This window comes from Triticum urartu, chromosome 2 (genome assembly GCF_003073215.2).
Source record: "Triticum urartu cultivar G1812 chromosome 2, Tu2.1, whole genome shotgun sequence".
NCBI classification, from domain to species: Eukaryota; Viridiplantae; Streptophyta; class Magnoliopsida; order Poales; family Poaceae; genus Triticum; species Triticum urartu.
In genome coordinates this window covers 655,625,241-655,697,329 of record NC_053023.1, presented here as the reverse complement: position 1 = coordinate 655,697,329, position 72,089 = coordinate 655,625,241, and the positions used below count along the sequence as shown (strand labels likewise).

Here is a 72,089-nt window from a genome sequence, read left to right as displayed (position 1 = left end):
GGGGAACAGCCACTAGAGCAGAATTACCCTAGATACTTGGTAGATGAGAAGGCTGGCAAGGTCGATGGAAGTATATTGGATATACATTGTGTTAATGTGTACTTTACTAGTACTCCTAATAGCACGAGGGTATTAGATACCGGTTCGGTTGCTAAGTGTTAGTAACTCGAAACAAAAGGCTACGGAATAAATGGAGACTAGCTAAAGGTGAGCTGACGATATGTGTTGGAAGTGTTTCCAATGTTGATATGATCAAGCATCGCACGCTCCCTCTACCATCGAGATTGATGTTTGAGTTGAGCATAGACATGATTGGATTATGTCTATCGCAATACGGTTATTCATTTAAAGAGAATAATGGTTACTCTGTTTATTTGAATAATACCTTCAATGGTCTTACACCTGAAATGAATGGTTTATTGAATCTCGATCGTAGTGATACACATGTTCATGCCAAAAGATAGTAATGATAGTACCACCTACTTGTGGCACTGCCACGTAAGTCATATCGGTATAAAACGCATGAAGAAGCTCCATGTTGATGGATCTTTGGGCTCACTCGTTTTTGAAAAGTTTGAGACATGCGAACCATGTCTATTGGTGTATATGCATGAAGAAACTCCATGCAAATGGACCGTTTTGACTCACTTGATTTTGAATCACTTGAGACATGCAAGTCATACCACATGGGCAAGATGACTGAAAGCCTCGGTTTCAGTAAAATGGAACTAGAAAGCAACTTGTTGGAAGTAATACATTTTGATGTGTGCAATCCAATGAGTGTTGAGGCATGTAGTGGATATCGTTATGTTCTTACTTCACAGATGATTTGAGTAGATGTTGAGTACATTTACTTGATAAATCACGAGTCTGAATTATTGAAAGGTTCAAGTAATTTCAGGGTGAAGTTGAAAGATCATCGTGACAAGAGGATAAAATATCTATGATATGATCATAGAGATGAATATCTGAATTACGAGTTTGGCACAAAATTGAGACATTGTGGAAATTGTTTCACAACTAATACAGCATGGAAAACCATAGTGTGATGGTGTGTCCGAACATCATAACTGCACCCTATTGGATATGACGCATATCGTGATGTCTCTTATCGAATTACCACAATAGTTTATGGGTTAGGCATTAAAGACAACCACATTCACTTTAAATAGGGCACCACGTAATTCCGATGAGATGTCACCGTATGAACTATGGTTTAGAGAAACCTATGCTGTCATTTCTTGAAAGTTTGGGGCTGCGACGCTTATGTGAAAAAGTTTCAGGCTGATAAGCTCGAACCCAAAGCGGATAAATGCATCTTCATAGGACACCCAAAACAGTTGGGTATACCTCCTGTCTCAAGATCCGAAAGCAACAAGGGATTGTTTCTAGAATCGGGTCCTTTCACGAGGAAAAGTTTCTCTCAAAAGAATTGAGTGGGAGGATGGTGGAGACTTGATGAGGTTATTGAACCGTCTCTTCAACTAGTGTGTGGCAGGGCACAGGAAGTTGTTCCTGTGGCACCTACACCAATTGAAGTGGAAGCTTATGATAGTGATCATGAAACTTCAGATCAAGTCACTAACAAACCTCGTGGGATGACAAGGATGTGTACTACTTCAGAGTGGTGCGTAATCCTGTCTTGGAAATCATGTTTCTAGACAACAATGAACCTACGAGCTATGGAGAAGCGATGGTGGGCCTGGATTCCAAAATGGCTCGAGGCCATATAATCCGAGAGAGGATCCATATATGAAAACAAAGTGTAGACTTTGGGAGAACTACTTGATGGTCGTAAGGCTGTTAGGTACATATGGATTTTAAAAGGAAGACGGACAATGATGGTAAATGTCACCATTAAGAAAGCTTGACTTGTCGTTAAGAAGTTTCCCGACAAGTTCAAGGAGTTGACTGCGGTGAGACTTTCTCACTCGTAGCGATGCTAAGAGTCTATTGGAATTATATTAGCAATTACTGCATTATTTGTGAAATCTTGCAGATAGGATGCCAAAAACCATTGTTTCCTCGATGATTTTTGAGGAAAGGTTGTATGTGATACAACCGGGAGGTTTTGTCAATCCTGAAAGATGCTAACAAGTATGCAAAGCTCCAGCAATCCTTCTAAGGACTGGAGTAAGCATCTCGGAGTTGGAATGAATGCTTTGATGAGATGATCAAAGTTTTGGGTGTATACAAAGTTTATGAGAAACTTGTATTTCCAAAGAAGTGAGTGGGAGCACTATAGAATTTCTGATGAGTATATGTTGTCGATCAGAAATGACGTAGAATTTCTGGAAAGCATATAGGGTTATTTGGAAAGTGTTTTTCAATGGAAAGCCTAGATTAAGCTACTTGAACATTGAGCATCAAGATCTATAAGGATAGATCAAAACACCTAATGGTACTTTCAAATGAGCACATAACTTGACATGATCTTGAAGGTGTTCAAGATGGATCAGTCAAAGAAGGAGTTCTTGCCTGAGTTGTAAGGTATGAAGTTAAGACTTAAAGCTCGACCATGGCAGAAGAGAGAGAAAGGACGAAGGTCGTCCCCTATGCTTAAGACATAGGCTCTATAGTATGCTATGTTGTGTACCGCACCTGAAATTTGCCTTGCCATGAGTCAGTCAAGGGGTACAAGAGTGATCCAAGAATGGATCACAGGAAAGCGGTCAAAGTTATCCTTAGTAACTAGTGGACTAAGGAATTTTCTCGATTATGGAGGTGGTAAAAGGGTTCGTCGTAAAGGGTTACGCCGATGCCAGCTTTGACACTAATCCAGATTATTCTGAGTAGCAAACTGGATTCGCATAGTAGAACAGTTATTTGGAATAGCTCCAAATAGAGCGTGGTAGCTGCATCTAGGAGATGACATAGAGATTTGTAAAGCATGCACGGATCTGAAAGGTTCAGACCCGTTGACTATAACCTCTCTCACAAGCATAACATGATCAAACCCAGAACTCATCGAGTGTTAATCACATGGTAAATGTGAACTAGATTATTGACTCTAGTAAACTCTTTGGGTGTTAGTCACATGGGGATGTGACCTTGAGTGTTAATCACATATCGATGTGAACTAGATTATTGACTCTAGTGCAAGTGGGAGACTGTTGGAAATATGCCCTAGAGGCAATAATAAATTGATTATTATTATATTTCCTTGTTCATGATAATCGTTTATTATCCATGCTATAATTGTATTGATAGGAAACTCAGATACATGTGTGGATACATAGACAACACCATGTCCCTAGTAAGACTCTAGTTGACTAGCTCGTTGATCAATAGATGGTTACGGTTTCCTGACCATGGACATTGGATGTCGTTGATAACGGGATCACATCGTCATTCAGGAGAATGATGTGATGGACATAAGACCCAATTCTAAGAGCATAGCACTAAACAATCGTGTAGTCGTATGATTTCTAATGGTGCTATCGCGATACAACCCTCTGTCCTTCCTCCGTTCTCTGTACTAATGTCACAGTGTGATCTATTTCCCTTAGAGATCTATCAGAGGTTCCGAATATATCGTACAACCTCTCACGATCCTCACCGTAGGAGTGCTTTGGGTGTACAACGTCCACAGTACGTCACCGGGGCGATCTTATCCAATAAGCACCTGCACATTAGAGTCGCATACAGCAAGTAACCGTGAGAGGTGGAGTGGGAGATAAGGGTTGGCACGGATTGATCTGCTTGACCGTACACTCGGGATGTCACCCGTGTGACGGAGAGGTACTCTGGGCCCACTCGGTAGACATCATCAGTAATGTGCACAAGGTGATCAAGGAGTTCGCATCACGGGATGATGTCGGCACCTCGAACGAGGGATTAGTAGAGCCTGCCGCCAAGCGAGGAGCATTGGGCGCGAGAACGAGTATGCAACTGGGCATTACCGACGGAGGCCCGCAAACATCTTTCGATTCGAGAGCACACGGAAGCAGGTAACCCTGCTGGACAGCAAGGCGAATCTGTCGACATACTCGCTCACTATCGGGAGGATTAAAAGTATCGCTCCCGGACGAGAGAGTCGCTCGGTATCTATCTTGCCCGCAGACCAGATGGCACCCGTGGAACATGTGGGACCAACATGGGTACTGTGGGCGGGTCTTGCGTTCCAGATCACTCGCGCTTGTTTACTTGATTTCCCGTGTCCATCGCAACGTGGTCTCTCGGTCATGTCTGCATGGGTCGCACCCGTAAGGGTCCTAACACACTTAAGGGTCCGTGACATTATGCTAGGGAGCGTCATTCATATGAAATGAGCCAAAGTGCTGGGGATACCTGTTATATCTCTATCCGTGGTCTCAAATGGTGGTTACATGGACTTTCGTGCGTATATTGCGTCGCTCTTCGTTTGCTGAGGCTATATGGGCACCTTCCTTCGGTTGCCTTGCTGAGCCACTTCTCTCGCTGCAACCCCCTGTTCCCGACCCTAAACCAGCGCGGGCGTGTTGAGTCTTCGCTCTGGGACTCAGATCCCGACAATCTCGATGGAGTTCCGGAAAATGGTCGGCGGAGGTAAAGATTTAAATATAGCGCCTGAGACGGCGGCCTCGGGGATTGAAACATTCTACACGCTTTCGTGGCCTATGCGGTCGCGCCGTGGAGCATGTTCATCTGCGATTCACCGGTGGCTGTATTGGAGTGCCGGAGTGCCAAACCCCCTAACTGGTCACGGCATGCTAAACCGTATTCGCGCGAGCGTATCCCAATTGGCAGAGCACCGCTAAGGGCTCCAGGAGACGCTTGAGAGCCCACCGAGGGCACGCATCTCGCGCAGGTGGGCAGGCCACCCCTCATCCCGCTTCGAGCGTTGCTTCTCTCAGAGTCGCGTGTCGGCTGAAGACATGGGAAGGTGATCCCAACAGGGCCTCAAAGTGGGGCTGGAGGGCGTCCCCACTTTCCCCCTAGGGCCTCATGCCCTAGTTGGTGGGGAACCCTAAGAAGAGTCCTAGGAGGGAAAGGCACCTCCTATGTGGTGCCGCCGCCCAATGTTGGGGGGTGCGAGGGTGAGATCTCTCTTTGTGCCCGCGCACCCAGCAGCCACTGCCCCAAGAGACGACATCCTAGGGCTGCCCGCCGGATCTGGGCCTTTCACTGCAGGGGGCGGTGAGAGACTCGCAGAGGAGGAGACACCCCCTCTCCCACCGCGATTACGCAGCGCACTGATCACCCACTACCTTAAAGGTCTTGTAAGGGCGTGCGCGCAACGCACATTGAACCTGACGGGGGACCCATCACCACTCCTCCTGCCCTATGTTATGGAACAGGCCACCTGCGACGGCCGGCTGTATCTCTGTGCCTCTGACTCAGCAGTCGGGTCGACTTCGTGCAGGTCGAGCTTGCAGTAGATGCCTACTGCCATCTTGACGATTGAGTGGGGGCCGCGCCCCCCACCGGCCTCAGGGGCCTCTGCAGAGAACCCAGTGGTGGTGACCCCTTCCAGTCGGCCAAGGCGACTCTTCCTCAAGTGGCGGAGCAGGGAGGCACGAGGCGCCAGAGGCCGAGGGGGCTCCCGGCGGGTGACAGCGCCGGGCGAGGCTCATGAGGAAGCAGTTATCGGGGCCCGTGCCGCTGAGGCTGAGGGTGACAAGCAGCTGCCCTTCTGCCACGACCCTGAGGCCCCTGAGGCTCCGGCGGCTTCTCTTGGCGAGGCGATTGGCGGCGCACATCAGGCAGGCGCCCCTGACGCAGATCGCCTTGACGCTCCATCTTCGTCGCAGGTTGATCCCTGCGCCCGACTCTTGGGCCGCTTCCGCGTGGACTTTGAGGCCCTCCGGAAGAGAAGGGAGGCCCTGGGCGACGATTACCCTTGTCGCCTGCTGAAGCGTAGGAAGTACTTCGCCACTGATGAGTAAGCCTTCTCCTTTCCCAGCTCCCGATCCTTCTGTTGCTTTTACTGATCCTTGCTCCGCAGGCCCCTTCCAGCCGAGCTGCGGAGACTGGCTGAGGTGCCGTCCCCCTTGGCTTCGCCCCCTCACCGTTCTCAAGCGCTCCGAGCAGCAGAGCCCTTGTGGTGAGGGCGAGGAGAGGCGAACCGATCCCGAGGCGCATCGTAGGCCCCGCGCACCTCGCGATCCTCCTTCGCGGGCCTTCTCGTGGCATAGCCAGCCTGCCATGGGCTTCTCGCCTGGTCGTGGACTGCGATTGGCTGAGGCGCTTCCTGCGCTCTTCACCTAGGGACGGGCTGGCCCCAGGCCGGGCTTCTGACGCGGCGTGCCCGGCCGTCGCGAGGGTGCCAGCCCCCAGCCCCCAGCCCGGAGGGGGAGTGCTGCTCGCGGCCCCCGGCGCTTGCTTGGGGAGATGATGGTGTGGAGGACGTGCTCAGATGCTCGGGAGCGTCGCGCTCTCCGCCAAGGATTCCTTCGAAGGGCGGCTGACGCGGTAAGCCTGCTTGGAGAGGAGCTTGCCGATGAAGAGCGCGCCTTGAGGCCGAGGGCCTGCGCCTGGCTGCAGAGAGGCGCGAGCGAGAGGGCGCTCGCCCCTTTGCGTGCTCAGTGCGATCTTGACGACGCAGAGGCCAAGGCGTCGTCTGGCGCTCAGCGTTCTGCTGAGGAGGCATCTCCAATAGATTGATCTTGGTGACAAGCCTAAGAGACAGAATTCGTCTAAAGTGATGCTAGGCGCTTACCCTCTCAGGAGGCCCGAACTTTGGGCGCGCTGAAGGAGGCTCGGGAAGCTGGATCCAGCGGCGAACGACGGTGGAGGAAGCAGGCTCTCGGGAGCTCACTGGCTTGGTGCCACTCAAACATGTAAACGCACAATCCGAGAGAGGCAGTGGATTGCTAGCAGCGATTCGGCGTGGCAGCTCTTCGCATCCGTATGAAGGCTGGCCTCGTTCGGCGACTGCAGTCAAGGTCTTCAAGAAGCGTGAGGATAGAGCGCTGAACTGCGGAACGAGCCGCCCGACACCGCACACCTGGCAGTTAGTGTGGAAGCATATACTGTAAGACCGTGGAGCGTTCTCTCTTGTGACTAGAAAGCGCGCGGCAGCATGATTTGCCCTGGACAACGTGTGAGAGTGTGGGCCCGGCGTTGCTGTGTGAGGGGAGGCGGGGAGTGTTGCAGCTACGTGCGATTCGGCGACTTTCACTGAGGAATCGCATACGAGCACTTCGAGTGCGGTGTACGAGGAAGCGTGGGGGTTGATTTGACGCAGGGCGCATAGACGAAGGCAAGTAGACTGCTCCCTTGAGGCCAAGCAGGCTGTAGAGGGAGTGCGCACCTTCCGCGCGGCCGAGGCCACTTTCCACCGGCAGCGCAACGGTAGAGGGGCGGGCTCTAGCTGATGATGCTTAAACCCTGCGTCCCTAAGACCCGAGTGCTTCCTATCTCACGGCGTACAGCAACCGGTGAAGGAGTCGCTGAAATTGTTGGGCGGGGCCAGACGCGACGAGATCGCACGTTCTCATCAGCGGCGGAGTGCTGTAGGAAGTCATCACGCACTCAAGACCCATGCGTTGCCACCTCCGGGAGAGAGGCCAACCACCTTGGGCCAGAGCGCAATCTATGAAGGTAGGAGCGGGGCTGTTGGAGGAGGGGGGAGCGCGCATAGCCTAGCAAGTCCAACTATGCTGCAATATTCATACTTCACTGATGTGTGACGCAGCGGAGCGCGGCCCGGTTAGTGGCTGACCAAGGCTTGGACTGGAGGAGAGGATTCCTTGGCCCTGTGAGCGTGGGGGTGAATGGAAGCCCTTTATTTTCGCGTCTTCCCACGCGTCCAGAACATGGATCCCATTTGATTCTGACGAGTTCCCGCTGGGTCCTTGGGGGGGCCATCGGCAGAGTCAGCATTCATAGCTTAGGATTCCTAGTCCCGCTCAGCAGCGTTCGAGGCAGAGACCCTGGCCGCAGCGGGATCGGAGGACACATGTGGAAGGACATTGCCATGCGCGCGAATGGGAGGCGCCTTCGCTTCAGACATGAAGGCGACGAGCTCTAACTCCATGTGCGAGCCTCTTGGCGTACGAGGAGGCGGTGCATGGTGAATGACGAGCCTTCGGTTCCGGGGCAGGACGCGGCGATGCGCATTCAGATGCGCGACGAACGGACAGCGAGACTTTGTGACGGAGTTCAGGACAGATTCACGCAGCAACTGAGGCTAGGTGGTGCCTCTTAATACTGCCATTGCGGTATTCATCCGACTGAGACACGGCATATGGGGGGTGGGGGCAAGCCGCCAATATAACCACTGTTCGTACGCGCAGCGTTTGTACAGTAGGCAATGGAATATGATACGCAGGTTTCTCGGCCTGATAGCGCAGTGGAGATCATTCTGGGAGAGGGGAGCCCTCTTATGCTAAATTTAACTTGTGTTAATCGGGTTAATTGGTATGAAAACGCTACAATTCACCCAATACCCACCCTGCGCTTCATGCGATACATAAATTTGTCTCGCACCAACATGGTGTTCGGAACGCGGTCAACGTCATGGCGTGGTTCTGTCCTGAGACCTCTAATGTCCCTACTGACTCCTATTTGTCTCCGCCGGCTCGCCAAAAGTAGGCAGCTCGCCAGCAACAGGGGAGGGTTGTGATGTCGAGAGTGAGTCTCGCGATGAGAGTTCCACGAAAGCATCAGCGAGATTCCCACCACATACCTGCGCTAGCCGAGGGTGCCATCAACCGTCGGGCGGCAGTTCTGGCGGCGTGCGCGCGAAGCTAGCCACCCGGCTCCGCGCACCTGGGGGCTCGCCACGAGCAGGCAACACGATCCTCGGCAAGCGCGATGCGGAGCGATATTAGCGGCTCCCAACAACCGAGCGAGAGAAGGCGCGACCCACCCCCTCCTTCCTCGTTCAAAAATATCTGCCCGCCTCAAGGGTTTTTCTATTTCATAACACACGGTTGTTATCTCCAGACGTGTGCGATGTTTCTTGGTCCCAATCCCGCTTGCATCCCTAGAAAATATCTGCCCGCCTCAAGGGTTTTCTGTTTCATAACACATGGTTGTTATCTCTGAACCATGTGCGATGCACAATCATCAAAATTTTCAATAGCCCGCCATTTCACTCCCGCGTAGTAAAATTTTCAGTACACGCGTCATTTCCTCAAACACCCCCCTCCACACACACACACACCAAAACCTCCTCGGGCGTGCGCACACACACACACCTCCCTCGCTCGAAACCCTAGCAAGGTGCCTGCCGCCGCCGCCGCCGTAAGGCCTCCATTGTCAACATTTGCCGGTTTGCCCATGCAGCTTACCCACCGATCTCCATACCCAGGCCACCCTTAGTTTCTTAGATGACGCCTGCCAAACGCCCCCTTTCCCACAGATCCCCATCCCCATCCCCCACTCCAGAGCGTCGCAGCCTAAGCCCGACTACGGTTCCCATGGATCTCGAGGAGCGACTGACCCAAAAGAGGTGTATAGCGGTCTCTTCGCCCGACGTCGTCGAGGAAGCTGACGACCATTACTGGCGGCAGGCACTCAAGCAGCGGTCTAGAGTATGCGGGCATGTCTCGTCCGCCAGCTACGACATCGAGCTCATTGACAGCGACGGCCTGAGGTGGGCTATGTCATAGCTTAAGTGGCCCACCCCAACCCCTCGGGTTCAACCATCGTTGATCTCATCCATGGCTCCGCCGTTGATCTCATCCATGGCTCCGCCGTTGATCTCCTCTGGCTCGCTGTCAATAATTTTCCATTCTACATTGCCATCGAGCCCCTGTTGTCATTTCTAAAGGACACGTTCTGCGACGCTGGCCTGGGATCCACGGCTCCCAAGTCAGACCTCATCGACGGCGACCACGAGAAGGTTACCCTCTCCGTCTCTTCCAAGGGGAAAGAGCCCATGTGCTCTTCAAAGGGGAAAGCGCCTGTCTGCGACATCAGGGAGGGAACGCTACAGCCATGCTCTTCCAAGGGGAAGCAGCCCATCTGCGACAACATGGAGCGCATCCAGGGTCTGTGCTCTTCCCACGGGAATGAGCCCATCTATGACAAGTGAGGAAACCCATGATTTGTTTTGCCGTGCCTCTTCACAGGGGGAAACCCATGATTTGTTTTGTCGAGTCCCTTTTGTAGTGTAGTGAGAATATGTCCAATTTTAATTGATATACCTAGTTGTTTGCAGTATGCCTTGTTTATTTCAGTTGTTCAAAATGTGATGCTCTATACGTGCAATTATTTACTGTGCAGTACATTTCATCAATCCAGTTTTAAACATACCAATAGGAATGCACATATTTGCTTGCTGTTAAGCCTGTAATAGCTAGCATATGCCTCTTTTAAAGTTTTTTTTATTGTTCGATTGTTTGTAGTTAGCATATGTCCAGTTTCAAATGCTATCTTTGGTTGTTCGTAGTATTCCTTGTTTATTCCAGTTATTCACAACGTGATGTTCTATATGTGCAAGTATAAACTGTTGTGCTTAACATGCTTCTCGATGTACCTACATAGGACAATTTTGGGAACGACTGCTGTTTTCCATCGAGGTTAGTTTCATCCCATGGCTTATATCTGCTCACTGTTCAGGATATCGGTAGCTGGTACAATATAGGCCGACGGCTGATAAGGGACTAATCGGTGAATCGGACTTTTAACTGAATATATCTGCAACCCATTTATCGTTAGGTTAACTAGGGCCATATGTAATATATCTGAGGCTACATAGCAACATGCACTGTACTTAATGTCTAAATATGCAATCCTAGGCTACATAGCAACAAGGAAGAGTGTTACATTAATGTTCTAATGATGTCTATATATACGTAGAAGAGCAGCAGCAAGAACAACAACACAGCCCTGTTTGGATACTCAACTTAGCTAGAGGTTAGAGTTAGTTTCTAGCTCATTACTAACCCTGAACTAACTCCATCCAAAGAGTTGTTTGGATGGTAGGGTTAGATTGACAATAAATGCACTAGGAGAACTAGTTCCAATTAGCACCTCTTGGGTTGGATGGTTTCTTTGCGTGGGTTATAGATGCAACTAGCTCAAACCAGCCCTCATGTTTAGATATACTTTAGGGCTATTTGAGCCCGAACTAGCTCAAACTAACTGTAACTCTCGGCGTTCTGGGAATGGGGGTCCCCAGACTTGCCTGCCTGCGGCCTACGGCGTGGCTCAAGTGGGGGCCCAGCGCGGCCCATCTTCATCAGCTCAAGACCCTCGTGAGGGGCCAAGCCTCACGGGGCAGACGATAGGAAGCTTCCTCAGAGGCAGCCTCATCAGGCAGGCTCATGAGGAGGCGGAGAGATCAAGGCAGGGGTGCCTCACGAGGAGCCCGTGACGCAAGCCATGACGATCGAGACCAGGCGGGCGCCAGGCGAGCGCCGGCCTGCGCAGTGTCCTTGTTTCCCCTTTGGTGCAAAGGGGGCAAGCATAGGCCAAGGCATCGGGCAAAGGTTACCATTCCGGTGCAACAAGACCAAGACCAACAGAGCGGCAGGACGGAGGTCACCGTGGAGCCCAAGACGGCGTCACCACCAGTGCTTTTGGCAGCCGAAGACCACCTTTGGTCAGGATAACTTGTACTAGATGTTCCCCTTCAAAATGGCCAATTGTTGGCGCCCTTCCCGCTCATTATTTGGGGAGAGGCCCAGGGCCTCTATTAATAGAGCTAGCCACCACAGAGTGAGGGGAGAGGCAGAGACATCGAGACATAGAGGCATAGAGAGGTCGACACACCTAGACATCTAGAGATCTGATAGAGCCCTAGCAGAGAGAGAGAGAGAGAGAGCGGCGACTGAACTCACCCAAGCAGTTCATCGCACCAGCTCAAGAACACCTCTCGCGAGGTTGTTCTTCCCTTGTACTATTCATTATCAGCCCCTGAGGCAATCCACCACACCACACACTGGAGTAGGGTATTACACCACAACGGTGGCCCGAACCAGTATAAACCTCGTGTCCCTTGTGTTGTTCGTTGTTTCCAGCTTAGATCACGCGAGGAGATTGGACGTAGATCGGTAGGGGAGAGATCTCCGCGCGCACCCCAGTGTTCGAACCTCAAGGGTCTGCCGGAACCCGAAATCTGACATTTGGCGCGCCAGGTAGGGGTGTGCCGGAATCCCTCTTCCTCCGCATCGCGTTCCGTCGCCTCGCCGTTCAGATGTCAAGTGACCCGGCAGCCAACGCCGACAGCTGGGCAGTGTGGCCCGCCCACGCTGTGTCACCGACCCAGGGCGACCTCAACCTTGCGCCTCAGGCAGCCCGCGCTCCGCAGGGCGCTGCGGGGCGCGGGCAACGCGGCCAGACGCCACCTGCCCTCACACCACGGTAGGTGCGGGCCGCAGCAAGGGCCTCAAACCATGTCGCGGCCACAACGTCGTACACCCGACGGGAGCAAGCGAACTCCAGGGCCGCGCTCACAGTGGCCCGAGAGCTGCTACAGTGCCGGCTGCTAGTGGGCGGCCGCGACGTTTTGCTGGAGCGAGTAGCCGAGCTCCTGGACGCCGCCGCCTCGGGAACACCTCCTTTCTACGTCCAGCTGCCACCCCAGACCCCCGGCGGGCCGTATGGCGGCGTCGTGCGCGCGCACGCAACTTCCAGCGGACTCCAGGGCCCTTTCAACGTCAACACCTCCGCCGGCACCGGGCGACAAGTCACGCCGGCCTCTTCTCAGGTCAGTGAAGGGGTGCACGCCGCGGCCTTCGGCTTCGGCGGACCCCCGCGCCATCACCCCCAAGACGGCGCTCCAAGCCAGGCTGCGTGGCATGCGGGGCGCTACGGCGAGGCGCACGAGGTGGTGGCCCCAGAAGCCTATGTGCCCCGCTTGGTGGATCAGGGGTGCGCACTGGAAGAAGATCATGGCTCATTCCTCGGGCCTGGCTGGGGCGAGGAGACGCTAGGGGCTGAGCTCTTTCAGGAACCCCAGGAGAGCCTCGACAACCGCACCAGCGGCGACAACTATCGGGTACCACTCATCCCTCATGAGCAAGCTTATGCTAACCATGGGTCGCAGGAGATACAGGTCGCCGCAGCAGGTGGATGCCCCAATTCTGCAGCGTCATACCCCTCAGGAGGAGGGCGCAGGGGGTTGCAGGAGAGGGTCCGGGATTCGGGTTCGTCCCCGCGGCGGTCGGAGCAAGGCGATCTCAGGAGGTAGGCCCCCTGCCGGGGAGGTGCCCCAGGGTCTGCCCCCGGCAGAGGTCCCGTGGTCGTCAGGGGAACCGCTGGCGACCGCTCTGCCCCATTGGCGTCGTCCTTGGTTTCCGTTCGCCATCGATGGCGGCAGAGTGAGGTGCAAGGCGGGGCCCTCGTCTGGCGATATGAAGCAAGGCCGGTACCTGTGAAGAAGGCCCAGTGCCTGTGAAGCTCGCCGCCCATGACACTCTCATGCAATAATGAGTGGGGTTGTACACGCCCCGCAGTCTCCGAAGAGCCGCCCTCGGGCCTCCGGGGCTCCCGCCCACGCCCAGTGGCAGCACTTAGCTCCGCGCTGGTGAGAAGACGTCAAAGACTAGACTAGGTGCCGGACGCGGCCTTTTGCTTTTGCCTTTCCTTGTTGACAAAGTTCTTCAATTTGGATTTAAGTTGGATTTGAGCTCGATGCTTGCGTGTGTTTGGGGGAAGGGCTGTTTAGTCTCGTTCGAGCAATCTCTCGCGTTCTGGTTTCGGCTTTGCGTCCAAAGTTAGCATCGGCTGCCCCCCCCCCTCGCGAGCCCCTCGCGAGCTGGGCCGGGCCAGGCACGTTTACAACTAGGACCGCTGTTACCGCACCCTTTCCGGAGGTTTTCATCATGGAATCTACAAGTTAATCAGAAGACACCCGAGGTGCAGCGGCCCCTGCAGGCCCACTCGGGACTCGTCGGGGTCTGAAGGTACACAAGTCAGCTGACCCATCACCGGGCCAACGGCTAAGTTCACACGCAACATTATGCTTACCAGGGTACTAATTGCAAACCTTTACATGAGGGGCTTCCCCTCCCAAAATGCTCTTACATTATTCAGGGCCAAGCCCGAACCTTCTTCGTGCAGGATAAACAGCAGTGACATGCGGCCAGTTGGACATATCACTCACCGCGTCTTCTTGGGCATCCTCGGAGGCATCACTGGCGTCGTTGACATTGCCGCCGCCGCCAACATCTCTGTCAGCGCCAGGCTCGTCCACAACACCGCCTTCATTGGCGGCCACGACCACGCCGTCATCATCAGACGCAAAGGCCCTGACGAGGGCGTCCAAATTGTCCTCCACCCATCGCGCCAGGTCGCCCCGGACTGCTATGGGCACGGGTGCGATGGCAGCGTCGAAGTCGAAGTGGGGGTCCCTGCCCAGTAGATAGCTGAAGACGCGGGATAATGCACGCCTGAGCAAGGCTCGACTCCTCTCTTCGACAAGCCAACGGGACCTTTCGGAGCGGTTCTCCAGAAGTGTCACCACATCGGTGAAAAACTAGAGGTTGCCGGCGTAGTTGACCTCGTGCGGCTCCTTAGCGGCAGCCTCGCAGATGTTGCCCAAAGTTGTGTTGGCCCTTTCTCTGAGCGTTTGAAGCATGGGGGCATGCTCACGCTCCAGAACCCGCCGCCGATGGATCTCGTCCTCATTCCGCTGCGTGACGGCCTCGGCGTCATCAACCCTATGTTGGAGAAGAAGCTGCTCGACCCGGGAAGAGGACAGCTCCGCCTGTGCTACGCTGAGGGCGGCTGCGGAGGAGTCCGCACGCCGCGTCACTTCGGCCAGTTTGGCCCTGAGGGCTGCGGTCCTGCCCTCAGCCTCGGCCTTGATCAGCCCCAACCTCGTCTCGTATTCGCGCTCGAAGGCCGAGCGAGCTTCCGCCAGGCGGCGATCGACTTCTTCCTGGGCCCAGGCTTCGCGCGCGGCAACGTCATCCTCCGCCCGAGCCACCAGGCGCTCCCTCATCTCCAACCGCTCAAGATCAAGGTTGCGCTCGGCGGCCTCCAGCGTCAACGCCTCCTCGCGTTTCAGAAGCTCCGCCCAGTCAACAGGGGCCCCCTCCATCGACTCAAGGGCCGCCTGACGCAGTTCCACTTGCTGCTCCAGGGAGTTGCTCCAGGCCTGGAGCTCCCATGCGCACTCCTCTGCATCCTTGCGCCGTCGGTCTGCTTCCCGAGCCTCCTCGACGGCCTGGGAGCAGGCCTCCCGCGAAGCTGCCAGCGACGCTTCAGCCTTCACATTTTTTAGATCACGTTGGTGACGCGCGAGGGCGATGGCTACCTTTAGTTTGCGCCTCTCCTCAGCAAGGCGCAAGCCTTCGGCCTCGAGGCACGCATCCTCGTCAGCAAGCTCTGCCCCGATCCGGCTCACCGCATCCGCCGCCCTCTGGAGGACATCTTCACGAAGGGCGCGTCGCTCCCGGACGCGCCTGAGCACGTCATCCGCATCACCCTCTTCCACCGGAGCATGCGGAGGGCCCCGAGGCAGCAAGCCCCCTCCTGGCGCGGAGCTGGGGGCTGGCGCCCTAGTCATGTCTGAACGGACCTCTCTGGGAATCCGGCCTGGCATCGGAGGAGGAACGCGGGGCAAGCCGGATGTGCCCCAGGAGGACTCATGAAGAAAGGACAGCGGGCGCGCAGGCCCGAGGTGCCATATGGAACGGACCACTCCACCAACCGGTCTGGCAGCAGGGGTGCCGCTCGAGCACGGCGAGCCCAGGGCCAGCGGAGAAGGCGAAGCTTGGGGGATGGCTCCCGGGCTGACTCGGCAAGTCTCGCAGGGCAAGGCCTGAAAGGGCCACAATCAGTCGCAGGGATAGCAAAGTGAATGAGCAAAGAAAGAAGAAGACTTACTCGTCCATGGCAAAGTACTTCTTGCGCTTCAACAAGCGGCAGGGGCAGTCGTTGCCGCCCAAGGCCTCCTTTCTCTTGCGGAGGGCCACGAAGTCTACGCGGAACCGACCTAAGCGCTCGATGTAGGGGTCGGCCTCTGGTGCGGAAGAAGCGTCAAGATGGTCAGTGCTGGAGGAGTCAGCCTGGGGGGCGTCGCCTCGCGAGAAACGGCCGGGGCCTCAGGAGCCCCGGCCTCAGGAACCATAGGCCGCGACTCCGCACTTGCCTCCGCTCCAGGGCGGGCCTCGGGAGACGCCGCCTTCGAGGCTTCTCGCGGCGTCGGCACCTCTGCATCGATCGCCTCAACTCCCGTTGGTTCTCGTATCCCCGCCCTGTCGCCCGAGGAAGGACCGCTGTGGGCGGCAGGGGAAGCAACCACGACGGCAGGGTTCACGCGGGGCCCCATGAAGCCAGCCGGGCGCAGTCCCCACTCGTCAAAGCTGGGCATCTGCCTCACAAAATCGGCCCTGCCGGAGCAAAGATACAAGAGGATACCATTGCTCCGAAGGCTGCCTGGGGAAGGATCGCCAGTCAAGACCCTGAGCACCGTCCACAGCACTTCAGGCGCCAAGTCCTCCTCCTGAAGCCGCATGCGGTCTCTATGCCTCGCAAAGTCCCACATCCGGCGAGAGTGGCGCTGAAGAGGAGCAATGTGACATTGGAGGAACTCCTTCACCACCTTGGGCGCTGACACATTGAGCGCCCTCAAACTCTTAAAGCGGCGCCAGACGAAGGCGAGCCGGGGGCTTGCGAGCACCTCATGATCCCAGCCTAGGTTGGGAACAGCGGGCGAGGTCGGGTGCGAGTGCAAAGGGTTGGGCACTCCGATGTCCACGTATTGCCACCGCTCTCTGAACCTGGCCTCAGGAGAAGGAAGGCCGAAGTCGATCCCTGAAGCGGTCGTCTCTGGCATGGCGAAGAAGCTCACACACCCTGAGCACTGAGTGGGGTTGCTCAGGCGCAAGGAAAAGAAGTGGCGCAGGAGGGCAACAAAAGGAGGAATGCCTATCATCGCCTCGCAAACAAAAGCAAAGATAGCCAGAAGAGTAATGGACTCCGGCCCAAGGTGCATCATGCGGATCTGATAATGGGAGAGCACCGCATTGAAGAAGGCGGAAAAGGGGGGAACCAGACCCGCCCAAAGGGCATCGGCAAAGAATCGGACCTCCGTGATGATCCTATCAAGGGAGGCATGGGACGCAGGCCAGACTGTGGTCCTGCCGTGCTCATTGAAGATCGTGGCAAGGGCGGAGCGGACCTTCTTCAAAGCTTCTGGATTGAGTATGATCGATCGAGCAATGGCGGGGGCCACCGCCGGAGGTGTGCGGGGCGAAGGCGCGGGCTTCTTTCCCCTTCCTTTCTTCGTCGGCACCATGGCGGTGAAGAGAGGGAAGAACTCGAGCCGGATTGGCGGCGGAGGCTGGAGCTCGAAGAAGGAAAGGTAGGAGGCAAGCGAGCAGCGGAAAGGAGGAACAACTGTGTGCAACTACGGGTCCACTTAGCTGGGTGCACAACAAGGCGTCGTGGGGAAGCGCAGACGCCCACGTCCAATCAATCGCCACGCGGCGCTCGAGGCCGCAGGCTTATTGGGGCCCGCGGCGCTTCGCGGTTGCCTCTTCGCTTCCCTTCTAGGCCAAGCCCGGGCGCGCCTTGGGCCCGGGGGCTACTGTCGGCGTTTTGGGAATGGGGGTCCCCAGACTTGCCTGCCTGCGGCGTGGCTCAAGTGGGGGCCCAGCGCGGCCCATCTTCATCAGCTCAAGACCCTCTCAAGGGGCCAAGCCTCGCGGGGCAGACGGCAGGTAGCTTCCTCAAAGGCAGCCTCATCAGGCAGGCTCGCGAGGAGGCGGAGAGATCAAGGCAGGGGTACCTCGCGAGGAGCCCGTGACGCAAGCCATGAAGATTGAGACCAGGCGGGGGCCAAGCGGGCGCCGGCCTGCGCAGTGTCCTTGTTTCCCCTTTGGTGCAAAGGGGGCAAGCACAGGCAAGGCATTGGGCAAAGGTTACCATTCCGGTGCAACCAGACCAAGACCAACAGAGTGGCAGGACGGAGGTCACCGTGGATCCCAAGACGGCGTCACCACCAATGCTTTTGACAGCCGAAGACCACCTTTGGTCAGGATAACTTGTACTAGATGTTCCCCTTCAAAATGGCCAATTGTTGGCACCCTTCCCGCTCATTATTTGGGGAGAGGCCCAGGGCCTCTATAAATAGAGCTAGCGACCACAGAGTGAGGGGAGAGGCAGAGACATCGAGACATAGAGGCATAGAGAGATCGACACACCTAGACATCTAGAGATCTGATAGAGCCCTAGCAGAGAGAGAGAGCGGCGACTGAACTCACCCAAGCAGTTCATCGCACCAGCTCAAGAACACCTCTCGCAAGGCTGTTCTTCCCTTGTACTATTCATCATCAGCCCCTGAGGCAATCCACCACACCACACACTGGAGTAGGGTATTACACCACAACGGTGGCCCGAACCAGTATAAACCTCGTGTCCCTTGTGTTGTTCATTGTTTCCATCTTAGATCACGCGAGGAGATTGGACGTAGATCGGTAGGGGAGAGATCTCCATGCGCACCCCAGTGTTTGAACCTCAAGGGTCTGCTGGAACCCGAAATCCGACAGTAACCCCTGGATACTGCAGTAGTTAATCAGCCAATAATTTGGAAGAATGCACTAAACTCCTTTCGGCCCATAATATAAGATGTTAATCCATCTAATATGTGAGTATATTGGATGTTATAAGATACTCCCTCCGTTCCTAAATATTTTTATTTTTAAATATTTCAAATGGACTACCACAAACGGATGTATATAGACATATTATAAAAGAGTGTTGTACTACATCATTGTGCAATTGCTGTTTAGCTTCTAATATTAACTTGGTGCTTTAGGTACATATGTCATTGGTAAATATCTGTGCTTTGACCCTTTTTGCGTATGGGGCAATGAGATATCGATGAACCAGCATCAAGTGAGGAAGCTGATAAAGATTGTTAATAAAATGGGTCCAAAGATGGCAATTAAACTATTTGTTTACACTTTATCCAAGACAAAAGCGAACTGCAGGATGGTAAGTAAGAACTCTGCAGCCTTCTTTTTACTGCCCATAATGAGTTGTGTTAGATGACAATGTCTGAATCTTTTTCCTTTGCAGTGGTTGCCGAAGTAGTTTACTCAAGATTACCTTTCAAACTACATGATTGGTGGGCATGAAAAGGTTAAAGTCTTTCTACCAGAACACGATGATTATCTAGATGTTTTCATGAAGACCGTGAAGGATGGGCGGTCGGCCATCACAAGGGGTTGGACTAGAGTCGTGCGTGCCTTCTGCATGGAGGAGGGCACAATATGGGCATTCGGTTCACCTTGTTCAGCAACCAGAATATATTTCGCCTCTTTCTTTACCGTCTTTAATAGTACAAGTATACAACTGTGGTTCATCATTCTTTATTTGGTTCTTATGTAATTCTTGAACATATGTACCTATGAATCGAATAATGCATTGGTTGTTTGAACCTGATTGATATGAATAATGCTGTACATTAAAATCCAAATTCAAATTCAAATCCAGTACAATTTGAAATAGCAGCAATTAAATTACGGTGAAATTACGCTCTCCAGGTTGTTATGGCACACACGGTTGGTAAAACACAAACGTTTGCGATATACACCATAATTCGAGACGGTTCACAGAGAGGAAACGTGTGCAAGCATGCACACAGTTGCTGTTTCCAAAGCGTGTGTGATTTCAGACAATATCACAAACGGTGCAGGCAAACTAAACATTTGTGTTAGTTGACTTATCGTATATGATTTGCAACCATGAACTGTTTCTGATGAAGTATGCATCGTAAACGTTCCACCACAGAATAACGTGTGCGATAGTTGTCGTGTACGACGATGTTACGATGGTTCGACGTTTCGTAATCTTGTCCAACACTCGTACGACTATTAGCTAATCTTCTTAACAGTGAACCGTTTGTGATGGGCCACACAACGTACACGTTCTATAATAGTGATTTGTTTGTGATGGGCCACCATAGCACCACAGAATACCAACTGTGATGGCAATGCGAGTAGAAATGAGTTGGAGTATTGTCGGGTCCCTATCCCCGACGGTTTTTGGGTCGTGTGGGAAGGACCCCCCCTATCGCCCACAGTCACTTGGCGACGGTTCCAAATGCCGTCGCGGAAAGGGGTTAAAAACTGTTTGTTTAGGACCGACGCGCACCAGTGATTGATTGTTTGAATGTTATCCGTATAGAGTTAGCGATTAATTGTTTGTTCTGTACAAAGTTTTTGCTAATAATCCAACTAGGGTTAGCTTGCATGCTAATAATTCATGGCTAGATCTTGAGAATTGATTTTGAATGTCCTACATATATGTTTGTGCCTTTTTCTTCCCGCTTTTGAGAATTGATTTTGAATGTCCTACATGTTATGCCATTTTTTTATTTCAGATTGGTATGTACACATATGAGGCTCCGGCCAGCGCCGCCGCCGGATGTAGATCTTGGACCCAGCTATGCGGCCAGAAGCAGCCCCCTGGACCTGAGGAACAAGTAGAATCTCCGGCGGACCGCATCAGCGATCTCCCAGACGGCATCCTTGGGGAGATCATCTCCCTTCTCCCCACCAAGAATGGCTGCCGCACACAAGTCCTCGCATCTCGATGGCGCACTCTGTGGTGCATGATACGTCTCCAACGTATCTATAATTTTTGATTGCTCCATGCTATATTATCTTCTGTTTTGGACATTATTGGGCTTTATTATCCACTTTTATATTATTTTTGGGACTAACCTATTAACAGGAGGCCCAGCCAAGAATTGTTGTTTTTGCCTATTTTAGGGTTTCGAAGAAAAGGAATATCAAATGGAGTCCAAACGGAATGAAACCTTCGGGAACGTGATTTTTGGAACGAACAAGATCCAGGAGACTTGGACCCTACGTCAAGCAACCAACAGGGAGGCCACGAGGTAGGGGGCGCGCCTACCCCCCCCCCCAGGCGCACGCACCCTCCACCCTCGTGGGCCTCCTATTGCTCCACCGACGTACTTCTTCCTCCTATATATACCTACGTACCCCCAAACGATCAGATACGGAGCAAAAAACCCTAATTCCACCGCCGCAACTTTCTGTATCCACGAGATCCCATCTTGGGGCCTGTTTCGGAGCTCCGCCGAAGGGGGCATCGATCACGGAGGGCTTCTACATCAACACCATAGCCTCTCCAATGAAGTGTGAGTAGTTTACCTCAGACCTTCGGGTCCATAGTTATTAGCTAGATGGCTTCTTCTCTCTTTTTGGATCTCAATACAAAGTTCTCCCCCTCTCTTGTGGAGATCTATTCGATGTAATCTTCTTTTTGCGGTGTGTTTGTTGAGATCGAGGAATTGTGGGTTTATGATCAAGTTTATCTATGAACAATATTTGAATCTTCTCTGAATTCTTTTATGTATGATTTGTTATCTTTGCAAGTCTCTTCGAATTATCAGTTTGGTTTGGCGTACTAGATTGATCTTTCTTGCAATGGGAGAAGTGCTTAGCTTTGGGTTCAATCTTGCGGTGTCCTTTCCCAGTGACAGTAGGGGCAGCAAGGCATGTATTGTATTGTTGCCATCGAGGATAGCAAGATGGGGTTTTCATCATATTGCATGTGTTTATCCCTCTACATAATGTCATCTTGCATAACATGTTACTCTGTTCTTATGAACTTAATACTGGCAGGAGTAGCGGTCGATGTGTGGAGTAATAGTAGTAGATGCAGGCAGGAGTCAGCCTACTTGTCTCAGACGTGATGCCTATATACATGATCATACCTAGATATTCTCATAACTATGCTAAATTCTGTCAATTGCTCAACAGTAATTTGTTCACCCACCGTAAAATACTTATGCTCTTGAGAGAAGTCACTAGTGAAACCTATGGCCCCCGGGTATATCTTCATCATATTAAATCTTCCAAAACTTAGTTATTTTCATTGCCTTTTGTTTTACTTTGCATCTTTATCATAAAAATACCAAAAATATTATCTTATCATATCTATCAGATCTCACTCTCATAAGTGATAGTGTAGGGATTGACAACCCCTTATCGCGTTGGTTGCGAGGATTTATTTGTTTTGTGTAGGTGTGAGGGACTGGCGCGTAGCCTCCTACTGGATTGATACCTTGGTTCTCAAAAGCTAAGGGAAATACTTATGCTACTTTGCTGCACCACTCTTTCCTCTTCAAGGGAAAACCAACGCAAGTGCTCAAGAGGTAGCAAGAAGGATTTCTGGCACCATTGCCGGGGAGGTCTACGCAAAAGTCAACATACCAAGTACCCATCACAAACCCTTATCTCCCGCATTACATTATTTGCCATTTGCCTCTCGTTTTCATCTCCCCCACTTCACCCTTGTCGTTTTATTCGCCCTCTCTCTCTCTATCCTTCCTCTCTTTCTCTATTTGCCTCTTTTTGCCCGTTCCTCGTTTGCTTGTGTGTTGTATTGCTTGCTTGTCACGATGGCTCAAGATAACACTAAATTGTGTGACTTTACCAATACCAACAACACTGATTTTATTAGCACTCCGATTGCTCCTCTTACCAATGCTGAATCTTGTGAAATTAATGTTGCCTTGCTGAATCTTGTCATGAAAGATCCGTTTTCCGGCCTTCCTAGTGAAGATGCCGCTACCCATCTAAATAGCTTCGTTGATTTGTGTGATATGCAAAATAAGAAAGATGTGAACAATGATATTGTTAACTTGAAGCTATTTCCTTTTTCGCTTAGAGACCGTGCTAAAGCTTGGTTTTTGTCTTTGCCTAAAAATAGTATTGATTCATGGAATAAGTGCGAAGATGCTTTTCTCTCTAAGTATTTTCCTCCCGCTAAGATCATCTCTCTTAGAAACGATATTATGAATTTTAAGCAACTTGGTCATGAACATGTTGCACAAGCTTGGGAGAGGATGAAATTAATGATACGTAATTGCCCAACACATGGTTTAAATTTGTGGATGATTATAAAAATTTTTATGCCGGATTAAATTTTGCTTCTAGAAATCTTTTAGATTCGGCTGCGGGAGGAACTTTTATGGAAATCACTTTAGGAGAAGCTACTAAACTCCTAGATAATATTATGGTTAAATATTCTCAATGGCACACTGAAAGATCTACTAATAAAAAAGTGCATGCGATAGAAGAAATTAATGTTTTGAGTGGTAACATGGATGAACTTATGAAATTATTTTCCAATAAGAGTGTTTCTTCTGATCCTAATGATATTCCTTTGTCTACTTTGATTGAGAATAATAATGAATCTATGGATGTGAATTTTGTTGGTAGGAATAATTTTGGTAACAACGCGTATAGAGGAAACTTTAATCCTAGGCCTTATCCTAGTAATTCCTCTAATAATTATGGTAATTCCTACAACAATTATTATGTAAATTATAACAAGATGCCCTCTTATTTTGAATCTAATATTAAAGAATTTATTACTTCACAAATGAATTTCAATGCCTTGATTGAAGAAAATTGCTTAGGATTGATGAGTTGGCTAGGAATGTTGATAGAATTTCTCTTGATGTTGATTCTTTGAAACTTAGATCTATTCCTACTAAGCATGATATCAATGAGTCTCTCAAAGCCATGAGAATTTACATTGATGAGTGCAAAGAAAGAACCGCTAGGATGCGTGCTAAGAAAGATTCCTTTATAAGAGCGTGTTCTTCTAGTTTCCATGATAATAAAGATGAAGATCTAAAAGTTATTGATGTGTCCCCTATTAAATATTTGTTTTGCAGTATGAATCTTCATAATGATGGGACTGAATATGATCCACCTTTACCGAGAAGGCGTTCCAAAAATTCGGAGTTTTTAGATCTTGATGCTAAATTTGATAAAAGTGGGATCGAAGAGATCAAAACTCTAGATGTTAATGAACCTACTATGTTAGATTTCAAGGAATATAATTATGATAATTGCTCTTTGATAGATTGTATTTCCTTGTTGCAATCCGTGCTAAATTATCCTCATTCTTATAGTCAAAATAAAGCTTTTACCAAACATATCGTTGATGCTTTGATGCAATCTTATGAAGAAAAACTTGAGTTGGAAGTTTCTATCCCTAGAAAACTTTATGATGAGTGGGAACCAACTATTAAAATTAAAATTGAAGATCATGAATGCTATGCTTTGTGTGATTTGGGTCCTAGTGTTTCCACGATCCCAAAGACTTTGTGTGATTTGTTAGGTTTCCGTGATTTTGATGATTGCTCTCTAAACTTGCACCTTGCGGATTCCACTATTAAGAAACCTATGGGAAGAATTATTGATGTTCTTATTGTTGCAAATAGGAATCATGTGCCCATAGATTTTATCGTTCTTGATATAGATTGCAATCCTTCATGTCCTATTATTCTTGGTAGACCTTTCCTTAGAACGATTGGTCCAATTATTGATATGAAGGAAGGAAATAGTAGATTCCAATTTCCGTTAAGGAAAGGCATGGAACACTTCCCTAGAAAGAAAATTAAATTACCTTATGAATCTATTATGAGATCCACTTATGGATTGCCTTCCAAAGATGGCAATACCTAGATCTATCCTGGCTTTTTATGCCTAGCTAGGGGCGTTAAACGATAGCGCTTGTTGGGTGGCAACCCAATTTTATTTTTATTTCTTGCTTTTTGCTCCTGTTTAGTAATAAATAATTTATCTAGCCTCTGTTTTGGTTGTGTTTTTGTGTTTAATTAGTTTTTGTGCCAAGTAGAACCGTTGGGAAGACTTGGGGAAAGTCTTGTTAATCTTGCTATAAAAACCGGAAACTTTAGCGCTCACGAGAACTGCTGCCATTTTTATTTGAAAAGTGATATTTTGTTAATTTTTTTTGCATATGATTAATAGATAAATTACTCACTTCCAGCAATGTATTTTAGAATTTTTGGGGTTCCAGATCTTGCGCTAGCTATAGATTACTACAAATTGTTCTATTTTTTTGACAGATTCTGTTTTTCGTGTGTTGTTTGCTTATTTTGATGAATCTATGGCTAGTAAAATAGTTTATAAACCATAGAGAAGTTGGAATACAGTAGGTTTAACACCAATATAAATAAAGAATGAGTTCATTACAGTACCTTGAAGTGGTCTTTTATTTTCTTTCGCTAACGGATCTCACGAGATTTTCTACTTTAAGTTTTGTGTTGTGAAGTTTTCAAGTTTTGGGTAAAGATTTGATGGATTATGGAACAAGGAGTGGCAAGATCCTAAGCTTGGGGATGCCCATGGCACCCCCAAGATAATCTAAGGACACCTAAAAGCCAAATCTTGGGGATGCCCAGGAAGGCATCGCCTCTTTCGTCAACTTCTATCGGTAACTTTACTTGGAGCTATATTTTTATTCACCACATGATATGTGTTTTGCTGGGAGCGTCTTGTATGATTTGAGTCTTTGTTTTTTTAGTTTACCACAATCATATTTGCTGTACACACCTTTTGAGAGAGACACACATGATTCGGAAATTATTAGAATACTCTATGTGCTTCACTTATATCTTTTGAGTTATATAGTTTTGCTCTAGTGCTTCACTTCTATCTTTTAGAGCACGGTGGTGGATTTGTTTTATAGAAACTATTGATCTCTCATGCTTCACTTAGATTATTTTGAGAGTCTTAAATAGCATGGTAATTTGCTTGAATAATCCTAATTTGCTAGGTATACAAGATTAATAATAAAATTCTCTTATGAGTGTGTTGAATACTAAGAGAAGTTTGATACTTGATAATTGTTTTGAGATATGGAGATGGTGATATTAAATTTGTGCTAGTTGAGTACTTGTGCATTTGAGAAATACTTGTGTTAAAGTTTGTGATTCCCGTAGCATGCACGTATGGTGAACTGTTATGTGATGAAGTCGGAGCATGATTTATTTATTGATTGTCTTCCTTATGAGTGGCGGTTGGGGACGAGCGATGGTCTTTGCCTACCAATATATCCCCCTAGGAGCATGCGCGTAATACTTTGCTTTGATAACTTGTAGATTTTTGCAATAAGTATATGAGTTCTTTATGACTAATGTTGAGTCCATCGATCATACACACTCTCACCCTTCCACCATTGCTAGCCTCTCTAATACCGCGCACCTTTCGCCGTTATCATACACCCACCATATAACTTCCTCAAAACAGCCACCATACGTACCTATCATGGCATTTCCATAGCCATTCTGAGATATATTGCCATGCAACTTTCCACCGTTCCGTTGACTATGACACGCTCCATCTTTGTCATATTGCTTTGCATGATCATGTAGTTGAGATTGTATTTGTGGCAAAGCCACCGTTCATAATTCTTTTCATACATGTCACTCATGAGTCATTGCATATACCGGTACACCGCCGGAGGCATTCATATAGTCATATCTTGTTCTAAGTATCGAGTTGTAATTCTTGAGTTGTAAGAAAATAAAACTGTGATGATCATCATTATTAGAGCATTGTCCCAAGTGAGGAAAGGATGATGGAGACTATGATTCCCCCACAAGTCGAGATGAGACTCCAGACGAAAAATAAAATAAAATAAAAAAGAGGCCATAAAAAAATAGAAAAGGCCCGAGTAAAAAATATGTGAGAGAAAAAGAGAGAAGGGACAATGCTACTATCCTTTTACCACACTTGTGCTTCAAACTAGCACCATGATCTTCATGATAGAGAGCCTCCTATGTTATCACTTTCGTATACTAGTGGGAATTTTTCATTATAAAACTTGGCTTGTATATTCCAATGATGGGCTTCCTCAAAATGCCCTAGTTCTTCGTGAGCAAGCAAGTTGGATGCACACCCACTACTTTCTTTTGTTGAGCTTTTCATATACTTATAGCTCTAGTGCATCCGTTGCATGGCAATCCCTACTCACACACATTGATATCTATTAATGGGAATCTCCATAGCCCGTTGATACGCCTAGTTGATGTGAGACTATCTTCCCTTCTTTTTGTCTCTTCCACAACCACCATTCTATTCCACCTAAAGTGCTATGTCCATGGCTCACGCTCATGTATTGCGTGAAGATTGAAAAAGTTTTGAGAATGTCAAAAGTATGAAACAATTGCTTGGCTTGTCATCGGGGTTGTGCATGATTTAAATACTTTGTGTGGTGAAGATAGAGCATAGCCAGACTATATGATTTTGTAGGGATAACTTTCTTTGGCCATGTTATTTTGAAGAGACATAATTGCTTAGTTAGTATGCTTGAAGTATTATTATTTTTATGTCAATATTAAACTTTTATATTGAATCTTTTGGATTTGAATATTCATACCACAATTAAGAAGAATTACATTGAAATTATGCCAAGTAGCATTCCACATCAAAAATTCTGTTTTTATCATTTACCTACTCGAGGACGAGCAGGAATTAAGCTTGGGGATGCTTGATACATCTCCAACGTATCTATAATTTTTGATTTCTCCATGCTATATTACTATATTATCTTCTGTTTTGGACATTATTGGGCTTTATTATTGATGTCTACTACACAACCTTCTTCTTGTAGACGTTGTTGGGCCTCCAAGTGCAGAGGTTTGTAGGACAGTAGTAAATTTCCCTCAAGTGGATAACCTAAGGTTTATCAATCTATGGGAGGCGTAGGATGAAGACGGTCTCTCTCAAGCAACCCTGCAACCAAATAACAAAGAGTCTCTTGTGTCCCCAACACACACAATACAATGGTAAATTGTATAGGCGCACTAGTTCGGTGAAGAGATGGTGATACAAGTGGTATATGGATAGTAGATAATGGTTTTTGTAATCTGAAAATATAAAAACAGCAAGGTAACAAGTGGTAAAAGTGAGCGTAAACGGTATTGCAATGCGTTGAAACAAGGCCTAGGGTTCATACTTTCACTAGTGCAAGTTCCTTCAACAATAATAACATAATTGGATCACATAACTATCCCTCAACATGCAACAAAGAATCACTCCAAAGTCACTAATAGCGGAGAACATACGAAGAGATTATGGTAGGGTACGAAACCACCTCAAAGTTATTCTTTCCAATCAATCCGTTGGGCTATTCCTATAAGTGTCACAAACAGCCCGAGAGCTCGTACTAGGATAACACCTTAAGATACAAATCAACCAAAACCCTAATGTCACCTAGATACTCCAATGTCACCTCCAGTATACGTGGGTATGATTATACGATATCCATCACACAATCTCAGATTCATCTATTCAACCAACGCATAGAACCTCAAAGAGTGCCCCAAAGTTTCTACCGGAGAATCACGACGAAAACGTGTGCCAACCCCTATGCATAGGTTCATGGGCGGAACCCGCAAGTTGATCACCAAAACATACATCAATTGAATCACGTGATATCCCATTGTCACCATAGATATGCACGGCAAGACATACATCAAGTGTTCTCAAATCTTTAAAGACTCAATTTGATAAGATAACTTCAATGGGGAAACTCAATCCATTACAAGAGAGTAGAGGGGGAGAAGAAACATAAGATCCAACTATAATAGCAAAGCTCGTGATACATCAAGATCATACCACCGCAAGAACACGAGAGAGAGAGAGAGAGATCAAACACATAGCTACTGGTACATACCCTCAGCCCCGAGGGATAACTACTCCCTCCTCGTCATGGAGAGCACCGGGATGATGAAGATGGCCACCAGAGAGGGATTGTGTAGCGACCAGACCTCAAACAGTCTGATCTCTGTGCTCCGGTGTCATCCCTGGATCAGTAATGCTGACACCACACAGTACTCGAAGGATTTATAGCAGAGTAGCAATCACACACTTATTACATCGAGTGTCTCAAAAGAGAACTTATTACAATAAATATGGCTTAAGGCCATCTAATAACGATAACAGCGGAAGGCTTGGAAGATAGGTGAGTCCATCAACTCCAACGGCATCACTGAGTATAGAACCACGACCTAAAAACTCCTTAAGTCGTCGTCTGAAAAGTCTGCAACATTAACGTTGCAGCCCGAGAAACGGGTCAGCACATGGAATATGTGGCAAGGTAACACATAGAGAGTAATGGAATGAAACAACTATACTATATGCATATTTGGCTGGTGGAAAGCTCTATGTTATAACAGTTTTGCGTAAAGCAATTTTTTCCCTACTTCAAAGGAATAAATTTTAATTACTATCATGTGGTTGTTAAACATTGAGAATGGTTGACAGCATTCTCAATCCCAATTAAGCATCATCATTAAACAAACCCAACAAACTTAGCTTTAGAGTAACATGTTGAGATTCACATGATAATCCAGGTACTAGATACTCAAGATGTCCATAACCGGGGACATGTCTAATCATGATTAGTTTACTACACTCTGCAGAGGTTTGCACACTTTTCCCCACAAGACTCGATCGCCCCCGTTGGTTTTCTCGCACTACATGGTGTTTGAGAAGCGGATGACCGAGACATAGTCTTTCAGAAGCGCTAGCACCTTACGATCGGGTAGACCGTACCACCTACATCCCCTACATCTGCTAGTCTACCACTGTAAGAGTTCGCACAACTTAATCAACTATGCTAGAGCCCATAATGGCTTGTGGCTGCACACGGAAGTTTCTAGTATGAATAATCTCATGATCCCTTTGAGCCTGGGTGGCGGTCCAAAAGAAAAACAGGCAAGTCCTGGAATACCCAGGTGCCTCAATCCACCCAGATGTGTGTTTAGGTTGCCAAATTAGATAAACCATTAATTAACAATCTCACATCTGTCATGGATATCACTCACCCAATCCACGTCTACTAGCATAGCATGGCATAATAAGCAAACATAGAAATAACTCCCAAAGGTTTGATAATAAACATGTAATAGGTACTACCTCATCTACTTCCCATCCCACAATTTAATTAGATCCTAATCATGCAATGTGTGAGGATTGATCTAATGCAATAAAACTGGGTTGTAGAAAAAGGTATGATCAAAGTGTTACTTGCCTTGCTGATGATCCGCGAAACCTAGAGATTCAAAGTAACAGGCGGCGCACTCCGGGTATTCTATCACAGACAAACAAACAAGCATACAATAAGTACTCATCTAATGCACAGGTAAAACTCAAATAGAAGATCTAACCAGAAAGTTCAACTTAAGAACCCTGGTTTGCAAAAAGAATCAAATCAAACGAAGCAAAAGAAATCAAACGGCGAAAGAAAACAACTTTGTTCTAGTAATCTGGATCTAAGTCAAATTTTACAGTAGCAAAAACTTGTTCAAGTTGATTATTCGGAAAGAGGGTTTCGAGACGAAACTCCAGGCGCTTGAATCGCCTGATTCCGATAAACGAGTGAAAAGTTATACTAAAACGAAAATCGGATCAGAAATCGCGATCAAAAAATAACCGCGGAAAATCCGACGAAAAAGAAAAACGACGAACAGAATTTTTTTTAAACGGCATGGATTTCGAGGGCGGCGAACCTCGGGCGACGCGCGGCTCCGGCGGATCGGCTGCGGGGCGGCGGCGGCGACTGGCGGCGGCTGGGCCTAGGGTTTCGGGGCGGCTGGCCTTTGGGCTGGCTTGCCCCGGCTTATAAAGGCCCCGGCCAGGCGGAGTCCTGGCCGAGTATGGCCTATAGTCGGTTCCGCTCTTTTTTTTATAATTACGCTCGGAAGAAAAAAATAAAAAGAAATACTAAACGGCTCCAAAAATCCCGAAATAAATTTTCCCGGGCTTCTAAAATCAAGCCCGATAAAGTGAACATTTATTTGGGCCCTAAATGCAATTTTGAAAAACGCGCATTTTTCCTAAATTGAAATAAAAATACCGAAAAACTCCGAAATAAATCTTATTTTGATTTTTTTATTAAATCCTCAATATTTCTATATTTTGGGAAAGTCATTTTATTCCCTCTCTCATATTTTTGTAATAGAAATAACTGATGATAAAATAAATAAAATCAAATGATCCTGTTTACAAAATTTGAGAAAACTCAAATATGTAAATAACGAAATCCCCAACTCTCTCCGTGGGTCCTTGAGTCGCTTAGGATTTTCTAGGATCAAAACCAAAAGCAAAATAAAATATGATATGCATGATGATCTAATGTATAACATTCCAAATTGAAAATTTGGGATGTTACAAACCTACCCCCCTTAAGATGAATCTCGCCCTCGAGATTCGGGTTGGCTAGAAAATAGGTGAGGGTGGTCCTTGAGTAAATCTTCCTCTCACTCCCAGGTGGTTTCATCCTCCGTGTGGTGGCTCCACTGAACTTTGCAAAGCTTGATAACCTTGCTGCGAGTTACTCGGCTGGCAAACTCGAGAATCTTGACTGGTTTCTCCTCATAGGTCAAATTGTTATCCAACTGAATTGCTTCTAATGGCACTGTGTCTCTCAAAGGTTTGTCAGCCATCTCCGCATGACACTTCTTCAACTGAGAAACGTGGAACACATCATGAACTCCTGTCAATCCTTCTGGCAATTCCAACTTGTAGGCCACTTCTCCCATACGCTCCAAAACTCGATATGGCCCTACAAATCGTGGCGCTAACTTCCCCTTAACTCCAAAGCGCTTAATCCCTCGAAGTGGGGATACTCGAAGATAAGCTCTATCTCCGACTTCGTAAACTGTCTCCTTGCATTTAGAATCTGCGTAGCTCTTCTGCCTGGACTGGGCTACCTTGAACCTATCGCGAATCAACTTCACCTTCTGTTTAGACTCTTTAATTAGATCTGGTCCAAACAACTGGCGGTCTCCAATTTCGTCCCATGACAACGGTGTCCTGCACCTCCTTCCATACAAAGCTTCGAAAGGGGCCATCTTCAAACTGGTCTGATAGCTATTATTGTAAGAGAACTCTGCATATGGCAAGTTATCGTCCCAACTAGATCCATAATCTAGCGCACAAGCTCTCAGCATATCCTCCAAAATCTGATTGACTCTCTCGGTCTGTCCATCTGTCTGCGGATGAAAAGTTGTACTAAATTCTAGCCTAGTACCCAAAGTCTCATGCAACTGCTTCCAGAACTTTGAGGTAAACTGGGTTCCTCTATCTGATACGATGCTCCTCGGAACTCCATGCAAACATACGATCCTGGTCATGTATATCTTTGCCAACTTAGCACTGGTGTAAGTGGTCTTTACTGGGATGAAATGAGCTACCTTCGTTAATCGATCAACTACAACCCAAATCGATTCATAGCCTGAATGAGTCCTTGGTAATCCCATGATAAAATCCATGCCTAGCTTATCCCACTTCCATTTGGGTATCGGCAATGGTTGCAACAATCCTGCTGGCTTCTGATGTTCTGCCTTTACTCTCTGACATACGTCACAAACTGCTACATACTCCGCAATATCCTTCTTCATTCCGGTCCACCAGAAAATATCCTTCAAATCTAAATACATCTTGGTATTTCTTGGGTGAATCGAATACGGTGAATCATGTGCCTCTTGCAGAATCAACTTTCTGATCTCTGGGTCATTGGGTACATAAACACGGTCTTCAAACCATAGGGTGTCGTGCTCATCCTCACGAAATCCTTTAGCTTTTCCTTCTTTCATTTTCTCCTTTATGGAAGCAATCTCCTTGTCAGTCTTCTGAGCTTCCTTGATTCTGTCCATCAAAGTTGACTGAATTTCCAACGTTGCTACATAGCCTCTCGGAACTATTTCCAAACATAGTTCACGAAGATTTTCTGCTAACTCCTTGGGTATTTCTCCCGTCATTAACGTATTGAATGGCTCTTGCGGCTTAATGCATCTGCTACTACATTAGCCTTCCCGGGATGATAATGCAATCTCATATCATAATCCTTGATGAGCTCCAACCATCTCCTTTGTCTGAGGTTCAACTCCTTCTGCGTGAAAATGCACTTCAAACTCTTGTGATCCGTGTACACCTCACAATGATTTCCAATGAGGGAATGTCTCCATGTCTTCAATGCATGCACTACGGCTGCTAACTCCAAATCATGCGTGGCATAATTCAATTCGTGAGGCTTCAGTTGTCGTGAAGCATACGAAACAACTCTCCCTTCCTGCATAAGCACTGCTCCAAGTCCTCGACGTGAAGCGTCACAATACACCTCATAATCCTTGGTTTGATCTGGCAAAATCAACACTGGTGAGGTAACCAAACGGTTCTTCAATTCCTGAAAACTTGCCTCACACTCCTCAGTCCATTTGAACTTAGTATCCTTCTTCAACAACTCCGTCATAGGCTTCGCAATCTTTGAGAAGTTCTCAATAAATCTCCGGTAGTATCCTGCGAGTCCAAGAAAACTCCGGATCTCTCCAACTGTTGTTGGGGCTTCCCACTTGGTCACGGTTTCAACTTTAGTGGGATCTACTACTATACCTTCTCCAGATATAACGTGTCCGAGGAATCCTACTTCCTTCAACCAAAACTCACATTTGCTGAACTTGGCATATAATTGGTGTTCTCTGAGCTTTCCAAGTGCCAAACGCAAATGCTCCTTATGTTCCTCTTCATTCTTCGAATATACCAGGATATCATCGATGAAAACCACGACAAACTTATCCAAAAACTCCATAAACACTTTTTTCATCATGTTCATAAAATAGGCAGGTGCGTTAGTCAGTCCAAATGACATAACGGTATACTCATATAGTCCATATCTTGTGGTGAATGCTGTCTTAGGTATGTCCTGTTCTCGAATCTTCAACTGATGGTACCCTGATCGCAAATCGATCTTGGAAAACACTTTAGCCCCTTGCAATCGATCAAACAGATCGTTGATCATTGGTAGTGGGTACTTGTTCTTGATCGTTACTTCGTTCAATCCTCGATAGTCAACAACCATCCTTAACGATCCATCCTTCTTCTCCACTAGAAGTACTGGCGATCCCCAAGGCGAAGAACTTGGGAGAATGTAACCTTTATCCAGTAACTCCTTAATCTTCTTCTTAATTTCCACCAAATCTTTTGCGGGCATCCTATATGGTCGCTTCGATATTGGCCTAGTGCCTGGCAAAAGCTCAATCAAAAACTCAATGTCTCTATCCGGTGGCATGCCTGGCAACTCTTCGGGAAATACATCAAGAAAATCCTTTACCACTGGTACTTCCTCCTGCACAACTCCTGATAAGGAATTTACTTGTATCCTGTTTGGCGCATGTCGGGATACATACTTGATCCTTCTTCCTTCTGGCGTTGTGAGCAAAATTGTCTTACTAGCACACTCAATATTCCCTTCATACTTTGATAACCAATCCATGCCTAATATCACATCCAATCCTTGAGATTCCAATACTACTAGGTCTGAGGGAAAAACATAGTTACCAATTCTTAATGGTAACCGATCACACCATAGACTAGCCACATACTCTGCTCCTGGCGAGGTTACTAACATGGGTGACCTAAGGGCTTGGGTTGGTAGGTTATACTTATCCACAAATCCCCTTGATATGTATGAATGCGATGCACCAGTATCAAAAAGAACGAGTGCAGTAAATGACTTAACCAAAAACTTACCTATTACTGCATCGGGCTGAGCTTCAACCACCTCCACATTAACGTGGTTCACCTGTCCCCTGTTAAAAGGGTTCGGCTTCTTTCCAGAACTTCCAATGCCATTTTGGCCTTCAGGACATTCATTGGCATAATGTCCGGTCTTGGAACACTTGAAACAGGTGACTTGACTCAGATCTCTCTTGGCTGGGGTTGATGGGGTGCTGCGGTTCTGTCCATTGCTTCCTCCATTCCCATTACCATTCTTGGTGCCATTGTGATTGTGCGAGCTACCTACTCCATGGGTATGCTGAAAATGTCCTCCCGGTCTAGGGGTAAAGCGTGGCTTCTGCTGAGCTCCTGCATTATACTTTCGTTGTCCATACTTCCTCTTGCGGTTCTCAATTTGCTGCTGCTTCCCTTCAATCATAAGAGCACGGTCTACCAACTCCTGGTAGTTGTTGAAGGTGGCTACCATCACCTGCATACTCAACTCATCATTTAGTCCTTCCAGGAATTTCTCCTGCTTAGCTGCATCCGTAGCAATGTCATCTGGGGCATAACGTGCTAGCTTACTAAACTCCTCCACATACTGGCCAACTGTCCGTCCTCCTTGGCGCAAGTTACGAAACTCACGCTTCTTCATGGCCATTGCTCCTGCTGAAACATGGGCAGTACGAAAAGCCTGCTGAAACTGGTCCCATGTGACAGTGTCGACTGGGAAGGTGGCTGTGAAATTCTCCCACCAGGATGCTGCGGGTCCTTCTAACTGATGTGCGGCAAACTTCACCTTCTCCGCATTTGTGCATCCTGCTGTGGTCAACTCCCTGGCTATCTTGCGGAGCCAATCATCTGCTACTATTGGCTCGGTGCTACTGGAAAACACCGGCGGATTCAGCCTAAGAAAACGGGCTAAGTGGTCAACAGGTGGTGGTGGTGGTGGTGGGTTGTTGTTGTTGTTCTCCTGATTCTGATTCTGAACTAGCAACTGCATCAAGGTGTTCTGCTACTAGATCAACTGGGTGAGCTCCGGCGGAAAGGCAAATCCGGGGTCACGTCTCGGAGGCATCTGAGGGTTTAGAAAAGATGAGATATAAGAATAGAGGGGGTCTAAAGGGAAAACACTACCCATATGCACATGAGGCAAAAGCAAACAATTCACTTCACTCAAACAAACAAAGGCATTCAATCGATCTAGCTATCGCAAAGTGCTCGGACTACTATATTTACATGGTGGACTACTACTACTGATGAGGTGGTCTACTAGAAATATTCTACGGTTGTAGACTCCATGATATCAGCTCCTGATTCATCAACATAGTCATCATTGCTACTATCTTGTTCCGAGTCGGTGCCGTCAATGATGATGTAGTCTTCCGGGCTAATCTCCTTGGGTTCTTCGTCTTCATCTACTGGTGTCGGGCCTCCCATAAATACTGCTAGCTTCATAGTTAGGTCGGCATTCTTATCCACCAATACTTCAATTTCTTCTTCATAATCTTCGCGTGTAGCCTTGAGTTCTTCCTCCAGTTCCTTGATTCTAGTATTAGCCTTCTTCAGATCTATCATGTCGGCGCACATCTGATTCTCCTGTCGTCGAATGTGATGGTTTAACTCCTGGATAAAAGCTGCAATTGATTTATCTTTCCTAGTGCTGATCATCTCCCAGTGTTCATCTCGGCGCCCACAAATCTGGTAGATAGTATCCTTGAGATCCTTGCGGTAGACTTCTCCAATGCGTCCCATGGCGATGTGAGCTGCCATGCTCTTTCCTAGACTCCAAGTTGGTGCATCAAAAGAAAACTCTATGGGCTCAGTGACTGGCATGAACGTCCTTCCTGGAACTTGAACTTGAATCATCCAGCGCTCTTCTTCAGGTAAAGTGGTGTTGTAGGTTCCCGTGAAGCTTGGTACTCCTATGTTCACGTATCTAGTGACTTCCTTCAAGTGGCGTCCAAAGGGTGTATCTTCATCTGGTTGTGTGAACTTGTTCCTTGCATCCGCCATCCTAAAGAGTAGAAAAGATGAGAGGCCAGAAGAGAAGAGTGAGTAGTGATCTAGGTCTTTAGCTTAGTGGTCGTGTCCTACAGTCAGCGTGTGCTCTGATACCATCTCTGTAGCGACCAGACCTCAAACAGTCTGATCTCTGTGCTCCGGTGTCATCCCTGGATCAGTAATGCTGACACCACACAGTACTCGAAGGATTTATAACAGAGTAGCAATCACACACTTATTACATCGAGTGTCTCAAAAGAGAACGTATTACAATAAATATGGCTTAAGGCCATCTAATAACGATAACAGCGGAAGGCTTGGAAGATAGGTGAGTCCATCAACTCCAACGGCATCACTGAGTATAGAACCACGACCTAAAAACTCCTTAATCATCGTCTGAAAAGTCTGCAACATTAACGTTGCAGCCCGAGAATGGGTCAGCACATGGAATATGCTGGCAAGGTAACACATAGAGAGTAATGGAATGAAACAACTATACTATATGCATATTTGGCTGGTGGAAAGCTCTACGGTTACAGTTTTTACGTAAAGCCAATTTTTCCCTACTTCAAAGGAATAAATTTAATTACTATCATGGTGGTTGTTAAACATTGAGAATGGTTGACAGCATTCTTAATCCCAATTAACCATCATCATTAAACCCAACAAAATTAACTTTAGAGTAACATGTTGAGATTCACATGAAAATCCAGGTACTAGATACTCAAGATGTCCATAACCGGGGACACGGCTAAGCATGATTAGTTTGTTACACTCTATAGAGGTTTGCGCACTTTTCCCCGCAAGACTCGATCGCCTCCGTTTGTTTTCTCGCACTACATGGTGTTTGAGAAGACGGATGACCGAGACATAGTCTTTCAGAAGCGCTAGCACCTTACGATCGGGTAGACCGTACCACCTACATCCCCTACATCTGCTAGTCTACCACTGTAAGAGTTCGCACAACTTAATCAACTATGCTAGAGCCCATAATGGCTTGTGGCTGCACACGGAAGTTTCTAGTATGAATAATCTCATGATCCCTTTGAGCCTGGGTGGCGGTCCAAAAGAAAAACAGGCAAGTCCTGGAATACCCAGGTGCCTCAATCCACCCAGATGTGTGTTTAGGTTGCCACCTTAGATAAACCATTAATTAACAATCTCACATCTGTCATGGATATCACTCACCCAATCCACGTCTACTAGCATAGCATGGCATAATAAGCAAACGTAGAAATAACTCTCAAAGGTTTGAAAATAAACAAGTAATAGGTACTACCTCATCTACTTCCCATCCCACAATTTAATTAGATCCTAATCATGCAATGTGTGAGGATTGATCTAATGCAATAAAACTGGGTTGTAGAAAAAGGTATGATCAAAGTGTTACTTGCCTTGCTGATGATCCGAAAAACCTAGAGATTCAAAGTAACAGGCGGCGCACTCCGGGTATTCTATCGCAGACAAATAAACAAGCATACAATAAGTACTCATCTAATGCAAAGGTAAAACTCAAATAGAAGATCTAACCAGAAAGTTTGCAAAAAGAATCAAATCGAACGAAGCAAAAGAAATCAAACGGCGAAAGAAAACAACTTCGTTCTAATCTGGATCTAAGTCAAATTTTACAGTAGCAAAAACTTGTTCAAGTTGATTATTCGGAAAGAGGGTTTCGAGACGAAACTCCAGGCGCTTGAATCGCCTGATTCCGATAAACGAGCGAAAAATTATACTAAAACGAAAATCGGATCAGAAATCATGATCAAAAAATAACCGCGGAAAATCCGACGAAAAAGAAAAACGACGAACAGAATTATTTTTTTAACGGCACGGATTTCGAGGACGGCGAACCTCGGGCGACGCGCGGCTCCGGCGGATCGGCGGCTGGGCCTAGGGTTTCGGGGCGGCTGGCCTTTGGGCTGGCTTGCCCCAGCTTATAAAGACCCCGGCCAGGCGGAGTCCTGGCCGAGTACGGCCCATAGTCGGTTCCGCTCTTTTTTTATATATAATTATGCTCGGAAGAAAAAAATAAAAAGAAATACTAAACGGACTCCAAAAATCCCGAAATAAATTTTCCCGGGCTTCTAAAATCAAGCCCGATAAAGTGAACATTTATTTGGGCCCTAAATGCAATTTTGAAAAACGCGCATTTTTCCTAAATTCAAATAAAAATACCCAAAAACTCCGAAATAAATCTTATTTTGATTTTTTATTAAATCCTCAATATTTCTATATTTTCGGAAAGTCATTTTATTCCCTCTCTCATATTTTTGTAATAGAAATAATTGATGATAAAATAAATAAAATCAAATGATCCTGTTTACAAAATTTGAGAAAACTCAAATATGTAAATAACGAAATCCCCAACTCTCTCCGTGGGTCCTTGAGTCGCTTAGGATTTTCTAGAATCAAAACAAAAAGCAAAATAAAATATGATATGCATGATGATCTAATGTATAACATTCCAAATTGAAAATTTGGGATGTTACAGATTGCCCCCTCCGGCAGGGTGCCGGAACGGGTCTAGATTGGTTTTCGGTGGCTACGGAGGCTTCTGACGGCGGAACTCCCGATCTATTGTGCTCCCCGAGCGTTTTAGGGTATATGGATATATATATATAGGCGGAAGAAATACGTCAGGGGTGCCACGAGGGGCCCACGAGGGTGGAGGGCGCGCCCAGGGGGGGTGGGCGCGCCCCCCTGCCTCGTGGCTTCCTCGTTGATTTCTTGATGTGGACTCCAAGTCTCCCGGGTTGCTTTCCTTCCAAAAATAACTTATCCAGAAGGTTTCATTCCATTTCGACTCCGTTTGATATTCCTTTTCTTCGAAACACTGAAACCAGGGGAAAAACAGGAACTGACACTGCGCTCTGGGTCAATAGGTTAGTCCCAAAAATAATATAAAAGTGGATAATAAAGCCCAATAATGTTCAAAACAGAAGATAATATAGCATGGAGCAATCAAAAATTGTAGATACGTTGGAGACGTATCAATTATCCACTTTTATATTATTTTTGGGACTAACCTATTAACCGGAGGCCCAGCCCAGAATTGCTGTTTTTTTTGCCTATTTTAGGGTTTCGAAGAAAAGGAATATCAAATGGAGTCCAAACAGAATGAAACCTTCGGGAACGTGATTTTTGGAACGAACAAGATCCAGGAGACTTGGACCCTACGTCAAGCAACCAACAGGGAGGCCACGAGGTAGGGGGCGCGCCTACCCCCCCCAGGCGCACGCACCCTCCACCCTCGTGGGCCCCCTATTGCTCCACCGACGTACTTCTTCCTCCTATATATACCTACGTACCCCCAAACGATCAGATACGGAGCAAAAAACCCTAATTCCACCGCCGCAACTTTCTGTATCCACGAGATCCCATCTTGGGGCCTGTTTCGGAGCTCCGCCGAAGGGGGCATCGATCACGGAGGGCTTCTACATCAACACCATAGCCTCTCCAATGAAGTGTGAGTAGTTTACCTCAGACCTTCGGGTCCATAGTTATTAGCTAGATGGCTTCTTCTCTCTTTTTGGATCTCAATACAAAGTTCTCCCCCTCTCTTGTGGAGATCTATTCGATGTAATCTTCTTTTTGCGGTGTGTTTGTTGAAACCGATGAATTGTGGGTTTATGATCAAGTTTATCTATGAACAATATTTGAATCTTCTCTGAATTCTTTTATGTATGATTGGTTATCTTCGCAAGTCTCTTCGAATTATCAGTTTGGTTTAGCCTACTAGATTGATCTTTCTTGCAATGGGAGAAGTGCTTAGCTTTGGGTTCAATCTTGCGGTGTCCTTTCCCAGTGACAGTAGGGGCAGCAAGGCACGTATTGTATTTTTGCCATCGAGAATAACAAGATGGGGTTTTCATCATATTGCATGAGTTTATCCCTCTATGTCATGTCATCTTGCTTAAGGCGTTACTCTGTTCTTATGAACTTAATACTCTAGATGCATGCTGGATAGCGGTCGATGTGTGGAGTAATAGTAGTAGATGCAGGCAGGAGTCGGTCTACTTGTCTCGGACGTGATGCCTATATACATGATCATACATAGATATTCTCATAACTATGCTCAATTCTGTCAATTGCTCAACAGTAATTTGTTCACCCACCGTAAAATACTTATGCTCTTGAGAGAAGCCACTAGTGAAACCTATGGCCTCCGGGTCTCTCTTCATCATATTAAATCTTCCAATACTTAGTTATTTTCATTGCCTTTTATTTTACTTTGCATCTTTATCATAAAAATACCAAAAATATTATCTTATCATATCTATCTGATCTCACTCTCGTAAGTGACCGTGTAGGGATTGACAACCCCTTATCGCGTTGGTTGCGAGGATTTATTTGTTTTGTATAGGTGCGAGGGACTGGCGCGTAGCCTCCTACTGGATTGATACCTTGCTTCTCAAAAACTAAGGGAAATACTTACGCTACTTTGCTGCACCATCCTTTCCTCTTCAAGGGAAAACCAACGCAAGTGCTCAAGAGGTAGCAGTGCATCGCGCCACTTAATCTCGGCTGTCGTCAGCTATCTATCGATGATGATTCTGAACTCCCCGGAGCCATCATCTCCTCCCAGGAGGGCTCCGTTCAACGCATCTGCATCCCGGCATGCTACCTGCTGGACATACCCTGCACGGTGGTCGCCTCGCTGACATCCCGTCAATTCAATAAACTCTAGTAGCTTGAGTTCTACCATGACTATGTATCTAACATACCATAAACCAATGTATCTGTGCCCTCACCACCGATGTCCATTTCATGGTTTTCCTCCTCTCTCCACACCGCCACCTTCGCACGGTGCCATCTAGCAGACAATCTGGTACAAATGCTTCGACAACCACTGCTAAAAAAACTTGTGCTTGTGGTGGTTGATCTGTCGGAGGCCGCACTACACAGCATCATCCACTCCAGCTGCCCTGCCCTGGAGCGCTTGCTGCTTGTTTTTGGAATGGGAATTCGTATCTGTTGTCTCAAAATAAAGTTGCCCCGCCTTGTAAGCATGGGAATTTTTTTGGGCATGATCTCATCATCGAAGAGGCCCCTTCACTTCAAAGGTTGCTCCTTGATTCTGTTATAGTACCTTCGCAAATAATTGTAGTCTCTGCGCCTAAACTGGAGACCTTGGGTGCAAACGCGATCCTTTTAGATGGTTCAAGATGGTGTTTTGCTCTACACCTATTGAGGTATTGTATATTATTCACGTAAAACTTTGTAATCTGCTTTTTTCATTTGTGAGCATAAGTTAAGTGTCATCTCGGAGTACACTTTTGGTACTAATATTATGTTGTATGCTCAATGAAGAGCTTGTCCATCATATCAGTGGTGGTGGATTATGTCAAGATCTTACATATTAGTATGTGGTGTTTTGATCTGGACATGATTGTTGGCTTGCTGCAATGCTTTCCATATCTGGAGAATTTGTATATAAAGGTGATGATTTCACGCACATTGAAAGCCCATATATAATGTACTATAATTAATCGTTCAGCTATCACTCTTTCAACATAATCTTTTTTATACATTAATTGTTTTCAATCTAAATCTCTGTTTAGGCACTAACCCATGGACGAGAAAGTATAACCAATCGATGGTTCAAGAAGCACCAGGATTTTCTCAAATCTCATGACATTCGTTTGAAGACAGTAACGCTGGAAGGATATGCATCCAACAATGCAAACACTAGATTTGTCACATCTTCATGTTGAATGCGAGGGAACTATTGTCCGTGAGGATTAAGTTTTTCAACAACAAATTTCTTATGGCTGCAAGTGTTAAGCAGCATAAAAAGAAGTTCCAGGTGGACCTAAGGGCTTCTGATCATGCTCGGGTTCTATTTACAACAGCTTGTCATCATGGACCAGTAGAATTTCTGGGCCGGGATCTTTATTTTATGGATAAGACCGATCCATTTGATTGTGACCGCCAAAAACTTTGGTTGAGTTAGATGTCATTGTCCTGTTCAATCTGGATTTTGTCTAAACCCGATGAGCAATTAATCCTCGTGCTTTTGTACTGTTTGTTAGCTGGAGTTAGATATTGTTGCCCTTTTCAACTCGGCTCTGACCCATATTTTTTTTCATACTGTCCAATGGCTTGCCATTTCTTTAATTAATACATAAATATTATAAGCATTCACAACATAGGGAAAGAACATCACTCTCGCGGGACCCTTGAGATCTTTGTTCATTACAGAACCGCAAGTTCTTAGCGCCCACCAGCACCCTCAAACTTATTTTTAGCTTGCACACCAAATGGGCTGTAATTCTTAATAAGAAAAGCTGCATGGTAGTGACAGATTTGGATTTATCATTTGGGACCCCTGAGGAAAAAGCCTATCCAGGGCAGTGCCGACTTGACAGTAAACATTGAGAAACCTGGTTTTAAAATTACTGTAAATCCAAAACTCGCCTCAAAATCATGAAACTTGGCATGGTGTTATGTCATAGCACCAACATGTTGTGGTAAAAAATTAGTCCAATTTGGGACAAGTTTTGGTACAAACTTCTTACAAACCGAAGCTTCTCTCAAAAAGGCTCATGGTTTCGAGAGGGACCTTGTCACCTATGTGTGCGAAACGACATACGTTGTCTCTTCCGCCTTGATTTATTTTACAAAGGCAACATGCAACAATAGTAGTGTCATCCTAAAAATATGAAATTATTCACAGTTCGTTTTTCCTTTTTATACAGTATTTGAGTTTCCTAGGCATTTTGGAACGTACTTTGGTGTGTGCAAAGGTCATGTGTGTACTAGCCATATATGTAATTGGATGTTCAATCTGTTTATGGAATCAAGTCCTTATAAGTTATAAGTACATATGTTGTTGTTCTATGTGCAATGGCATCGCACACGGACCATACTGGGGAACCCGTCGGTGATGATTTCATCAACCGCTAACAATTGTATACCACCAAGCGTTTGCCCACAACACACACGACTTATTAGCAGCAATCGTCTGTGTTATTATCAGTCTTCGCACACATTTTTGATTATGCACCTGTTTGCCGTGTATGGCACACATCCTGTTATATTGAACTATCTCTGTTCTCTTGGCTCAAAGCAAACAGTTCATCTGAGTGAACAGCATGTCGTATATCGCACACACCTTGATCTGCCCGACCGTTTCTTTTGTGTAGCCTAATCACAAATAGTTCATCCGAGTGAACCGTATGTTGTATATCGCACACACCTTCATCTAGCTGCCCATTTCTTTTGTTCCTCCTCATCGCAAATAGTTAATTGAACTGAACTATATGCCCAACATCGCACACGCAACTAAAATCTGAACCGTGTTTGATTCATCGGCCATTGCAAACGTTTTGCACCTTTTTTGATGAGTTTTTTACACCACCATTTGCAATTATTGCATCACGCACAATTTCGTCAAAGGGTCTCTGATCATGTGTCGCATTAGCAGCATCCTGCAGTAGTGAATGCCTTTTCTCTCATAATATGCAAGGTTCACACAAAGAGGGAGAATTCCGGTAGCTGGAAATCTGGACCTGAAAAAGCTACGCCAGGCTACCTATTCTGCACAACTCCAAATGAGTTGAAACTTCACGAGTAATTTTTATGGAATATATGAAAAATACTGGAGCAAATAACTACCAGAGGGGGGCCACCTGGTGAGCACAAGACAGGCGTGCCTTGGTGGGTTGTGCTCCGCCCAGCCCACCTTCGGTGCCCATCTTCTGGTATATAAGTCATTTTGACCTAGAAAATATCAATGAAGGACTTTCGGGACGAAGAGACGCCGTCTTGAGGCAAAACTTGGGCAGGAGCACTTTTGCCCTCCGGCGGAGCGATTCCGCCGGGGGAACTTCCCTCCCAGAGGGGGGGGGGGAATCATCGTCATCATCATCACCAACAACTCTCCCATCATGGGGAGGGCAATCTCCATCAACATCTTCAACAACACCATCTCCTCTCAAATCCTAGTTCATCTCTTGTGTTCAATCTTTGTACCAGAACTATAGATTGGTACTTCTGGGTGACTAGTAGTGTTGATTACATATTGTAGTTGTTTACTATATGGTTTATTTGGTGGAAGGTTATATGTTCAGACCCACTATGCTATTTAATACCTCTCTGCTCTTGAGCATGATTATCATTTGTGAGTAGTTACTTTTGTTCTTGTGGTCATGGGAGAAATCTTGTTGCAAGAAATCATGTGAATTTTATATGTGTTCGATATTTTGATGGTATGTATGTTGTGATTCCCTTAGTGATGTCATGTGAATGTCGACTACATGGCACTTCACCATATTTGGGCCTAAGGGAATGCATTGTGTATTAGTTATTAGATGATGGGTTGCGAGAGTGACAGAAGCTTAAACCCTAGTTTATGCGCTATTCCGTAAGGGACCGATTGAATCCAAAAGTTTAATGTTGTGGTTAGATTTATTCTTAATATTTTTGTCGTAGTTACGGATGCTTGCGAGGGGTTTAATTATAAGTAGGAGGTTTGTTCAAGTCAGAATAACACCTAAGCACCGATCCACCCACATATCAAATTATCAAAGTAGCGAACACAAATCAAACCAACATGATGAAAGTGACTAGATGAAATTCCCGTGTACCCTCAAGAACACTTTTTTTATCATAAGAGACCATTTTGGCCTGTCCTTTGCCTTAAAAGGATTGGGCTACCTTGTCGCACTTTTGTTACTACTATTTTTACTTGCTCGTTAAAAATTATCTTGCTATCAAACTACTCGTTACTTATAATTTCAGTGCTTGCGGAGAATACCTTGCTGAAAACCACTTGTCATTTCCTTCTGCTCCTCGTTGGGTTTGACACTCTTACTTATCGAAAGCACTACGATTGATCCCCTATACTTGTGGGTCATCAAGGCTCTTTTCTGGCACCGTTGCCGGGGAGTGAAGCGCTCTTGGTAAGTGGAAATTGATAAGGAAAAATTATTACTACGTGCTGAAATTTATTGTCACTTGTTACTATAGAAAACAATCCTTTGAGGGGTTTGTTTGGGGTATCTTCACCTCGACCGGAACCACATTTAGTCACCCCTCAACCCACTGCACCTACTGGATATATTGAATGTGAAATTCCTTCGGGTATGATAGAACAACTGCTAGCTAATCCTTATGCAAGAGATGGAACTGAACATCCTTATATGCACTTGATATATATGGAAGAAATTTGTGGATTGTTTAAGCTTGCAGATTTACCCGGAGATGAAGCTAAGAAGAAGGCTTTCCCTTTATCTTTGAAGGCAAAAGCATTAGCATAGTATAGGCTATGCGATGATATTGGATCTTGGAATTGGAATCGATTGAAATTAGAGTTTCACCAAAAATTCTATCCTATGCATCTAGTTCATCGTGATCAGAATTACATATATAATTTTTGGCATCATGAAGGAGAAAGTATCGCTCTAGCTTGGGGGAGGCTTAAGTCAATGTTATATTCATGCCCCAATCATGAGCAATCAAGAGAAATTATCATTCAGAATTTTTATGCTCGGCTTTCTCATGATGATCGTTCCATGCTTGATACTTCTTGTATTGGTTCCTTTATGAAGAAGACAATTGACTTCTGGTGGGATCTTCTAGAAAGAAATAAACGCAACTTTGAAGATTGGGAACTCGACGAAGGTAAAGAGTCAGGTATTAAGCTTAAGTTTGATTGTGTTAAATCTTTTATGAATACCGACGCTTTCCAAAAGTTTAGCACTAAATATGGACTTGACTCTGAAATAGTAGCCTCTTTCTATGAATCTTTTGCTACTCATGTTGATATCCCAAGGAGACGTGGTTAAAATATCACCCACCTATTAAAGAAGAAATTAAAGAACCAGTAATAGCTAAAGATGAAACTATTATCTATAATGTTGATCCAGTTGTTCCTACTGCTTATATTGAAAACCACCTTTCTCTCTTAGGATAAAGGAACATGCTAAAGTTTCAACTGTGGTCAATAAAAGTAATATTGGAGCACCTAAACCAGCTGAACAAATCAAGGTAGAACCTAGTGTTGCTATGGTTAAAGATCTCCTGGTTGAAAATATAGATGGGCATGTTATTTACTTCTGTGATGAAGCTGCTAGAATTGCCAAACCCGATGAAAAAGATAAACATAGATCTGTTGTTGGCATGCCTGTTGTCTCAGTTAAAATAGGAGATCATTGTTATCATGGTTTATGTGACATAGGTGCTAGTGGGTGCTATTCCTTTTACCTTATATCAAGAAATTATAAATGACATAGCACCCGCTGAAATAGAAGACATAGATGTTACTACTAAACTTGCTAATAGAGACACCGTCACACCACTTGGGATTGTTAGAGATGTTGAAGTCTTGTGTGGGAAAATAAAATACCCTACTAATTTTCTTGTTCTTGGTTCCCCAAAAGATGACTTTTGTCCCATTATCTTTGGTACACCTTTCTTGAACACCGTTAATATTAAAATAGATTGTGAGAAACAAACTATCTGTGTTAGCTTTGGTGATGAGTCTCATGAATTTAAAATTTCCAAATTTAGTAGAAAACATCATAAAAAATAATTTCCTAGTAAGGATGAAATTATTGCTCTTGCTTCTATTGTTGTACCTCCTACTGATCCTTTAGAGCAATATTTGCTAGACCATGAAAATGATATGCATATGCATGAAAGAAATGAAATAGATAAGATTTTCTTTGAACAATGTCCTTTGCTTAAACCCAATTTGCCTATTGAAACTCTAGGAGGTTCTCCTCTGCCTAAAGGTGATCCTGTGTTTGAATTAAAACAATTGCCTGACACTTTGAACTATGCTTATCTCGATGAGAAAAAGTTTTATCATGCTATTATTAGTGCTAACCTTTTAGAACATGAAGAAGAAAGACTATTGAAAGTTCTAACGAAGCACCGAGCTGCTATTGGACATACTCTTGATGATCTTAAGGCATCAATCCCACTCTATGTTAGCACAAGATTAATGTGGAACCTGATGCTAAACCCGTTGTTGATCACCAACATCGGTTAAATTCGAAGATGAAAGAAGTGGTAATAACGGAAATATTGAAACTTCTGGAAGCAGGTATAATCTATCCTATGCTGATACTAGATGGGTAAGTCATGTTCATTGTGTCCCTAAGAAAGGAGGCATTACTGTTGTTCCTAATGATAAAAATGAACTTATTCCACAAAGAGTTGTTACAGGCTATAGAATGGTAATTGATTTTAGAAAATTAAACAAAGCAACTAGAAAAGATCATTACCCTCTGCCTTTTATTGATCAAATGCTAGAAAGATTATCTAAGCACACACATTTTTTCTTCCTTGATGAATATTACGGTTTTTCACAAATACCTGTTTCGCAACCTGATCAAGAAAAGACCACTTTTACTTGTCCTTTTGGAACTTATGCTTATAGACGTATGCCTTTTGGTTTATGCAATGCACCTGCTTCCTTTCAAAGATGCATGACCGCTATATTCTCTAACTTTTGTGAAAAGATTGTTGAGGTTTTCATGGATGACTTTTCTGTTTATGGGAAGTCTTTTGATGATTGTTTAAGCAATCTTGATCGAGTTTTGTAGAGATGCGAGCAAACTAATCTTCTCTTGAATTGGGAGAAGTGCCACTTTATGGTTAACGAAGGTATTGTTTTGGGCCATAAAATTTCTGAAATGGGTATTGAGGTGGACAAGCTAAGGTTGATGCAATTGAGAAATGCCATGTCCTAAAGATATCAAAGGTATTCGTAGTTTCCTTGGTCATGCTGGTTTCTATAGGAGATTTATCAAAGACTTTTCTAAAATTTCTAAGCCTCTTACAAAGCTCCATCACCCGCCGAGAAGAGACCATCACGGCTACACACGCGGTTTATGTATTTTAATTAAGATAAACTTCAGGTTTTCTACAACCGGACATTAACAAATTCCCATCTGCCCATAACCGCGGGCACGACTTTCGAAAGTTCAAATCCCTGCAGGGGTGTCCCAACTTAGCCCATCACAAGCTCTCACGGTCAACGAAGGATATTCCTTCTCCCAAGACAATCCGATCAGACTTGGCATCCCGGTTACAAGACATCCTCGACAATGGTAAAACAAATCCAGCAAAGCCACCCAGATGTGCCGACAAATCCCGATAGGAGCTGCACATATCTCGTTCTCAGGGCACACCGGATAGGTCAAGCTACGAGTAAAACCAGCCCTCGAGTTGCCTCGAGGTGGCCCCGCAGGCTGCCCATTTCGGACCAACACTCAGAGGAGCACTGGCCCGGGGGGGTTAAATAAAGATGACCCTCGGGAGCACGACTCCCAGGGGAAAAGAAGGTGGTGGTGAGGCAAATGGTAAAACCAAGGTTGGGCCTTGCTGGAGGAGTTTTATTCAAAGCGAACTTTCAATGGGTTCCCATTATAACCCAACCGTGTAAGGAACGCAAAATCCGGGAACATAACACCGATATGATGGAAACTAGGGTGGAAAGAGTGGAACAAAACACCAGGCATAAGGCCGAGCCTTCCACCCTTTACCAAGTATATAGATGCATTAATTAAATAAGAGATATTGTGATATCCCAACAAAATATCCATGTTCCAACAAGGAACAAACTCCAATCTTCACCTGCAACTAGCAACGCTATAAGAGGAGCTGAGCAAAACGGTAACATAGCCAAACAACGATTTGCTAGGACAAGGTGGGTTAGAGGCTTGGCTTAACAATATGGGAGGCATGATAAGCAAGTGGTAGGTATCGCGGCATAGGCATAGCAAAAGAGCGAGCAACAAGCAAGCAAAGATAGAAGTGATTTCGAGGGTATGGTCATCTTGCCTGAAATCCCGCAAGGAAGAAGAACGAGTCCATGAAGAAGACAAACGGACGTAGTTGAATGAACCCTCACAAACGCAACGTTATCGGAACCAACCCGAAGAAGCAACACCAGAAAGAAGCAAACACCATAGTAAACAACCACCACATAAGCATGACATGATGCACAACCAAATATGATGCATGTTCGGTTTAAAGATACATGGCATGGCAAAGTGCACAAGCAATCCTACAAATTAAGTGGAGCTCAATATGACGAAACACCACAACAAGTTATTTAGTTCGATCTCGTTTATGTACCCAACAATATTAAATGTTGTTTAGCATGGCAAGGGGTGAAGCATAAGCAAACTAAACATTTAGGCAAGTTTAAATGAGGCCGGAAACATCAAACAACAAGTCCGGAAAAGTCCTCATGTGCATTTTATGGATTTGGTACTGTTCTGCCCTAAACACAATTTTAGAGTTATTAAACATGCAAAGTAAAGCCACCATGTTAAACTAGGCATTTTTCCACCCCATTTACATATAAAGTTTATCAAATTTGGAGTTACGGTTATATAGTTATGAATTAAGTCATTTTAGCATGGCATAGGAGCAAATTTAATCAAACATCATTTTAAACATTTTAAACATAGATGAAAGTTGGGTATAATTAAACTACACAAATTTCTGAGCACTTTACATATATGAAGTTTTTACATATGATGCACGATTATTTACTTGTGGGCAAATTAAAATAATGGCATCCTCCTGTAATTATGCATGCATTGGAAATTAGGAAATTCGTCAGCAGGGAAAAAAAGAAACAGGCCCAATCTGGGCAGCCCAACAGGGGGAAGGCCAAGGTGCTGCTCACATTGGGCCTTGAGGCCTGTTTATGGTTGGGGCGAAGAGGTGCTGGGCCTTGGCCTGAACTAGAGGCGCGCTGGGCCAGGCATGGTCAAAGCGAGGCGAGGCAGGCGAACGAGCTCCTGCTCGTTACTGCAGGCAGAGCAACGACAGCAACAAGTTCAGGCACAGGCGGCGGGAACGTCTCCGGCGACGTGGGACTTGGCGCGAAGCTGGAGAGGAGGCCGGCTGTGGATGCGGCGGATCCGTGCAGTCCGAGGGTCGGGGGGCGGTCCACGCCGCAGGACGCGGTCAACGGCATGGGACGGCGGCTGCTTGCTGTTCGATGCCGTCCCGGAGGGTGAAGATGCGGCGACGCGCCGGAATGACGCGGCAATGTCCGATCTGGGTGCGGGGAGCCTGGATCCACCCATTCCCGGCACGAAACGACAGCAACGGAGCTAGCTGGAGCGGCCATGGAGGTCTCCTGTGAGCAAAAATAGAGAGAGGGAGAGGAAGATGTGAGAGACGAGAGGGAGAGCCACGAGGAAGAAAGGTTAGAGGCGAGGGGCAATCCGGTCTGGCAGCAGTAGCTGTTGTACCATCGAGGCCATCAGCGGGTGATGGAGCTTGGGGTCGAGGCGCTCGGAATCTCCGCGGCCAGATCGAGCGGGGGCGAGGGATCTGCGGCCGGGAGGCAGGGACGAACGCTGGGACGCTGGGGAGCCTCCTGGGCCATCGGATCCGCGATCTAGCGGTCCAAAACGAGTGGGAGGTGGCTTCGTTGGTTGGTGGAGTGGATCTGAACAAGGAACAAAGGTGATTGGCTTGGCGGGGAACACGAGGAGGAGACAGTGGGCTATCGGCGGCTGAGGGATGGGACAAGCGCCTAGAAGTTAGGGTTTGGACTAGAAATGGACTAGGGAGTATATATATAAGGAAAGAGTGAGAGTTTAGGGGCTAATCCGTCCCTTCAAATAAAATCGAGCGGTCGAGAAAAATAGACTAGGAAGTCCAAATGAGAAAACGGTGATATTTTGTAGATGTTTGGGGATGATCCGGATCCAACGGTGACGACGCCCGGGTCGGGTTCGGGACAACTTTCGGACGCGCGCGCGAGGAGGGCCGCAGTCTGACGAGAGAGGTTAGGTTGGGCTTGGCGGTAGGCAGTGGACTGTGTAGACGGTCTCGATCTGAGAGAAGAGAAGAGAGAGAGACCCGACGACTGTTTCCGGAGACCGAAAACGTCCGATGTTTGACCGACTATATTGTCGCTATAGTTAATCGTTGGGACGTCAAACGAACTCCGAATGCGACGAAACTTGGCAGGAGGTCTACCTACAACATAGCAACACCGCTTGCCAACTTTCAACCCATTCCGAGAACATTTTCCGGCCACTTATAAAATAATATTTCGGATGTGCCGCGGGCGCGTGCAAGTGTGGTTGGGCTCAAAACGGACAACGGAGAGAACTCGGAGAACCCGGACGATTGCAAGTTTTAAAACATGATGATGCAATGCACATGATGACATGATAAGATGCAACACGCAAGCAAATGACATGACAACGTCAGCGAATAATTGGAGGACACCTGGCACATCGGTCTCGGGGCGTTACATAAATACATACCACCTAGTTTCACATACCAACAAAAGAAAAAATTCTTCTATGATTTAAGACACTACTTTTGGGATGACCCACATATTTATAAAGGAGTAGATGGTATTATTAGACGTTGTGTACCTGAGCATGAACAGGAATAAATCCTACGGAAATGTTACTCCGAAGCTTATGGAGGACATCATGTGGGAGATAGAACTACCCACAAGGTATTGCAATTTGGGTTTTATTGGCCTACTCTCTTCAAGGATGCTCGTAAGTTTGTCTTATCTTGTGATGAATGTCAAAGAATAGGTAATATCGGTAAGCATATCAAGAAATGCATATGAATTATTCACTTGCTATTGAACCATTTGATGTTTGGGGATTTGATTACATGGGACCTTTTCCTTCCTCTAATGGGTATACTCATATTTTGGTTGTTGTTGATTATGTTACTAAGTGGGTAGAAGCTATTCCAACTAGTAGTGTTGATCACAACACCTCTATTAAAATGCTTAAAGAAGTTATTTTCCCAAGGATTGGAGTCCCTAGATATTTAATGACTGATGGTGGTTCACACTTTATTCAGGGTGCTTTCCATAAAATGCTTGTCAAGTATGATGTTAACCATATAATTGCATCACCCTATCATCCTCAGTCTAGTGGTCAAGTTGAACTTAGCAATAGAGAAATAAAATTATTTTTACAAAAGACTGACAATAGGTTCGAGAAGAATTGGTCTAATAAATTAGATGATGCACTTTGGGCCTATAGAACATCATATAAAAATCCTATGGGTATGTCTCCTTATAAAATGGTTTATGGAAAAGCTTGTCATTTGACTCTTAAGTTAGAAAATAAAGCATATTGGGAAATTAAAGAACTCAAATATGATTTCAAACTTGCCAGTGAAAAGAGGTTATTTGATATTAGTTCACTAGATGAATGGAGAACCCAAGCTTATGAAAATGCCAAGTTATTTAAAGAAGAAGTTAAAAGATGGCATGATAAAAGAATCCAAAAGCGTGGGTTCAAAGTTGGAGAATATGTTCTTTTGTAAAACTCTCGTTTCAGATTCTTTGCAGGAAAACTCCTCTCTAAATGAGAAGGGCCCTATGTTATCGAGGAGGTCTATCAATCTGGAGCCATCAAAATAAATAATGCCGAAGGTACTAACCTGAAGGTTATTAATGGGCAATGAATAAAATATTATATCTCAGGTACGCCCATTAATGTTGAAAGCAATATTATCCAAACTATGACACTGGAAGAACACATAAAAGAAACCTCCCGGAACACTCCAGAATCATGAAAAAGAGGAGGTACGTGATGCGGTAAGTAAACAGACTTCGAAAAATCCGCAAAAATATTTATTGTTAGTTTTGGAATATTTAAAAAATTAGGAAAATAAGAAACTACTAGGAAAGTGACCCTGGTGGGCACAAGACACTAGGGCACGCCTGGCTTGCTAGGCGCACCCAGGTGGGTTGTGCCCACCTCGGGTACCTTCCGGACTCCGTTTTTCTTCCGTTTGCTTGTTTCCCAAGATAAAAAATCTTTATATACTCCCCGAACCTATTAACCACCGTACCTCGGAGAAATCTTCTGTTTTCTTTTATCGCTATTTTCCTGACATATCTGAAAATATGTCAGCCCAAGACTTTGAGGGTGGGAGCTATGTTGCTGATTATATCGCAAACCCTAAGGTTTATGGGGATGTGGAGCACTATAGCTGGACTTTGGAGGAAGAAGAAGACTATGATCCTAAAAGGGAGGAGGAGACAAGCTCGGACGAGGATGAAGCCTCATTGCCTCAACCTGGGGATATGCACATTGAATTTAAGAAGTCAAGCCTCCCCAACAAAGCAAAGAAGCCTAAGATCCAGTTTATCCCCTTTCATCTTCTGCAGGAAAACAAGCAAGATTTATGCAAAAAGGTATTGGAGCTTGAGCAGGAGATCGGTGATTTAAAGGCGGAGAATTCCATCCTCAAGCGTAAACTAAGGAAAATGGACAAGATCGCTACCACTTCATCACCACCACCTCCTTCTTCATCACCAAAAGAAAATTGAGTATCGGGTATGGGCACTCCCCTTGGCTTGCGCCAAGCTTGGGGGAGGTTCCCCGGTATCGTATCACCTACACTATCTTTTTCCTTTACTTATCTTAGTTCGATCCATAGTTATCTTTTGCTTTAGATGAAGAAAAGTTTAGTTCGATCCTTTCTTTTCGAGAGTTTGCTTACTGATCTATCCTTGTAATCGTGTGCGAGATATATAATAAATTTTAATATGAGTTTTGTTTTCTTTACTTTCATGTTTCAATAAAAATAAAGGAAATAAATGAAAAAGATCATATGCTAATCTTATGGTAAGTAATGACACCACATAAGGAAAAGTATAAGTAGAAAATTTTATTGGAGATTGACAAACATAGCATTGGTCAATGATGCAATTCATGAAAGAATTAATAAGGGAAGAGAAGATTCACATGCAAATACACTATCTTGGAAATCTTTTGTGGTTGCGAGCCCCCATCAAAATATTATATGCCAAAATTGTTGACGTTGGACAAGGAAGACAATGTAATGATTTATGTTTATTCATATCCACATAGAAGTTATATTGTCATAGATCCTTCAACATATGGTGCTTGCCCCCATATTTGCTAGCCAAAAATTCCGCACAAAGTAGAGATACTACTTGTGCATCCAAAAACCCTTAAACCCAAATCTTATTTTCAAGAGTCCACCATACCAACTTAAGGATTGAATAAGATCCTTCAAGTAAGTTTTCATTGGTGCAACAAAGCAATAAAAATTGCTTCTAAAAGTGTTAGATCATTTAGTGTAAGAGAAAATTGAGCATTGTACGAACTTGTGATGGCAAAGAATAAAAGCGACAGACTGCATAATAAAGGTTGCTACCACAAGGGGCAATATAATGTGACGTTCTTTTGCACTAAGGGATTGAGCATACAAACAAAAAGCGCATGGCAACCTCTGCTTCCCTCTGCGAAGGGTCTACCTTTTACTTTTATGCAAGAGTCAAGGTTCTTCTCTCTATTCCTTTTTATTTTCTCTTTTGGCAAGCATCATGTGGTGAGGAAAGATCTAGGCACATATATCCAGTTGGATGTGGGTAGCATGAGTTATTCCTGTTGACATCACCCTTGAGGTGAATACGTTGGGAGGCGAAATTATAAGCCCCTATCTTTCTATGTGTCTGGTTGAAACTTTTTGCTTATGTGTATGCGGTGAGTGTTAACAATCATAGAAGACTATATGATGGTTGAGCATGTGGACTTGCCTAAAGGCTCCGATACGCGACCCTTCCTGAAAATATGATGAATTGTAGTTGCAAAGTTGACTGAGAACATAGTTTGGTGGCTTCCAATAGAGTTTATGCTTTATACTTCGATGTTGTGATAAATTGTTACTTATTCATGAGAGGTCTATGATAAAAGTTCTATGATAAAGTTTGTTGCTGATATAATAATTTACATGATGCTTCTATGTTCGTATTTTGTTTTTATCGACACCTCTCTCTCTCTAAGCATGTGGACATGTTTTTCGATTTCGGTTTTCACTTGAGGACAAGCGAGGTCTAAGATTGCGGGAGTTGATACGTCCATTTTGCATCATGTTTACCTACTGTTATTTATAATGTTTTTATGCATAATAATGCTTTTTAGACTAATTATAATGCCTTTTCTCTCATAATATGCAAGGTTCACACAAAGAGGGAGACTTCTGGCAGCTAGAAATCTGGACCTGAAAAAGCTACGTCAGGCTACCTATTCTGCACAACTCGAAATGAGCTGAAACTTCACGAGGAATTGTCATGGAATATATGAAAAATAGTGGAGCAAATAACTACCGGAGGGGGTGTAAGTGCATCTAGTGCCACCCCTAGTTGGTTTTGGAGTATTGACGACAAACCTAGCCGAGGGACTAATGTGTTTGTGAGAATTGCAGGAAAACACAGGTAGAAGTCCCTCATTGATTCGGTTTTACTACCAGAGATGACCCCTAAAAATGTACGAAGACATTGAAGACAATGGTGGTTTATGAAGATATTCATATTGAAGACAATGACATGAGAAGACTCCCTATGAAGCTTTTGGAACTCGAAGACCTAGATCCTTCGTGGCTTTATTTCATTCATGTTGTGTCATAGGAACCACCGTACTGTTAAGTGGGGTCGAAGAGAACCAGTCAGAATGACTGAAGTGATGCCTAATTCAAATCCTATGTCTTCGAGCGAAGACTTTGAGAGAAAATCTTGTCCAGAGTCAGACAAGTCAGCTTTACTTGTAGCCCAAGTAAAGTTGCCGTGTGAGTTCAAAATTCGACCGTTGGTACACGTGTCAGTTCCTTAGTGACCCAGGGTCATTTCGGACAGATCAGGTCGGGTTGCCAAGTGGCTATAAATAGTCCACCCCCCCACAACCATAAACGGTTGGCTGCTCAGATTTCAGTGCACGGCTTTTGTCGTTTGAGAGCAACCCACCTCGAAGCCTTTGAAAGAAAAATTCCCAGTGAGGAGAAAAGCCCTAACCACCCAGAGCCAGAGTAAATTGGGCATCACTTAAGTCTTCGTGTCTGTGTGATTTGAAGACTTATTACACTTGAGGACTGTGCATCCTCCAGACGGTTAGGCGTCGCGTTCTGAGCATCCAAGAGAAATTGTGGATTGTCAGTGAACGAAGTCTGTGAAGGTTTGGGAGTCTACCTTGAAGACTTACCTGAGTGATTGGGCGAGGTCTGTGTGACCTTAGCTCAAGGAGAAAACGGTGAGGACTGGGTGTCTTGGACTAAGTGTCCTTGACTGGGTGTCCGGGACTGTGTGTCCTTTGGTTTAAATACCTAGCCGCTCCAACCAGACGTACAGTTGTCACAGCAACTGGAACTGGTCCAACAAATCATTGTCTTCAACGCGTCACTGGTTTCATCTTCACTTCCTTTCACTTACAGTTATTCATTGTGAAGCCATTGCATGCTTGCTTTATCTTTTGTCTTCACAACATGAATGTATGATCTGTTCGGCTTCATAACTTCTTCCTACCTGATCCTTATTACACTGAAGCTGTTTGTCATTGCGCTTTCACTCTATTGAACACATGACCATGGCTGGCCTAGTGTAATCTAACTTCCGCTGCATAGTAATAGGCATGATCTTCACTGTTTGTCTTCACAACTCTCACGTTTTGAAGACTTTCATAAAAATCGCCTATTCACCCCCCCTCTAGTCGATATAACGCACTTTCAATTGGTATCAGAGCAAGGTGCTCCCTTGTTCTGTGTGATTCGGTTTAACCACCTGGAGTTTTAGCTATGTCGACTGCAGGGATAATCAAAGTCTCCGCTGCTTGTCCCGTCTTCGATGGAACTGAATATCCCTACTGGAAGAATAAGATGCGCATGCATCTTGAAGCCATTGACGTCGACCTATGGTATGTCGTCGAAAACGGCGTTCCCAAGGCTGGAGAAGGTGTCACTGCTGCTGATGTCAAGAAGTTCGTTCAACTGGACTCTACTGCCAAGAATATCATCTGTGGTCATCTGACCAAAGGACAGTATGGCCGTGTGAGTGCCTTGAAGACATCCAAACTGGTCTGGGATTGGCTCTCCAAAGTTAATGAAGGCATATCAACCCAGAGAGATCAAAGAATCAGTGTCCTTCGCAATCTCTTCAACCGCTTCAAACGAAATGACAATGAGAATGTCCAGCACACCTTTGATCGGCTCACTGACATCACAAATGAGCTTCAAGCCCTCGGCGCTACTGAGATCACCTAACATGAAATCGTCAAGACGCTGCTGAGATCACTTGATAGTTCGTTTGACATTCTGGCCCTGATGATTCAAGAACGTCCTGATTTCAAGACACTCGATCCGTCTGACATACTTGAGAGGCTCAACACACATGAGTTTCAGCTTTCTGAGAAAAGAGATATCTACAGTCCAAACTATGGGCGAACTCGTGCCTTGAAGGCAAAAGCTGTCTCCTCATCTGAAGAAGAATCTGACTGCAGTTCTGATGATCCTGAAGACATTGGAAGAGAACTTGCAATGCTAGTGAAGAAGTTTCAAAAATTCACCAAGAAGAAAGGCTTCAGAAAATCTTCACGATCAAGCTCAAGGAATGATGAAGCTTCTGCTCATGACTACAAGAAGAAAACATGTCACAAGTGCAAGAAAACTGGGCACTTCATCTCTGAGTGTCCACAGTGGGACAATGAGAACAGAAGGAAGAAGAAGAGCAAGGAATATGATTCTGACGACAAGAAGAAGAAGAAACACTCAAAGTCTTCTTCCAAGTCTTCATCAAAGTCTTCATCACACAAGAAGAGCTCATCTGGCAAGGCGCGTGCGTTTGTAGGCAAGGAGATGGATTCAGAGGAAGAATCCGCATCTGAGGAGGCAGAGGTGGAATCTGAGGAGGAGTCTGATTCTAGCACTGCGAGTCTGGCTACAGCATACGTCGCCAAGTCCATCTTCAACACTGAAGTCAATAATTGCATCACCGACACCGACACAAATGACAAGAATGACTCCACTCCTACCTACTGCTTCATGGCACGCGGTGCCAAGGTAAACACACGCACCACTCGCTATGAAACATCCAGTGACGATGACTCTGAATGTGATTCAAAACCTAGCTACAAAACACTTGCTAAAATTGCAACTGAACAACAGAAAGCTATGGAACATATTCAAAAACTGTTAGACAGAAGCGATGATCTGTTGGGTGCTGAAATGACTCGATCTGAATCCTTAATTGAAGACATAAAAAACCTTCACGTTAAGTATCAGGAACTTGAAGATCGTCATGATACTCTCTCAACAACTCATGAAAAGCTTTCCTATGACTATCTTCAAAGGAAGCAAGAACTCGAGAAATTGAGGGTGGCTCATGAAGATCTTCAAAAGGAAAACGAGTCACTTCGCGCCGAATAGATCAGTCCCGCTCAGGAAGGATTTGAACCACCATGTCTTAAATGCATTGAGCGTAATAATGCTAATTCTGTTGCTGAATGTTCCACTGCTACTACTGTTCCAATATCTTCAACTGTTGATGTGGCAACTAACCCCTCTGCTGAGGATACCACTGCTATTGCTGATGAGAATGCTAGGTTGAAGACATTGCTTGAAACAGGGATGTACAGAAGTCTGAAAGGGCATCAAACATTATGTGATGTCCTTAAGAAGCAGATTCTGAACCGAAACCCTAGGAAAGAGGGTGTTGGGTTCGTGAGGAAAATCAATGCAGATGGCTCTTACTGGAAACCTGAGCAGTACCCCAAAACTACATGGGTTGCTGCAAAGGAACTTTCAGCAGATCCATCCAATCTGTCTTGCTTCACTTGTGCTAACCCAATTATCATTGATGAATCCTTTGATGCAAACTATAAACTGTTTAAGAATCAGAATGATGAAGTGTTTGCCAGGTACATTGGTACTAACTGCAGGAATGGACCGCCTATGAAGAAGATCTGGGTTCCGAAAACATGTCTGGAAAATCTTCCTGTGAATGTCTTCATGACACCTCACTTGAAGAAGACAAACCTCAGACCAAAGGCTTCATATGGTCCAAATGCTTCATACAGACAGAGGACTCACCTGAGTCACACTAACGCAAATGTTTTGCAGGGAAACCATACTCAGGCATATGAATATGAGAGCGGTTCATCGAACCGTCATATTCATATGACCAAAAATTATTCTGCTTATGCCTATGAGTATTATTGTCCCCCTGCTAGACTGTTTGCTAAGGCTTCAAAGCCAAAATTCTCAGATGCTGCTCTTAGACTCATAGCTTCTAAGCCACCCTTGAAGATGTGGGTGGTTAAGAAAGCTTAACTTTTTTTTGCAGGGAAAGGTCTCCAGCACAAAAACAAAATCTTCTGATGCTATTGCTGGGGACCATAAAAATCTTGTGGGGCGCAAGATAAACTGCCCAAATGGCATCATTATGTACTTCGTTCCTGAATCGCATGCTACTCTCCCCATTAGTCCTAATCTGGATCTAAGTTTTCATAACCCACTGGTTTGTCAAATGTTTATGCTTCACAACACTCTTCGTGAAGCCTATCCCCCTAACTGCACTGTAGGGTACGATACCAGCGACTTCAAAGTCTTCAGAATGGATTATTGACAGTGGGTGTACAAATCACATGACTGGCAGAAGAAGCCTTCTTATGGACTCAACTTTACGTCCATCCGACAAGAGCCACATTACATTCGCTGACACTGGTAAAAGTAAGGTATTGGGTCTAGGTAGAGTTGCAATCTCAAAGGATCAACACATGGATAAAGTCATGCTTGTTGAATCCCTTGGCTTCAACTTAATGTCTGTCTCAATGCTTTGCGATTTGAATATGATTGTAATGTTTGGCAAATATCGCTGCCTGGTGCTAATGGAATCTGACAAATCTCTAGTGTTTGAAGGGTATAGGAAAGGTGATTTGTATGTGGTAGATTTCTCAGCAGGACCACAACTTGCAGTATGTCTTCTTGCAAAAGCTTCAGAATGCTGGCTTTGGCATCGAAGGCTTGGGCATGCTGGCATGAGGAACCTCCACACCCTTGCGAAGAAAAAGCACGTCATAGGCATCGAAGGCGTCAAGTTCAAGAAAGATCACTTATGCGGTGCCTGTGAAGCAGGGAAGATGACAAGGGCAAAACATCCTTCGAAGACAATCATGACCACTACTCAACCCTTCGAACTGCTTCACATGGATCTTTTCGGTCCCACTCACTACTCAACTTTTACTACTTCTGCATGCCTCTATGGCTTCGTAATTGTTGATGATTATTCTAGATATACTTGGGTGCACATAATCCTTTACAAGACTGAAGTGCAGGATGTCTTCAGACGCTTCGCAAATCGAGCTATGAACAATTTTGGCGCCAAGATAAAGCACATCAGAAGTGACAATGGCACTGAATTCAAGAACACTAGCCTTGATACATATCTGGATACCTTGGGCATCACACATGAATTCTCAGCTCCATACACGCCACAGCAGAATGGCGTCGTCGAACGCAAGAACAGAACACTCATTGAGATGGCCAGAACAATGCTAGATGAATACAAGACTCCAAGAAAATTCTGGACTGAAGCCATTGATACTGCATGCCATACAATCAATCGTGTTTATCTTCACAAGCTTCTGAACAAGACATCCTATGAACTCCTAACTGGCAAGAAGCCAAACGTCAGTTATTTCAGAGTATTTGGCGCAAAATGCTGGATCAAGGACCCACACCACACCTCAAAGTTTGCACCAAAAGCACATGAAGGTTTCATGCTTGGATATGGAAAGGATTCGCACTCCTACAGAGTCTTCAATCTCTTCCACTACAAAGTGGTTGAAACAGTGGATGTGCGATTTGATGAAACCAATGGATCACAAAGAGAGCAATTGCCAAATGTGCTAGATGAAGTTCCAGCAAATGAATCAATCAAGCTTATGGGAACTGGAGAAATTGTACCTTCTGAAGCTCAACCTGAAGAAGAACTTATCATCTCAGCACCTGATCCACATGAAGACAATGCTCAGCCTGAAGATATACCTTCAAATGACCACATAGATCAGCAAGAGCAAAGTCTTCGCCCCACACACCCTCATGTTGCAAATGAAGTACAAATTGACAAAATACTGGACAGCATCAATGCACCTGGTCCACTCACTCGTTCAAGGGCAACTCAGCTAACAAACTTCTGTGGGCATTTCGCATTCGTCTCAATATCAGAACCCAAGAAAGTTGAAGAAGCCTTCATGGAACCTGAATGGATTCAAGCTATGCAAGAAGAGCTTCAACAGTTTGAGCTGAATAATGTATGGGAACTGGTTAAGCGTCCTGATCCACGGAAGCACAACATAATAGGCACCAAATGGATATACCGCAACAAGCAAGATGAGCATGGTCAAGTTGTCAGAAACAAAGCTCGTCTAGTTGCTCAAGGATATACTCAAGTGGAGGGCATTGACTTCGATGAAACATTTGCTCCTGTGGCTAGGCTTGAAGCCATACGCATACTGCTGGCCTATGCAAATCATCATAACATACTTCTCTATCAGATGGATGTGAAAAGTGCCTTTCTCAATGGCAAGATTGAAGAAGAAGTGTATGTTGCACAACCACTTGGCTTTGAAAATCCAAAACATCCTGATATGGTATACAAGCTCAACAAGGCACTGTATGGCCTCAAACAAGCCCCTAGGGCCTGGTATGATACACTCAAGTACTTTCTGAAAAGCAAAGGCTTCATACCTGGTTCCCTGGATCCCACTCTTTTCACGAAGACATATGATGGTGAACTGTTTGTGTGCCAAATATATGTGGATGACGTTATCTTCGGCTGCACCAATCAGAAGTATAGTGAAGAGTTTGGATACATGATGCAAGAGCAATATCAGATGTCCATGATGGGGGAGCTGAAGTTCTTTCTCGGTCTTCAAATACGGCAACAACGCAACGGCATCTTCATATCTCAAGAGAAATATCTTAAAGAGTGCCTGAAGAAGTTCGGTATGCAAGACTGCAAAGGTTTCACAACACCAATGCCAGCCAAGCATCATCTGGGTCCCGACGACAATGGTAAAGAGTTCGATCAAAAGGTATACCGCTCCATGATTGGGTCTTTGCTTTATTTATGTGCATCTAGGCCAGATATCATGCTTAGTGTTTGCATGTGTGCTCGATTTCAAGCGACACCAAAGGAGTCGCATCACTTAGCTGTGAAGCGAATTCTTCGATATTTGGCTCACACCCCAACTCTAGGATTATGGTATCCAAAGGGCTCAGAGTTTGATTTAGTTGGATTTTCGGATGCTGATTATGCTGGTGACAAAGTTGATCGCAAGTCTACATCAGGCACATGTCACTTTCTGGGACGATCACTTGTATGTTGGTCTTCAAAGAAGCAGAACTGTGTATCACTCTCCACTGCTGAATCTGAATACATTGCTGCTGGATCTTGCTGCGCTCAGCTTCTGTGGATGAAGCAAACACTCAAGGATTATGGCATTCATCTGAAGCAAGTGCCACTTTACTGCGACAACGAAAGCGCCATCAAGATTGCCAACAACCCAGTTCAGCACTCGAAGACAAAGCACATTGAAATTCGTCATCACTTTCTCAGAGATCATGTTGTGAAGGAAGACATTGATATCATACACGTCAACACTGAAGAGCAATTGGCAGATATCTTCACAAAGCCCTTGGATGAGAAGAGATTTTGCAAGTTACGGTGTGAGCTAAATATCTTGGAATCCTCAAATGTCCTGTGATCAGGCACACATCCTAACACTTAAGCATATTGATGACTTAGATGTGCAACTCACGAAGTAGCGTATATCTTCAAACAATGAAGACATACATTCTAAGTGTGAATACATTAATGTGGAATTTGACTTCGGAGCGCAACGATAATTGTGCGCCGTGTCTGGGTCTAATACTTCCTAGACGGTGGGTAACGCCACCACCAAACGTTCCATTTTGAAGTGTTTCTCTCATGGCGTTACCTCTCAATGTCTTCACAATTGGTTTGGTTTCATTCTCAATATGTCTTCATGATTATCTTCACTGCGTTGATTATATGGATATATACGTACTGATGTTCTGTCCTCTACAGCATTCACTTATAGCTATGTCTTCTTGGTTGAATATTTTGAACTAAGTGAATGTGATCGGACCCTAACCTCTCTATGCTCTCTATCTCAAACTCTATCTCTCCAAGTCATATGCATTCTGTTGTAACTGTCAAATGTCTTCACTGTGTCCTTGTCAGCTGAAGACATAGTGACAACCATAAAAGTCCGATTTTAATGCTCATTCCTCCACATAAGATCCGGAGAAGAAGGAACGACTGCCCGACAATTTAGGCGTGCGTGGGACGTGGAACAAATCCCAATCGTCCTCTAACTGGCCACGCGTGCCTCAAATGCGAACCGCCAGGGGTACCTGCGTAATAGCGCAGTGCCACCTCTATCCCTATAAATATACGATTCACTGCGGTCATTATCTCCTTCTTCCACCCTCGCACGAACCCTAGCGCCACCGCTAGCACTCGACGACGCCGGCGACGAAGCGCTTCACTGCCGCAACCTCTCCGACGCCGTTTTCACGCCGACAGCGGACATCGCTCTCTCCGCCGTCGCCGTAGGTGTCTTCCGTTGCCAAGTTAGGGCACGGAGGATTGAACTGCTCGACCTCAACTCTCACTTCGTCTAGCAGTTCCAAGTGTGGTAAATAAAACCTCTTTTTACAGCCTCTTTTGATCCTACAGTTCAGTCACTTTCTGCCATAAGAAGTTTCTCTTCACACCAGTTAAATCTCTCGCTGCATCTCATAACATGCCTAGTATATTCACTTGTGCTTCATAAAGTAGTTAGATTCCTCACTTGTACTGATCTATGGGTTCGTACAAATCTGGAACCAACTTCTTATCTATAAGTGAATGTCTTCGCATAATGAGGTCAATGTCTTCTAAACCGATTTATCTTCAAAATCTTCTAAGAATGCATATGACCTCTTCCCCTTCCCTCGCACCTTAATGCTGTAACAGGTACATGTCCGTGGGAGAATCCTTTGGTTCTCATAGTCTGCATTCATTTGCAGAGTACTTGCAGCATCACATCAACTCGCCTGAAGCCAGTTCTTGCAAAAGGAAGCCTTTGAAGCCTTTGAACATCTTGAAGCCTTCCAAGTTATTCATGGCTTCAGAAACAGCAGCAAGGAAGGGAGGCAGACAGCGACGTGGTGAAACATCCAAAGATCTGCCTGATGAATTGGCAGAGATGTACAAAACTGATCCTGAAGAAAGCTATGGTCAGCGCAAGACACAAATCCAATGGATTCGAAGATATTGGGCAGAGCAATGGTTCCACTACCGCTTCGTCACTTAGGAATATGCGGAGAAGTGCGCCATCAAGAGACCGTGGGGAGATGTATTATACAAAAATCTCATACCCAGGTCCAGAGACGAAGCCATTGCTCAAGGCTTCTATCCATGCATGGTGAGAGGACCACATCCAGCTGAGGCACATCCGTCATCACTTCTCTGGTGCCGCGATGATAATCTCTTCAAGCGCAACTTTTAGTTTGCACAACAGTCAGCGAAGATAAACAAGAAGAAATTTGGGCTTGACTTCAACCCTGGTCCCTCCTCACCAAGGGCAGATGGCACACGCAACGCCGATCCCAATATCATCGGGCCGTATGCCAATCTTGCAGGCCTCATCACTCGCATCCTAGTCCAAGGGACTGCTGTGAATGACCCTCCAGCAGATACCGAGTCAGATGACGCCCCTGCTGCTCCGAAGCCAAAGCAGAAGAAGCCAAAAGCTCCAAAATCTTCAAAGCCAGCCGCTTCTCCCAAGATCACAAGAGTGAAGCCTTTAGCAACTGCACCTCCTGAAGCCAGTGTGCAGTCAGAAGGCTTATCACGAGTGTCCAAGCCCCAAGAAGCCTCAGCCACACACAGGCAAAGAGCTCACAGCTGCTGACATTCTGCGCTGCGAAGCCATTGATCTCTCAAGCGATGAAGATCTTGGAGATGATGCTCTTGAGCAGCTCATCAAGAGCAAGGAGGAGGCTGAAATCTTCAACAATCTGCCTCTGTTTGATGTCGCCATCATCCACAACTTCATCGATGAATGGTTTGACACACCAGACATAAGCTTCAATGATCTGCAGCTACCCATAGGCCTCAGCGTTGCCTTTCAAGGTGCAATTGCTTCAGAACTTGCGATAGCCCAGCGAATTGTAGAACTGAAGCAGAAAATTGATCATGAAAAGGCTCAGTTCAAGAAGCACGTGGCCAAGCTCAGTGTACAAGAAGTGAAAAACTTCAAGATCATGTTGCACGAGCTGAAAGAGAACTTCCTGAAGACGCGTGCCGAAGCTCAAGGCTTGCGAGAACGCATGAAGACTTTGGCTGATCGCTGCGTGCAAGCCTACAATGAGGCAGAAAAGCGCAAGGCACTTGGGTGTCCCGGCATTGACCCCAGGATGGCCGCGAAGAAGAAAAAGAAGGCGGCTGTGCCCGAACCTGAAGCGCCAAGGTCAGAACCTGATGCTCCAATTGTCTTCCCCGCTGCAACGACTGGCTCGAAGCCAAAGAGTCGATCAACCGCCTCACAGCACAAGAAGACACGGACTGCAGAGGCTGAAGCTAAGAAGAGAAAACATTCTGAAGCCTCTCCTTCTGAACCCATCATCAAGAAGCGCAAGACCAAGAAATCTCGGGCTGCTCCCACAGAGCCCCTGATAGTTGAACCCCTCTGCGTCCGCTATCCTGACACAGATCGTCAGTTGACTGTGCATGAACCCAACACTGAAGACATTCCAGCAGACGAACCCTACGCTGCTGAAGACATTGGTCTCCAAGACAATGTGCAAGGTGATGCAGCCCTTCCTCAGCTTGAGACAAGCGAACAGATCAGTATTGGTCGTCCATTGACGCCAATCACACAAAATGCGTCGTGGGCAGATCGCCCACAGGAGGAAGATGAGCCCCAACCCACTGCAACTCCACCAGCGCCTACACTCCATAGGCTTCGCAAAGGGCCAAGGGCTCAGGCTGCTGAAGACATTCCGGCTGCATCAGCCGAAGAGCAAGCAGAAATACCACAAGCTCCAACTCCCCCGCACCAACAAGAAGCAGTTCTCAAGGAGAACGTGCCTGAAGCTGAAAATGTTGAGGCTGCCACAAACAACGCCGAAGCAAGTGTGGAGCCCTCCCCAACAACAGCTTCAGAAGACACCGAAGCTACTGCTCCTGAACATTCTGTGCCTGAGTCTGCTGCCGGACCACAATTCAACTATCATATTGCGCACAGGCCCCAGGTCCGGAAGCCGATCCCACGACTACCAAGGTTCCCAGGTCCTGCATCAGCTCCTGGTTCCTTCAACATCAACGGCTTCAGGGCAGATAACACGTTTTTCGACCGCTCCAAGAACCCTTATTCAAGGGAACGGATTGTATCAGATAGGTTCTGGAGCCATCAACAGCGCGGCTATTATTCATGCATCCTTTACAACCAAGGCCGCATCTTTCCTCACAAGCGCCTTGAGGTTGAAGCTGTTGCTGGTCTGCCTGGTCTGGAAGAAGCACTGGATTGCTTCAAGCAAGTGGGTTTGCTGCCATTTATCACTGATGAAGTGCACTGGAACGAAGAGCTTCTGCTCCAGTTCTATGCCACTGTGCATATCAAAGGCTATAACAGAGATCCAAAGACATGGATTCTGGAGTGGATGACAGGCAATATCCATCATGAAGCCAATGCTTTCGACCTAATTGAGCTTACCAGCCTTCCCACTCCTGGCGAATTCTTTGAAGAAGGGTGCCAACTCCATGCTGAAGCAATTGAGAGCATATTTCAGCGTCCTGAGCCAGATATGAGTCAGATGCTCTCAATGATGAAGCCACTGCCTCCGAATGCACCCTATCCAACTAGGTTCTTCGTTGAAGACTTAGAGTACTTGCCCAGAACAATATATCATATCATAAGGCGGACTCTATGGCCTGTCAAGGGACACTCTCGATATGCGACAATTGATGGTGCAATGAAGACTCTCATCTTCTGCATTCTTCATGGCAAATGCTTCAATGCACAGGATCTCTTCATCCGTCAATTTGCAGCGTCTGCTTCAGAACTGTTTGGATTAAAGTTTTATGCTCCTTGGGTTATGAGGCTGATCAATCTTCACTCTGCAATCTCCTATCAACCCTCAGCCCGCAATCATAGGATATTTTTGCCAGATGTGGACACATCTGCTGAAGCAATATATCCAGAGCCGGCCAAGCAACCACTAAGTCTTCAGAATGCAGAACACTAGAGCTTCACTCAAAATATTGAAGGTGTTGAAGCTCTCTCCCGAGTGTATCCAATGGCTGGCACCACACGTGCCCCTGCATCAACTGAAGCCACCAACAGCACAGCTGCAAAGAGACCCAAGAAGCGCGCTCGTGCACTCAATGACAGAGAGCTTCTTGTGGCTCTTCACCAAAAGCAAGATAGGCATCACGACTGGCTCAAGAGGCAGATGAGAAGCATCATGCAAGACGTCAATCGCATCAGAAATCTGGCAACCAAGAATGCATTTGTCACACACGAGACCTGTCGCCGCACTTGGAAGGGCCTCACCATGATGTGCCCTGAAGCTGAACTGCATGAGGATGGCTTCACATAGCACTTCAAATTTGACTCCACGCCTCCAAGAAGAGCGGTGATGCGCAGCACACCATCACTTGAAGAGTCAGAGTTCTCTTCTTCTGCTGCCACCGTGTCTGCCCGGATTATTGAAGAAGAAGACGACGCGACATCATCTCCACCTGCTTCAACGCGCGTCGAATCTGCACCAAGCTCGTCTGCACCGCCGCCAAACAACTCCACCAACCCTGCTGCGCCTGGGAACGCGTAGAAACCTCTATGTCTTCAAACCTTTTTGGTCATCACTGACAAAAGGGGGAGAAGCATATGATGGTTATAGTCTTCAAGCGGGTCACTACGGGCGGGTGCCTTCATATTTTGCTACATTTTGCTTCGTGCTAACAACTCCCGTTTTTTTGCTATATTTTGCTTCGTGCTTACAACTCCCGTTTTTTTGCTATATTTGCTTCATTGAGTTGTAACACTTAGCCTTGATGGTCGTCTGCTACCTGTTTGTCACTCCGTTTTGCGATGATAAATTCCGCACTCATCTCATTCTGCAGACGTCCATTTTCCATTATGCATGTCATTATCTTCATATACTTTCACATGCATAGTGGATTGTCATAAGTTGAAGTGGATCTCCACAAGTACAACCTGCCATGTGAATTTGCATTCAAGAAGCAAATTACTTATATGCACATCTTCAGGGGGAGCCCTTGCAACTTATGAAGACAATTCTTTTACAATTTCACAAATTATGTTTCCCGTTGAAAACTTCAACTAGTTTGTCATCAATCACCAAAAAGGGGGAGATTGTAAGTGCATCTAGTGCCACCCCTAGTTGGTTTTGGAGTATTGACGACAAACCTAGCTGAGGGACTAATGTGTTTGTGAGAATTGCAGGAAAACACAGGTAGAAGTCCCTCATTGATTCGGTTTTACTACCAGAGATGACCCCTAAAAATGTACAAAGACATTGAAGACAATGGTGGTTTATGAAGATATTCATATTGAAGACAATGACATGAGAAGACTCCCTATGAAGCTTTTGGAACTCGAAGACCTAGATCCTTCGTGGCTTTATTTCATTCATGTTGTGTCATAGGAACCACCGTACTGTTAAGTGGGGTCGAAGAGAACCAGTCAGAATGACTGAAGTGATGCCTAATTCAAATCCTATGTCTTCGAGCGAAGACTTTGAGAGAAAATCTTGTCCAGAGTCAGACAAGTCAGCTTTACTTGTAGCCCAAGTAAAGTTGCCGTGTGAGTTCAAAATTCGACCGTTGGTACACGTGTCAGTTCCTTAGTGACCCAGGGTCATTTCGGACAGATCAGGTCGGGTTGCCAAGTGGCTATAAATAGTCCACCCCCCACAACCATAAACGGTTGGCTGCTCAGATTTCAGTGCACGACTTTTGTCGTTTGAGAGCAACCCACCTCGAAGCCTTTGAAAGAAAAATTCCCAGTGAGGAGAAAAGCCCTAACCACCCAGAGCCAGAGTAAATTGGGCATCACTTAAGTCTTCGTGTCTGTGTGATTTGAAGACTTATTACACTTGAGGACTGTGCATCCTCCAGACGGTTAGGCGTCGCGTTCTGAGCATCCAAGAGAAATTGTGGATTGTCAGTGAACGAAGTCTGTGAAGGTTTGGGAGTCTACCTTGAAGACTTACCTAAGTGATTGGGCGAGGTCTGTGTGACCTTAGCTCAAGGAGAAAACGGTGAGGACTGGGTGTCTTGGACTAAGTGTCCTTGACTGGGTGTCCGGGACTGTGTGTCCTTTGGTTTAAATACCTAGCCGCTCCAGCCAGACGTACAGTTGTCACAGCAACTGGAACTGGTCCAACAAATCATTGTCTTCAACGCGTCACTGGTTTCATCTTCACTTCCTTTCACTTACAGTTATTCATTGTGAAGCCATTGCATGCTTGCTTTATCTTTTGTCTTCACAACATGAATGTATGATCTGTTCGGCTTCATAACTTCTTCCTACCTGATCCTTATTACACTGAAGCTGTTTGTCATTGCGCTTTCACTCTATTGAACACATGACCATGGCTGGCCTAGTGTAATCTAACTTTCGCTGCATAGTAATAGGCATGATCTTCACTGTTTGTCTTCACAACTCTCACGTTTTGAAGACTTTCATAAAAATCGCCTATTCACCCCCCTCTAGTCGATATAACGCACTTTCAATTGGTATCAGAGCAAGGTGCTCCCTTGTTCTGTGTGATTCGGTTTAACCACCTGGAGTTTTAGCTATGTCGACTGCAGGGATAATCAAAGTCTCCGCTGCTTGTCCCGTCTTCGATGGAACTGAATATCCCTACTGGAAGAATAAGATGCGCATGCATCTTGAAGCCATTGACGTCGACCTATGGTATGTCGTCAAAAACGGCGTTCCCAAGGCTGGAGAAGGTGTCACTGCTGCTGATGTCAAGAAGTTCGTTCAACTGGACTCTACTGCCAAGAATATCATCTGTGGTCATCTGACCAAAGGACAGTATGGCCGTGTGAGTGCCTTGAAGACATCCAAACTGGTCTGGGATTGGCTCTCCAAAGTTAATGAAGGCATATCAACCCAGAGAGACCAAAGAATCAGTGTCCTTCGTAATCTCTTCAACCGCTTCAAACGAAATGACAATGAGAATGTCCAGCACACCTTTGATCGGCTCACTGACATCACAAATGAGCTTCAAGCCCTCGGCGCTACTGAGATCACCAAACATGAAATCGTCAAGACGCTACTGAGATCACTTGATAGTTCATTTGATATTCTGGCCCTGATGATTCAAGAACGTCCTGATTTCAAGACACTCAATCCGTCTGACATACTTGAGAGGCTCAACACACATGAGTTTCAGCTTTCTGAGAAAAGAGATATCTACGGTCCAAACTATGGGCGAACTCGTGCCTTGAAGGCAAAAGCTGTCTCCTCATCTGAAGAAGAATCTGACTGCAGTTCTGATGATCCTGAAGACATTGGAAGAGAACTTGCAATGCTAGTGAAGAAGTTCCAAAAATTCACTAAGAAGAAAGGCTTCAGGAAATCTTCACGATCAAGCTCAAGGAATGATGAAGCTTCTGCTCATGACTACAAGAAGAAAACATGTCACAAGTGCAAGAAAACTGGACACTTCATCTCTGAGTGTCCACAGTGGGACTATGAGAACAGAAGGAAGAAGAAGAGCAAGGAATATGATTCTGACGACAAGAAGAAGAAGAAATACTCAAAGCCTCCTTCCAAAACTTCATCAAGGTCTTCATCACACAAGAAGAGCTCATCTGGCAAGGCACGTGCGTTTGTTGGAAAGGAGATGGATTTAGAGGAGGAGTCCGCATCTGAGGAGGCAGAGGTGGAGTCTAAGGAGGAGTCTGATTCTGGCATTGCGAGTCTGGCTACAGCATACGTCGCCAAGTCCATCTTCAATACTGAAGACAATGACTACATCACCGACACCGACGCAAATGACAAGAACGACTCCACTCCTACCTACTGCTTCATGGCACGCGGTGCCAAGGTAAACACACGCACAACTCGCTATGAAACATCTAGTGACGATGACTCTGAATGTGATTCAAAACCTAGCTACAAAACACTTGCTAAAATTGCAACTGAACAACAGAAAGCTATGGAACATATTCAAAAACTGTTAGACAGAAGCGATGATCTGTTGGGTGCTGAAATGACTCGATCTGAATCCTTAATTGAAGACATAAAAAACCTTCACGTTAAGTATCAGGAACTTGAAGATCGTCATGATACTCTCTCAACAACTCATGAAAAGCTTTCCTATGACTATCTTCAAAGGAAGCAAGAACTCGAGAAATTGAGGGTGGCTCATGAAGATCTTCAAAAGGAAAACGAGTCACTTCGCGCCGAACAGATCAGTCCCGCTCAGGAAGGATTTGAACCACCATGTCTTAAATGCATTGAGCGTAATAATGCTAATTCTGTTGCTGAATGTTCCACTTCTACTACTGTTCCAATATCTTCAACTGTTGATGTGGCAACTAACCCCTCTGCTGAGGATACCACTGCTATTGCTGATGAGAATGCTAGGTTGAAGACATTGCTTGAAACAGGGATGTACAAAAGTCTGAAAGGGCATCAAACATTATGTGATGTCCTTAAGAAGCAGATTCTGAACCGAAACCCTAGGAAAGAGGGTGTTGGGTTCGTGAGGAAAATCAATGCAGATGGCTCTTACTGGAAACCTGAGCAGTACCCCAAAACTACATGGGTTGCTGCAAAGGAACTTTCAGCAGATCCATCCAATCTGTCTGGCTTCACTTGTGCTAACCCAATTATCATTGATGAATCCTTTGATGCAAACTATAAATTGTTTAAGAATCAGAATGATGAAGTGTTTGCCAGGTACATTGGTACTAACTGCAGGAATGGACCGCCTATGAAGAAGATCTGGGTTCCGAAAACATGTCTGGAAAATCTTCCTGTGAATGTCTTCATGACACCTCACTTGAAGAAGACAAACCTCAGACCAAAG

The 72,089-nt window shown here is 45.7% G+C and overlaps 1 protein-coding gene across 1 annotated transcript; it reads right to left on the bottom strand.

The window, feature by feature from the left end:
- Positions 1–49,513: 49,513 nt before the first annotated feature.
- On the bottom strand, positions 49,514–50,706 carry LOC125533903. The gene is made up of 2 exons (XM_048697231.1): positions 50,411–50,706; positions 49,514–50,295 (listed from the first exon to the last, which is right to left on the bottom strand). Exons 1-2 carry the CDS (start codon positions 50,420–50,422, stop codon positions 49,921–49,923), a joined length of 387 nt encoding a protein of 128 aa, XP_048553188.1. The 5' UTR covers positions 50,423–50,706; the 3' UTR covers positions 49,514–49,920.
- Between the last annotated feature and the right edge of the window lie 21,383 nt (positions 50,707–72,089).